Raw genomic sequence first — 72089 nt, forward strand, 5'->3', positions numbered from 1 at the left:
GATTACAATATGTAAAAAAGAGAAATGGAAGATGGATAAATTGATTGCTATGTTTGTTTAGAAAGAGGAATGGCTTAAAAGTGAAATGCTTAAAGGTGCTTACCTCACCACTAGGCCACATGAAAGACACTTCAAAAGGAAAAGTCAAAGGGTAAGGAAAAGGCCATAGTTGTAGAAGATGGGGATCACAAGGCATACTGCTTCTTCTATTAGAAGGACATGTAAAGAAGGAAATGCCCAAATATGAGGTGGTATGGATTGACATGAAATGTAAGGATTTTGCCTTTATGATTTTTGAATCCTATCTAATTAACACACCACTTGATATATGGTGGGTGGATACAAATGCTATAACTCATGTCATAGTTTCTCTATAGGGATTTCTAACAAGTCGACAGCTACATAAGGGAGAATGCACCATAGAAGTTGAGAATAGAATAGAAGTAGATATTGAAATCATAGGGACATTTTGACTCATTTTAGATATTGGTTTTTATAGATCTAGTAAATACTCTCTATGTTATATTCAAAATAAATCCAATTTCAGTTTCCAAACTCGATTCTTTTAGATTTTAATTTAAGTTTAAGAACAAAAAATTCACTCTATTCTATGGTTCTATTAAAGTGAGATGTGATATGTTGTGTAGTAATATTTATAAGATTAATTTGCACCATAATTTTGCATATAGCCTATACAGTATAGATGAAAACTATATGGTTAGAAATAAGAGAAGTTGAGTGAACGGGAACTTATCAATTTTATAGCATAAAAGATTAGGCTACATTTCTACAAAAATAATGGAATGTCTCACAAAAGATGGAGTCATTGGTTCATTGGATTAATCTGACTTTGATATGTATTTGGATTGCATAAAGGGAAAATTTATCAAAACCACTAAAAAATAGAACCACAAGATGTGTAGAATTACTGGAAATGCACACACACACACAGGACATAGATATTCCATTACCTTTATAGACAATTTCTTTGGATACAGCCACGTATATCTAATTCATGAGAAATTAGAGGTACTGGATATATTTAAGATATTTAAGACAAAAGTTAAAATTCAACTCAATAAGAAGATCAAAAGCATACAAAGCCTTAAAATACGGTTGTACACATCCTGAATAGGATCCCTACCAAAATAGTCCCTAATACTCTATATGTATTATGGTTTGATAGGAAACCTAAATTAGGTTATTTGTGTGTCAAGGTTGTCCACCTGAATAAAATTTTATAACCCACAGTCAGGTAGACTGGATCCTAAAATTATTAGTGATTTTTTATGGATTACCCTGAAAGTCTAAATGTTACAAATTCTTTTGTCCACCTTGAGTACTAGAGTTGTGGAATCTAAGCAAAATATATTTCTAAAATTTTAAGATTTCTATTGGGAGCTCTAGACCTAGACAAATCACCTTTCAAGAAAATCTGGTGGTCATTTCTATACTAATCATCTCAGAAAGAGCTATACCAACTGAAACTCTTAAGACTATGATGCAACCCAAGATTACTAGCGCTAGATTTCCCAACACTATAGTACAAAAGATAGTGACACAATTACAACATAGAAGGGGATCCCAACACATGATAGAACTTGCGACATGAAGAAGATCGACGATAGATGCAATTTAAGTGCTAAATAGGAGAACCAAGCTTACCGCATGAAACTCTGACATCACATTAGTAAGTGATGCCATGAGGCCTACCCAGGATGTGAAATGCACAATTCACGCACCATTCAAGAGATTAGTTTACAAGGCACCAAATGCAAACCAATAGAGATTCCTGCTTGAGTTCACATGCCACATATATACCAAATTAATGTTAGCACTTTATAGCCAACTCCTAGTGCATAGTACCCACAAAATTGACCACCCAACAGATATCTCATTAGGTGCCAAAATTGTATTGTTTCCTTTTTTCTCCTAGCATTATATAAGTTCAGTTGAGCTTTGTATTAGACAATTCTTTTGATTAATTTGAAATCAAGTTTTGAGCCCCTAGTTTCAAGGTTGTTTCTTTTTCTTCCTTTTGCTCTAGTTAGATTTGTTTTAAAGCCATTGGGCTAAAACCTTTGATCATCTACTTCAATAGAGGTTGAGGTTGTTGAACCTTGATGGGTTACAAAACAAAAGGTCCAATGTTGTTGCCGCTAGCCATCTTTGCAAGTTTTTCCTCCTTCAGAGAGCATAGGCTCCACCAAACTAGTACATAACCTATCCAAAATAATGAAATTATTGAAAATATAGCGCCAATAGAAGAAATCCCACTAAGAAGATTTAAAAGAATACAAAGGTCGGTAATATCGAATGATTATGATGTTTATTTAAATGAGTGTGAATATGAGTTAAATTTTGAAAATGATCTTATATCATTTGTTGAAGTTATCAACTCTAAGAAATAAAATCATTGGCTAGAATCCATGAAGGATGAATTGTTAAAAATGATGTTTAGGGTATTGTTTTTCTACTTGAAAGAGTTAAGCGAATGGATTGGAAATAAATTTTTAAAACCAAAGTACAAGACTCTAAGAGGAACATTGAGAAATATAAATCCTGATTCATTGCAAAAGGATACATTTAAAAGAAAATAATAGACCATACAAAAATCTTCTCTCCAATCATGGCCATAGTTGATTATTTTAATATGAAATTACATCAAATGGATGTCAAGACAACCTTTCTAAATGGAGACCTACATGAGGAAGTGTACATGCAACAACCAAAAGGTTTTGAAGTAGATTGTAAGAAAAGTTTAGTCTATAAAATGAAGAAATCTATTTACGGCCTGATGTAGGCATTTTGCCACTGGTACCTAAAATTCCATAATATTCTATGTAATTATGGATTTAAGGAAAATATTGTTGACCAGTATATATACCTGATGGCCTGTGGGAGCGGTTACATCATCTTGATCTTATATGTTAATGATATCTTCTTTACTAGAAGCAATCTTGCAATGTTACATGAGACCAAAATGTTCTTATCAAATAATTTTGATATGAAAGATTTTCGTAAAGCCTCTTATGTTTTAAGCATTCGGATTTACTAAGATTGGTCTCATGGTGTTATAGGTTTATTTCAAAAAGCATATGTAGAAAATGTGCTAAAAAGGTTCAACACGCAAAATTGTTCTAGCATTGTTTTCCTTGTGGTAAAAGGAGACAAATTCAATTTACTTCAATGCCCTAAGAACTAGTTAGAATAGGAATAATGTGCAACATCCCCTATGGCATCAGCAATGGGAAGTTTATGTATGTGTGCGAATGTATGAATATTGCCAAATATAATGTGCATTGTTGGTATGCGTGGAATATACCAAAAGAATCCTAGTATGGACAATTGGAAAGTAGCGAAGAAAGTCATGTGCTATTTACAAGGGACTAAGGATTATATTCTCACTGTGCATAGGAGAATTAGAAGTAATAGGGTATATAGATTTTGACATTATTGGATGTCAAGCTACACATGCTTCTACTTCTGCATATATCTTCATATTGGTATGAGGTCCTACTTCGTGGAGAAGTGCAAAGCAAACTGCAAGAATTGCTTCATCTACGATGAAGGCAGAAACCGGTCATACTGGTTTGGTTTCAAAAATAGGCCTACACCCCTACTCAACGGTGGCATGAGATGAATCACTCATGCCTAGTTGATGACTAGAACTTCAATTGGCATATTGGCTAGCAAAAGAGTTCTAGAAACCAACCTAAGACTCTCCTAAGAGAGGGAGTGCATTGAGGTAATTAAAAGTCGTTTATAGTAAACTAGCTCCTAAATTTGGAAAACAAAGGTTGATGGAGCCTTCAATTTCCAAATACTTAACTATGAAGGAAATACCCTCTTGGGCGGTAGCAAAACTCTATAAATAGAGCCACACATACCCATTTCATCCATCAAGAAAAAAAGTAACCAACTCACAAGTGAAATTCCTTTGTTTTACTTTTATACTTTAGCCAAGGTCTCTTCATTTCAATTTTTGTTCTTTTACTCCTTAGAGAAAATGGTACTATTAACCATTTAGGTATATCTTTTCGCACGGACTGTTGACTTTTTAAGAAGCTTAATAAATCTCATTTTTGTCTTTTTCCATTTGATTGAGAAAAGATTTAATCACAAAAAACCACAACCCCAAAAATATCTAATTGTCAAATGGAGCCTTTCACTTTTTTTTTTTCAATTCGTCTTCGCACAAAAAAACATACTAAAAGATGCACGTTAACCAAACTGTCTTCTGCCAAAAAGATCTAAAAATACTTGCCGACCCCTAATCGCTCAAGGTCAATTTATTAATTTCAAATAACGATCCTTAAAATGCTGATAATGTATTTAGAATAGAAATCAACATTAAAGGCTAACGGCGATCATATTCATGGGCCGGACGCCCAGGCCTTTCGGACCTACTCTCTCATGCATTCATGGATCGCGGGCTCACGTGACGTCTATGACTACGAATCTACGATCCGACAAGAAGTTAGCCCTCTCACGTGATATGTGCCTAGACTGTAGTGTCCGATAATCTTAGAAAGGAAAAAATCGAGTTTGCTCGATATCACCGAGTAGATTCTTCTCTAGAATCCAACTCGCAACTCCGAAGACTGCAGAGCTACTGATACGATGCCGACCGGAGGCCACGGCGACCCTCGTGGAAAGAAAAACAGCGACAAAGACAACACCGTCGCGAAGGCTGCTGGATTCGTGGTGTTCTCTGGTATCGCCATTAGTATTCTCAAAACCCTCAACCCTTTCAACAACAACAGCATCAGCAGCAGCTGCGTCAGTAGCAGTAGCAAATCGTGCGAGCCAACTCCGCCATTTCAAGAATCCAAGTGTCCCCCTCCTCCAGAACCCATCAAGGTTGGTAAATTTACAGAAACAGGAGATATAGCTCTATTGCTGTTATTTTGCTCATCTCCTCATTAAAAATGACCTTTATGTGTTTGTTTGTTTGTTTTTTCTTCATTTCTGTTTCCTGGAAGAAGCCGGTGAGATCCCAGGAGCTAGAGTTGCCATGGTCGTCGTGTCAAACCATAGAGATTGCGAGGGGAGATACTCTTTGGGGCCTCTCTCGGAAATATGGGGTACACCCTTTTGTCCAGTCCAGATTTCTTTTATGGCATTTCGTTTTTATTTCGGGATCTAAAACTGTAGTTTTTCTTTTGTTCTTCTGTTGTTAGGTATCGATTGATGCGATCAAGGAAGCTAATGGCTTCACAAGGGACACTATTTATGCTGGGGAGAAGCTCGTTATTCCTGATTCTTGATTTTTTTTTCTCTGCTTCTTGTTTGCGGTTGTTCTTCTCTGTGTTAGATTTCAAGTTTAGGGGTTTCTTTTGACTCTGGATTGGAGCGTAAGAACCGAGAAGATGAACAATGAATGTAACTAAGAGAGGAACATAGAAGAGTAAAGAGATTGTTTTTGGAACCCTAAATGGCTGCCAGGGGCTCTGCAATGTTTCTTTGCTCATTTGCTGTTTCACACCACTAATTGCCTTGTTACTAGTATCTTCCTAATTTTTTCGAGTCAATCTTATTATTCATTGACTGTATTTTACTGTAACGGTTCGGATTTCCGAGTTCGGGATCAAGATCAAGTGTGCGGTTTGAGCCCCATTTCCATGTGGACCTGGGCTAATTCTGGGTCATTTGAACAAAGAAAGCGCCAAAAGCCACTTGTCAGTTGTGGCCTTGAAGCATATGACAGGTGGCAAAATTTGTGGGGCCTAACGCAGTTTACCTGTCATTCGTCTCCAGACCAGAAATTCGATTTCAGCATTAGCCTTTGGAGAAGTGGAGCAATTTGGTGGAGAAACGCTAATAAACCACTGAGTGTGTCTGTTTGCATTGCTCTACAGACATGGTGGAACCGGAACCGGAACCCATGAAAAGACAAAGCAATTGGACCTGTATTTTCATGGTCCCATTTTGTCTTTTCCGCGGAGAGATTATTTTATATTTTTTCTTTTTAAATAATTAATAATTATTTATATTTTATATATTATTTTTAATAATTTTTTATAATATAAAAATAATTTATTTTAGTTAGGTTTTTTCATCAAACTGATAAAATTAATTCATTCGACTCGAGTCGATTGGTTTTCTAATATTTTCAATCAGTTTTGGATTAGTTTTGCTTTGGTCATTTTTGTACACTAACCAAAATCAAATTATTAAATTATAAATAAATATATATATATATATATATATATATATATATATTAAATATATTTTTTAATATGAGAAAGTAAATTCCCATATTTCTTAGCATAAAATATTTTATAACATAAACTTAATTTTAAAATTTATTATTTAATAATGCCATTGTAATTTTTTTAATTTAAATTTGATTTTTTTAAGTTTAAATATTTTGAACCAACCAAACAAACCAAGAACTGATCCAAATTGATACAACCATAGTTGGCCAATTTTCACTAATGGTTAGTCGGTTTCAAGTGACCAACTCTTCGAGTTGACCACGTCGATCTGGTTGGCCAAACAACCTACAACCAAACTAAACCAACATGTTAACACTTCTAATTTCAGCTAAATTAATAGTCTAATCTCTAATAAATAACAATAATTTAATCTCCAATAATTATTGAAAATTTATAGCAAAAACACACAATTATCGGAAATATATTGATAACGAAAATACAATAATAAACTAACAAAAAAACAACAATTACAAAAATACATCTAATACTAAAAATATATTAAATTAGTCAATAAATAGTGTAATATCAAATAATAGTTTAAATGTCTAATAAATATTAATCAATAAATTATAACATAAATACAATAAGCACAATAAATTAAATTTAAAAAGTTAAATAACAATAGTTTAATCTCCAATAATTGTTGAAAATTTTATGTTAAATAACAAAACAAAAATATATTTATGCATAATTATTGAAGATATATTTATCACAAAAAACTATAAATAATTACTAAAACTACAATAGATATGAATTTTAGTATATATAAATATATAATAAATAAAAATTAAGATTTTAAAATTATTCTTAGTAAATATTAATTTTTTGAAAGTTATTTTCTATAATTATTAATTGATATAAGTGAAATTAGTTATTTACAATATTATTTAGTTATTTAAACAATATAATTATTTAAATTTTAAAACATTAATTATTTATAGAAGTTAATAATCCGTGAAACTATAATTTATGCTATTATTACATAATTTCATTATTACTTTTGTAAAATATTAAATTATTATTAATTTGAATATTATGCTATAACTATTTTTCTACTTTTAAGATTTTTTTTAAATTTACTATATAATTTTGGTATTTTACCTATTTAATTAAAACCTAGTTATGTTAAATATTTTGTATTTTAAAACATTTAGTTATTTAAATATTTAGTTAATATATAAAATAATTAATTTTTTATTTGAATTTTATTTATTTTAAAATTATTACATAATATTAAATATTTTGTCATATAATTATTTATCTACTTTTAGTATTTTGTTATTTAAGATATTTAGTTATTGAAATATTTAAATAATACTTTATTTTTTAATGATAAATTTTTATTATTTGAACAATATTTAAAATGAATAATTGGGAAAATCATAATTTATATTTTAGTACATAATTTTGTGATGAATTTTGTAAAAATTTAAAATTATTATTAATATGAATATTATTAAATCTATCATAATTATTTTTTGTTTTTAATAAATATTTTAAATTTATTATATAATTTATTTAGAATATTTAAATAATTCATTAACTTTGTGATTCAAACTTTCTTTAGATAGATATAGATAAAAAGTGAGGGGAGAGGATAAATAGAAATTATAGATAATTTAGGAGAAAATGGGGGTGGTAGTTTAAGAGAAATTTTAGGAGAGGAGATTATTTAGGTTATTTGGAACGTACAAGAGAGAGAGAGAGAGAGAGAGATTTTAGGTAATTTTTTATGAGAAAGGAGAGCATCTCATTGGTTGTTTTAAAATGATATAGAAAAAATAAATAAATATTTCAAAAGAATGAGAAAGTTACTAGACTTCCTTCTTTTAATATATATACTAGCAGGGACCCATGTGATGCATGAGATTTGTTAAGCGAAAGCTAAATAATATAAACACATAAGTGTACACAATTTGTTTTATATTTTTTATTTTTAAATAATTAATAATTATTTATATTTTGAATTCGATAATGATGTAGAAAAGATATGATATCTGAAAATTTTTTGACCAATCAAGTGGTATCATAAACGTGGAAGCCAATAAGTGTTATTTATCAAAAATTCATGGGTGGATTTCCATTGGTCAAAACTCTTTCGATACCATATCTTTCCCACATCATAGATTTTCCCTTATATACTACTATTAATATTTTTTTACAACACAAAAATAACAATAATTAATTTCAGCTAGTAATGTTTATCATATTGATGAAACCAACCAATAGGGTTGTTCATAACAAGACTCAAACCGACCAAACCGACCAACCCGATCCAATCCAACCCGAGTGGGCCGATTTTTCTTCAGCACCGGTCGGTTTCGGGTTACAAAAAAAGCATAGTTCAGTTTGGTTTCGGTTTTCATGTGTGAAAACCAAAACCGAACCGACCCGATCCAACTTAGATATATATTATATATATAATATAATTCAGATATTATATATATATATATTTCAGTTTTAATATATATTTGTGGAAATATATATATATATATATATATATATATATATATATATATATTATACATATTATAATATACATATTATGTATAAAATTTCAGCTTTAATCCATCAAATCATTTTTAATTTCTAGGCACCCAACCTTCGCTTCTTAGACTTGAATCCTTTATCATTCATACCGAGAGAATCATTCACAAAACCAACCTAGACTAACTCAGACCGACCAGGTTGGTTTTACATAGTACATGGTCGGTTTTGGTTTCATTTCTAGGTAAACCGACCAGGTCGGGTCGGTTGAAAAAATGCCAGTAAAGCGACCCAACCCGACCCGTGAAGAGCCCTACCAACCAACTCGACTCGAGTTGGTTCGTTTTCTAGTATTTCTAATTGGCTTTGGTTCAACAAATTCCCAACTTGACCAGGTTAGATAAGTTTTGCTTTGGCCATTTGTAAATTGACCAAAATTGAACGACCTGACCATATATATATAATATTTTTTTTAATACGAGAAAGTGGAAGAATTCCCATATTTTCGAGTCTAAGGTATTTTATATCATGGATTTAATTTTCACTTTTTTAAGTTTAAATCTTTTGAACCGACTAACCAAACCGAAAATCAACTCAAACTGATGCAACCCGAGTTGGGCGGATTTTAGTAATGGTTAGTTGGTTTTGGGTAGGGGTGCAAATGGGTCAAATCATGATCCGATCCAAAGTCTGATCTTATATTTTTGGATTTAGGTAGCCCCATTTCGAATCTTCATATTGGATCAAATAATAGGATCTAATCAGAAATTGAGTCAAATTCATATCACTCGGCCCCTATCTGATTGGATAAGATTCGATCTGATATATATATATTTATAAATTTGTTATATTATTTATTTATTTTTATAAAAACATGTATATATATGATGAAAATAGTTGAAGAGATACATGTAGATTTTGTTTTTCTTTATTTAAATTGTTATATTTTATTTTTCATTTTAATAATTTATTGATTTTTTTTAAATGAAACTAGATTGAATTATATCCAAAAATCCATCTTTCTCATCAGATTCAAATTCAGATCCATGCGTATCATATTCAGGATCTGCAATTACCAGTATTGGATCGAATTTGGATACCTTGATTCGAATATGATCCAATCTATTTGCATCCCTAGTTTCGGGTGATCAACTCCCCAACCTAACAAGGTCGATTTGGTTGGCCAAACAGCCTACAATCGAACCAAACCAACTCGTGAACACTCCTAATTTTAGCTAAATTCATAGTCTAATCTCTAATAAATAAAAATAGTTTAATCTCCAATAATTATTGAAAATTTATAGCAAAAATACACAATTATTGAAAATATATAGGTAATAAAATACAATAAATAACAATAATTACAAAAAATACTAAAAATATATTAAATTAGTCAATAAATATTGTAATCTCAAATAATATTTTAATCTTTAATAAATATTAATCAATAAATTATAAGAAAAATATAGTAAGTACAATAAATTAAACTTAAAAAGTTAAATAACAATAGTTTAATCTCTAATAATTATTGGAAATTTTCTATTAAATAACAAAACAAAAATATATTTATACACAATTATTGAAAATATATTTATCACAAAAAAATAATTACTTGAAATACAACAAGTATTTATTTTAGTATATATAAATATATAATAAGTATAGATTAAGATTTTAAAATTATTAGTAATAAACTTAATTTTTTAAAAGTTATTTTCTAGAATTACTAATTGATATAAGTGAAGTTAGTTATTTGCAACATTATTTAGTTATTTAAATAATATCATTATTTAAATTTTAAAATACTAACTATTTATAATTATTTTTCTAATTTTAAGAAATTTTTTATATTTATTACATAAATTCATTATTTTAACTATTTAATATCTAGTTATGTTAAATATTTCGTTTGTTAAAATATCTACTTATTTAAATAATTAAGTAATATATAAAATATATAAAATTTTCATTATTTTAAAGTTATTACATAATATTAATATTTTGTTATATAATTATTTAGATATTTTTAATATTTTGTTATTTTGATATTTAGTTATTGAAATATTTAAACAATTCTTTATTTTCTTAATGTTAAATAATTATTTATTTGAATAACATTTAAATTGAATAATCTGGAAAACAATAATTTTTTAATTATATAATTTCGTGAGAAAGTGAGGGATAGTGGGGGAGGGAGTTTAGGAGAAGATAATATTTAGGTTATTGGGAACGTGTGGGAGAGAGAGAGAGTATAACTATTTTTTGTGTTTTCAATAAATATTTTAAAGTTATTATATAATTTCATGAGAATGTTAAATAATTTTTAATTTTTTTAATTCCAACTTTTTTTAGAGTTATTTTGAAGGCAAGAATCATATTTCATTCAAACTAAGAAACTTGTGTGAAAGCTAATAACGACTCGCACCAACAGAAGAAACAATTGAGTGCATCTCCAACCATCAAAAGTGAGGGATAAGGACAGTAACAACTGCACCAAGAAATTGGAGCCACCTGAAACTGTAACCGCCGGTGAAATACACTTTGGAAATAGCCACTAACGGTGAAAGCCAAAGAAGCGATGAAGACCATCACCCAACACCAATTTCTTCATGGAAGAGCTAGCCTCTTGTATCAAAATCCCTGCATAAAAGAACAAAAAGAAAAAACAAAAGATAAATGAGAAGAATGGGTGAGAGAAAAGAACGAGAAGTGGAACAAGAAAATCAAGGAGAGAGCAAGGAGTGAAGGAAAGGGAGAAGTGGAGAACGGAGAGGAGAGGAGAGAGGGAGAAGAAAAGAAAGGGGATGGGGGTAACTCCTTGAGGGGAGTCACCCCCAAAACAACTGAAGATAGAAGAAGGACAACAGAGGGTGGACAAAGAGAAGTAACCAAGGAAACCCTGAGACGAAGACTCTCTTAGGTCCAAGAGAGAGGGAAACTCTAGAAACCTAGAGAGAAACTACTGGACTTTTGTTTGTGTGTAGGTGTGGGAGGTTGGAAGTATTGACATTGGCTATCGAACTCCGAGTTTGAGGATAGAATCATAGAAGTTTTAAATCTCTTTACCACTTGCTATTTCTCCTATTTGGTTGATGGGTGCAGGGGTGGTGATATGATAAATCATAATGACCTAATGGGGATTGATCGTCAAACGTTTTTCAGATAGATATAGATAAAAAGTGGGGGAGAGGATAAATACGATTAGAGATCATTTAGGAGAGAATCTCTATTAAATTGAAGATAATTTAGGAGAAAGTGAGGAATAGTGGGGGAGGTAGTTTAGGAGAAATTTTAGGAGATGATATTATTTAGGTTATTGGGAATGAGAGAGAGAGAGAGGGAGAGAGAGAGAGAGAGAATCTAATTGATTGTTTAAAAAATGACATGGAATAAGGAAATAGAAAATTCAAAAAAGAATAAAATTTCTTCACTACTGTGTGAATAGTGCCTAAAGAAAGTCAAAACATGGGCAGTTTTTGTAACCTTACCCCTTGTTGTAACGTTAGCTAATAGAGTTGGACTTTGAAAGTTCAAGCCCTAAGGTGAGAGCTAAGATCTATGCACAACAAAAACTATCTCTGCACATCTCACCATGAGATTGGGGCCCACCATGTCCGCACATCTCACCCCATGACTCTTTCATCCTCTATCTTCTTTTAAATTTTCATAAAGAACCAAAGAAAGACAAATAGAATGTTTCCTTCAAACAAAGAACTCACAAGTAGAGAATGCCAGTTCTGTTATGGTTTGGACAAAGTGTTTTCTTTGTTTTAAAGACAAAACAGCATGGCTGTCTTAGAATGGTGAGTTCTTGTTCAATATACCTTGAGGTTTTAAAATGAACACTGAGATCTTGCTCAAACAAAATGGAATATCCACCCATCCAAGGGCATTTTTTGTTCATAAATTTGGAAAAGACAAACTAACAGAATTTTATCGCTGAGGAAGTAAGTGCTTTATGCCAGCCAATATATCATTCTTTTTCCAATGCATTGGCATAAATACCTTTAAGGCTGCATTTGGTATCCCTTGTTTTAAGGATTTATCTCATTTTTGCACTTACAATGCCCCTATCAGCAATGAATTTTTAACAGCAAAAAGGACATAAATCCTTAAAATAAGGAATGCCAAATGTAGCCTAAATGGAACACAATGACCATTGATGGCTTGAGTTTTGGTTGCAGTTTTGCTTTTTTTTAAAAAAAAAAAGAAATTCCACTTGGGTTTAAAACAAGGGTAAAATACAAAAACCTCCCCTGAGCTTTCTCACAATCATAAAAAACCTTCCTTGTGTCTTCTCACTTTAACAAAAACCTCCCCCGAGCTTTCTCACAATCATAAAAAACCTTCCTTGTGTCTTCTCACTTTAACAAAAACCTCCCCTGTACTTTTTAGAAAACATGCAACTACCTCCCTTTCTTAGTTGAAAAGCCGATTTAATGTGCTTTTTTTAAATGCCTATTTTGCCCTTATACCTAGATGTAGATTTATTAAAATATCATTCAAAACACTTTATTTTTTTCTCCAGAACTCAGGACCAGAGTTGCTAGTCTTCTCTCATGTAAAAGACAAAAATGTCCTTGATTAAATTTTCAAAACATGCCCCCTCCTTTCATTTGCCCTCCATTAGAGATGCTTGCCCCAAAAAGAAAAAGCAAAGTTACGATTTTGTTCGTTTTTAGTATTATTGGATGGATGGTTCAGGGATGTTAGTATAACGGATGCATTATAAATGAAAGGCGTGTGTGGTGGAACCACTCTAGGTTTATTTGATTTTGATATTTGTTTCTCTATCTGAACCAAATATGTACAGAAGAGCTATCATCTCTGATTTCATTGATGTGAAGCATAGTCATAATTTGGCGTTGCAAGACCTCTAATCGGAATTTGACACCATCTCCAATCTCATGGGCTTTGACTTCAGTGGCAAAGATGATTCTTCTTCGACCCATCAACCGAGCAAAGGTGAGAATCATCTTCTAAACAGTTGGACTTTGGTTGGTTTTGAGAGTTTTTGACAGCAAAATGTATTTTCTCTTGGAATGTAGTAACTAGTGATAAGACTACAAAAAGGATCATAGTTGGAGCAGATCAAAGCAAGGGTAAAAATAGCTAGAAAGAATATTTACATGTTGGTCCAGAGCTGTAACAAATACTTATTCTAATGGACGTTGTAATCATTAGAATACGCCATGTATTAGAGAAATGACAAAGCTAGTTTCTCAAGCTTGGTGTCAAGGCTTGTGGTTGTAATGGTTCGTCTTATACTCTCAATTACACGGGTAATTCAAAATTTTTTAATTTCATCTATATGTGTTAATTTGATTATGGTGTTCTAAATTTTGACGAAATATTGATTACAGAGCACTTGATTAAAGAGCACAGGGCGGATTTAGATCTTGCTTGAAAAGTAGAAAAGATGCTCGAAGCACAGAGGGGATTTAGATCTTCATTATTGCTTACTAGAAGCATAGAAGATCCTTGATTACAGAGAACTTGATCTCCAAAAATTATACTCAAATGCTTCCGTTTACTACAATGGTGGGTTCCGTACCGTTGCCAATCCACTAAAACATTTTCAAGACACGCTAAGGAGACTCTAGAATTGATTAAGGCCATGGGTATGCAATGGATATGGCAAACAAAAGACTGAAACAAACTTGAGAGAGAAGACTAGCGGATTTGGTTCTCAGTTCTCAAAGAAAATGAATAGTGTTTTGGAGGGTGTCTTAATAAATTTATATCTAAATAGATAGGCATAAGGGCAAAATAGGCATTTAAAAAAACAGGCACATTAAATTGGCTTTTCAACCGAGGAAGGGAGGTAATTGCATGTTTTCTAAAAAGTACAGGAAGACTTCTATTAAAATGAAAACTCAGGGGAGGTTTTTGTATTTTACCCTTAAAACAAAGAACTCATCGATGAGTTCTTGTTCACCGGCGAATATTATAAAAACCTATCGATGAAGTTAAAAAAAAGAACTCACCAGTAGAGAATCACAACTAGTGGAGAACCAATTAATGAAATTCCAGTTATATTGAACCAATTAATGAAATTCCACAAAAAAAAAAAATCGTAAATCGTAATGAATGGGCCATCGTCCATCAGCCCATCAAGGAAGGAAAGACCGAATGACCGATTGATTGGTTATAAGCTTTTTCCCGGTAGCATAGTCGAATTCGAGAACCCGCGAAGAATAAGGAGTCAAAAAGCTAACGGCAGAAAACCGGTAGAAGGGAATCAGCCATGACCACCGAGCAAACCATGAAGCCCAGACGATTGAGAGGCCACAAGGGAACTGTGACGTGCTGCATCGCCTCCCGTGACAGGCCTGGTGTCGTCGCCACCTCCGGCGAGGTACCATTTTATTTCTCTCTTCCTTCGTTTAATGCATTCACTTATAACTTATATCAAGAAAATGAACTTGCAGATTTCTAGGCTGGGCATGCCCCTCTGTTCTCTAGTCATTTTCCTCGACTACACAACCATTTCTTATGTCTAAAACTTGTTCTATGGGAAAAGAAAACATTTAATGTTATGCTCAAGAATTGCAATAAAGTCCAGATGCCTGTAATTTAATATTATAAATTTTCAATCGAATTAAGCTCGGAAACTATGCATGTGCGACTTTAAGAAATTGCTTGTATCATAGAGTCATGTCCTCATAGGCCATCTTGTTGGATGAATGCGCTTTTTCATGAGACTTGTAGATGAGCCCGTGTTTTGTTTATTGGCTCTATATGAATAACAAGCATGCTGTAGTCGGTTAAGCACGGTGCATCTTCTTATCATGTTCATGACCTTTTCAATTAAAAAACAAAGAAAGATTACTGTAACCTCAATGATTATGTCAAGAGAAAATTTTGTTTCACTTTAATTTAGTTCTATAATCTGATGGAAACAGGATGGTTGCATTTGCTGGTTTGATATGCGTTGCAAAGATGTTTTATTTACCATGGATCTAGGGAAGAAACCTATTTCAGCTATGTGTTTCAAGCCAGGTAAGTGTTTTGTTATATGTAAATTTGTTCCTTCTTTCCAGCAGCCACGCTTAATTAATTTCAAGTATACCTTTTTTATGTGGAATTCAAGATTAGTTTTCGCAAAACTTGTCTATTCTCTCTAAGGGGCCATTACTTGGTTTAATGGTAAAATCTTGGGCTGGGAAGGGTGAGAAGGCAGATTCGAGTCTCAGGGTGGCCACTTTGAGCAATAAAAAAAAAAAAAAATCCAAGGTTAGGACTTTACTCAGTCTACTCCTCCCAAGACCTCAGATGGTTGGGTCTCACATTGGGTAATTACCTTTGTCTGTTCTCTTTAAACTTCACATCTGTGAAATATATATGCTAGTGTCTGTTTCCAAATCTTGGGCGGAGATCATACTGTGAGAACTTGTTCCACATATGCTTTTGGGGATAAATGAAAATTGAAACTTGATACCTTTTCTTATCTTATTCATTGGTTTTGTATGGTTACATGTTTCTGGATCATGAGCTATCAATGACAAATGGTTTAAGCTGCTTGTGTGCTTTCTGCATTAATGCTTATAGGTCAAATATATTTAGGCAACTATAAGGTTTGCATGAAAGAATATGTTCAGAACCCATTAAAATTTAGGAAGTGTTATGGTATTTCCTAACCATTACAGCTATTTAATGGGAAGAAAGATACTTATAAAAAAAAAGGGAAGAAAGACTCAATAAATGCATAGAATTGTGAGAATATAAATGTTATTACCATAATATGCTCCCCCCCTTTCACTTTGAATCATCTACCTCTTTCCCATATTGTAAAGTTAAAAGGTTGAGAAATAGGCTAAGAATGGTTTTCTTTGACTGAGTTGTCATTCCCTGAGGCAGGAAACGAAGATGTTCTCTATGCGTCTTCAGGAGCAGAAGTCATGTGTTTTGATGTGCATTTGGTAATTATACATTCCTTAACATAAAATTTCAGTTTGCTTCTTATGGTCCTTTGATTGTTAATAAAGTGCCTATATGTAATTTTTTTTACCTGTTTAATTGTTGGCCCCTTTACTTTTTTCTGTTGATTAGTTTCCAGATCTTTGGACTGAAGTCTTATCAGTGTTATTTAATGTGAGTTGTCCTTTATACATAAAAACAAGAGAAGATGATAAACTTACATTGATTTTGCAAATGCTCAAAATTCAAACCTTGAAAATCTTTCAAATTGATGTTCAAAAGACAATTTTCCATTAAAAAGGCTCTACTGTATTACAAAAGGGAGTAAGTTCCAGTGTGTCTCCTTTGCTGGAGACCCATTCTTAACAGTAAACATTGAAGTTGATGAATGCATTCTACTCCTTTAAAAGCTTGAAGGCATTATTTATTTGGCTGTATAGAGGTATGAGATTGTTTGGAAGGAAGAGCTCGTAAGCAGCTTTGGTGAGATATTTTTATGTAGCCTTAGCCAGGGGTGGTTGATCATGTTGAGTGGACTGGGATCTGGGGTTTTGTGTTCCTCCTGGTGTGGAGGCTTCTATTGTGGCTTTCCTTTTTCTTTTGATGAATAATTTGAGTTTTATTAAAAGACTTTATGTAAAATCTTTACAATCATCCCTTAGAGAGGCACAAGCTGCTACCTCTCATACAAAAAGAAAACACATTACAATTGTGCCCTGAATAAAATAGACCTGTTCACCCCTTGCTTAGCCAAAGCATCCGCCATCCCATTTGCTGATCTCCTTACCCATTGTATCCTTAAATTCATATTCCTAGTTAGCCATGTAAACTTTTTCACTTCAATCATGTAGCACCGAATTATAGACTCTGGATTTCTCAGCCATTCTACCACCACTTTTGAGTCCCCTTCTATCACCACATTTGTCAAGTTTAGCTCACTAACTATCTGCACCCTTTGAATTGCAGCACACAGTTCAGCTTTGAAATAGGCACCCATACCCACAGGGCCAGAAAAAAGTGCTATAAGTTTACCTACTCCATCACCACCCCTTCAATTCCAGAAGGGCCTGGATTACCCCGGCTACTCCCATCAAATTTCAGTTTAACAAAACCTTCAATTGGTGGTATCCAGACCACCTCCACTCTATCCTTTCTCTTAGAGCTTTTAGCAACTACTTCCCAATTCCTCCAGATATCATCTAAAGAGAACTGGGAGAACAACTCCAAAGTCTTGATCCAGTGGGTCACCCTAACCATTACACAAATCCTATTTCTTCCTTGCTTCTCTCATTCTCTAAGAAGATTCTTGCATTTATCTCTTCCCAAATGGTCCAAATCAAGGCTGCTCCAACACATCTCCACATTATCCTCCTGGTGGAGATTGTAACCTGACTGGTGGAGATTTGTTTCAGTCTTGCTCCTGGTGGAGATTGTAACCCGGGTGTTTTTCAGACTGCCTTCTTGGGTCTGATTTCAGTCTGTAATTGAGTTGTTGTTTTGAATAACGTTACACTACCTTTCAAAAAAAAAAAAAAATCTCCACATTATCCTCCCTCTCTTCTTTGGCCAAGTAAAACAGGAGGGATCAAATGATCTTTCCTTCCGTCACCTAGCTCCCACTAAAAATCTCTCATAATCTTCTCAATTTTCTTGGCTTCTTTTTGGGGGATTCTAAACACTGATAGGAAATAGATTGGAAGGTTAGCAACCATGGATTTGATCAGAGTAATCCTTCCTCCCAAAGATACATAATTCCTCCTCCAAGCTGCCAATTTCTTTGCACATCTCTTCACTATGGGGTTCTAGAATCTGCTTTCCTTGAGGTTTGCACCTAGAGGAAGTCCTAGGTAGGTCAATGGCCAAGTAGCAATAGGACACTCTAAAATATTTGCGGCAAAGTTCAGTTCCTCTTCCTCCAAGTTGATTCCTGCTATGCAACTCTTATCAAGATTGATTTTCAGATTAGAGATAAGCTCAAATTTCTTCACCAACGCCTTTAAATTCCTAAACAAAATTTTCTCTCCACCCTCACAGAAGATGGGGGCATTCCAATTCTTAATGAAGTGTGTCTATGTAAATCATTTTTGAAAGTGAGTTACGTGCCTCTCGGAGTTCCTCCTTTATTTCCTTCGGAAGCTGAAATCATTGTTGTGTTTATTGTTGTTTGGAGAGAAGATTCAAAATACATGAATCTTTCTCTCCCTCTCTTTTATGTGTTTTGTCCTTCTTGCCCTTATTATCTTTTTATCTCTTGTTTGTTTCTTTGTACTTTGATGGTATTTAATATCTTGTCCTTTTGTCTTAACCTCTTATAGTTACATGGGGAGGCTCTCAGTCCCATATTGTTGGGGAAAAGAGGTGAGGTCCTCCTAATTAATTAACTTTCTCTCCTTATGGATAGGGTTCCATCAGAGGATACACTATACATTTTCCTCAAATGTCATGGGTGCTTTTCACGCATGTGAGAACGCACTAAGCCAAGCCATCAATGTCGAAATGGCATTTTCATACATATGTGTGTGCATTGTGCTATGCACGATCTTTTTACTGCTTTACTATTTATTGTTTTAACTTAATTATTTAAGGTAATTTAATTTTAATTCTAGTTGGTTAGTAGGACAATTGGTTTAAATGTCTCTTTGTCTTCTTCCTTGTAACTTGTATCTCTTCGAACATGTGTTTGTGCTTTGACAACCTGTTGTCATACAAAGTATTTACAATTATTCCTATCATTTCACTTTGTTATTTGAGTACTTCAAGTGATTCACGAAGGTTTGGTAAGCAAGTGCATGTCTACCAGAAGCCTGTTGAGTTGTTTCATTTTGGAAATTGATTCACAAAAACCTAGATGGACAATAAGGGCAAATGTAGTTTCAAGAGTGACCAGCAGCATGAATGAAGAGTTCCATTTCCCCCTCTTTTTACTAATTTTCTAATAATAACATTTGTTAAGTGCATTGAAAAAGAGTAGAAGCAATGCTATATTTGACTCTCCTGAAAAAGACAAGGATAAATATAAGCTACAAGGACTAAAAATAAAAATAATTGCAGATGCATAATAAAAATAAAATTTCTCCTGGCAAGGAAGACTCCTAATATAGATCAATGATCAATCCTCTCTACTTCACCTGTGTATATGATCATTTCAATCAGCAAGGCTAAACTCTTCAACTTTATATTTTGTTTAAGGATAGAAAATGTACATGAGAGGGTGTGCACTCTGGTACAAAAAGGACAATGCAACTCCATCCTCAAACAAAATTTAAGAGAAGAGTAGTTGCTACTAGTGTTTTAAAAGGCATTGGAGGCGTATGCTTGGAGGCGCGCCTCCGGGCGAGGCACTCCTAAAACGCCCTGAGGCGTATGCCAGAGGCATTGACACCTTTGAGGCATACACCTCATGCACACCTCATATAAAAAGACTGAAAAAAAAAAAAAAAGGAAAGGAAAGGAAAAGAAAAGAAAGGGAAGGGAAAGAAAAAGAAAGAAAGAAAAGGAAAAAAAAAAGAAGAGAAAAGCAAAGGGAAGGGAAAAAAAGATAAGGGGAAAGAAAGTGGTCTGCCCCTGGCCCCTTCGGCTAGGGAACTTTGCCCCCTACACAAAAATGCCATTCCTACACTCCTAGTTGAACCATCCACCTCAACAAAATTTAAGAGAAGAGTAGTTTTATTTTTTATTTTTTTTTAATTTTGATAAATTTAAGAGAAGAATAGTTGCCATACAAAAATGCCATTCCTACACTCCTAGCTGAACCATCCACCTCAACATTGAGCACTTTATGAATTTGGTGCATAACTGGATTTTGATTAAAGATTTTGAATATTTTGATTTGTCCATTTGATAACCTAGTTAAAAATTACCATAAACTGTTCCATATTGTTAATTTGTGAGTTTTAAATAGACTTCTTAAGTGGTGTTTTGACATGGACCAAAAAAATCAGTGAAGCTACTTTAGAGACTCAAAAATATCTATAGCAATTCTGATAGTAAATTTTGATAGTGTGATTCTTTTGTCTCAACTAGTCCAACCATTCCAAATTCAGGTCAGGCGAGTAGTGTTCCAAACTCCCAATTGCATTTGATAACTAATTATGGTTTCCTGATTAAAGGAGTCACAATGAATTCCTTATCATATGAACTACTTGAGAAATAAAATATCAGTAGGAGGATCATGGGTATTTGCATAGTTCTTCATCTATTCTTGATCTTTATCAATTTCAATTAATGTCTTCTCAATTTATTTGAGTACAGATGAGATTTTAAATTCACCCACTTAAGCATTTTATCTTTCTTTATAAAAGAAAAACATCCAAATACTTAATTCAATTACAAAACTTGACCCCATAAAGGTTAGGATGTTCCCTACTGCCCCAGTCTTTATTTCTTCTACCATACTTAATGATCATAGCTATTTCCATGTCTATTATCTCCTTAACTCATGTACCTTTCAATATCACAACATCCATATCTCTGCTACTTTCTACAAGAACTTATTCACTTCAAATGACCTAATGCTTAACTGTTGTCCTTTGGAGATGTTCTATTTTCCAATTAATCAAATAATTTTCCCTGTTGGCCCTTTTGTATCTGCATTAGAATTAGAGTCTTCCCAAATTCTGGCCACCAAATTGTCATCTTAAGAAAGAGACAAATAATATTCAAGTGTACTTTCCAAAATACTTGATGGGATTCTGTTCTCTATTTTCTACTTATTGACTTTACTCTAGGTGGTTTTGGGAACTGAGCTTCATTCATAAGAATCTTTTCTGGTCCAGTTTCTTGAGCTAGTATGTTGGGTCTTGGAAAATAAAGGGGTTTAAAATAGGTATATAGGCCTAATTAAGGATATGTATGAGGGGGCAACAACTAATGTTAGAACACCAGTGGGAAAGACTTTAGATTTTACAGTTACAATGGGTCTTCACCAAGGTTTAGCACTTAGCCCTTATCTATTTGCACTGATCATAGATGAATTATCTAAATATATTCAGGAGGAAGTTCCATGGTGTATGTTGTTTGCAGGTGACATTGTTTTAATTGATGAAACTAATTAAGGATTAAATGCAAAATTAAGATCATGGACAAATGTCCTAGAAACAAGAAGTTTTAAAATAAGTAGGACCAAAATAGAGTATATGGCATGTAAGTTTAGTAATAATAGAAGTGTAAACAGGATACACTAAGACTAAGGATTGGAGACCAAGAGATAATTCAATGTGACCACGGTACCTTGATTCAATAATTCATAACAAGGGAGAGATTAAAGAGGATGTTACCCAAAGAATTAGAGCAGGTTGGGCAAAACGGAGAGGTGCATTTGGACTTCTGTGTGATAGGAGAATACCATTTAGATTAAAGGGAAAATTCTACAAAACAAATTATAAGGTCAGCTATGTTGTGTGGAGCAGAGTGTTGGGGAGTCAAGAAACATGTTCAGAAAATGAGTGGCAGAAATGTGAATGTTAAGATGGATGAGTGGAAAAACTAGAAAGAATAGGATTAGGAATGAAGCCATCCTTAGAAACCTAGGAGTATCTTCGATAAGTGATAAAATGAGAAAGAGTAGACTAAGATGGTTTTGTTACATGCATAGAAGACCACCAACAGCTCTAGTTAAAAGAAATGATTTGTTACAAGTGGAAGGGGCTAGAAGAACTAGGGGTAGACAAAAAAGGTCACGGGTAGTAGTAAGAAATGATTTAAGTACTAATAATTTAACAGGGGATGTGGCTTTAAATAGAATGGATTGGCGAAACATGATTCATGTAGCCGACCCCATATAGTTGGGATAAGGTATGGATGATGATGATAATTTTAAAATGCTATATAATGCACCTTTTATCTTTGTTCACAATTTAATGGGTTTAATCCTGTTTTTAACCAGAAAAATAGTCTTATTCTGTGGTATTAACTTCCATTTACATTATGCATGCATGATTGCATGTTTAATACCATGTTAGCAGGGATTGATTCAGTAGGCTATGTTAATTTTATTCCTCCAGTTGGTAGTAACTATTGCCCTTATCTAGTTGTTTACTGTTGATTTGGTTTCTGAAGAAGGTAGACAGATTCAATGTCTTTCGACTCCTAAGTTCAGTCATTTAAATGACATACTTATTTCACTTTGCAGGCATCTTCATGGAAGCCTTTGGAAAGTTACAATTATAACAAGGATGAGATAAACCGGGTAATTGTTGTGGATGACAGCTCCTAGAATTTGATCTTTCCTTGTGAACATGTTTTTCTTAGTTTATACTGAATGATATGAATTGCTATTGTATCTTTCTTTCCCTTTCCCATCATTCTGAAAGTGTCCTTTCGAGCTCTTGTTGGCATTTCTGTGTTTGTAAATGTGACCAACATTACCTTTTCTCAAAAAAGAAAAAAAAAAGAGTAGAACTCAGTTAAACATGTCTAGCTGTTTATAAGATGCTCATTGGGCTTATCCAATCTAAATCAGTTAAATGGTGAAACCGTGCGTGATCTACTAATCTCCTGTTATTGTACCTCAAGGGTCTGGGGTCATATTTTTTATGCTTTTTTTTTTTCTTTTGAGAGCAGGATAATTACCACCACAAATGACTTCAGCATGATTTTATTTGTTATGGTTTTGTGATTTTATCCTAGGACTTCTAGGGGCAGGGTTATGTAGAGATGTGGGAGACCAACAGTTCTTTGGTTGGTTTGAGAGGAAATGAATGTGAGAGTTTTTGAGGCACTTGACAATGGACCTGTTCATGGGCTTGGTAGCCCAACAGGCTGGCCTGGCCCGGCTCTTTCTAAGTTGGCCTTGGACATGAATTTAGGCCTGCAGCCTTGGGCTTGGGCCCAAAATACCAGGCCTGACTTCCTTTTCAGGCCGGGCTTGGGATTTCTCAAAAAAGCCGAGCCCGAGCCCGAGCCCGACTTGATAATATGTTATATAATAAAAAAATATATTTTATATAACAAAAATATATAATATGTTCTTTTCTTTGTTTCTCTTCTCTATTTTCAAGCTATAGTTAGATCTTTCATTATTTTTGGGTTTTGAAGTCTTTTAATAAAAAGTAAATCAGGTTTTTATTGAGTAAAAGAAGAAAAAAAAATTTTCCCAATTTTTTTAGCTGGGATTGGGCTTGGGCTTGAATGTGTTCTGTTAATATAGAGACAGATCCTGGCCCAAACCTGGCCCTGCCCGGCTCGTGAACAGGTCTACTTGACAAGAGCCAGAGATTCTCATTGGTCTTATCACTTTCAGGGTAGCTCCTTGGTTGTGCACCAGAGACTAAGAGAGGAGTTTAGGGACTTCAACAATGATGTTATTGTCAGAGGTTCCACTCAGGTTGCAGCATCTACTATGTCCATGGACATGCCAATACAGATTTGTTCTCCCCTGTTCATGGATCCACCAAAATTGATGGGTGCACTTTGGGAAACCTGACATAATCACCATTTCCCACTGGTCCAGAAGAAACATATAGGAGCCATCCCCCATTAACTCTAAATACTCATAGGAACATCTTTTCTTTTTTTTTTTTTTTTCCTAAAGGTCTTTCAACTGGTGTACACTTAGATTTTCCAAAATGGAGGAAGAGGATGACTTTACACAGGTGGTCATTGGCTGGATGAGAGGTAGATGGGAAGGTTAGTCGGTGTTTCATTATTGTACCAGAGGCTAGATAATTGGCAACCCATAGGAACGTCTCATTCAGCTGGATTGGCAGATTGGTAAATGAATTAACTGACTTTTTATCTAGGATTAGGGTTACAAGGAGTGCTTGCACTTGGGTTCCAAAATTGCTGACTAGTTTTTGCTTCCTTGGATACTGGGCATATGATGAAGCTGTTTTGGCGGCCTAAGGTCTTTTTTTTGTTTCTTGTCGATCCTCCTTGATTGTACTTGTTTTATTTACTTCATTTATAAAATGAGACCCCTGTTATTTTGATATACTATTAATTCGATTTACCTTACTTTAATGGGACCCAGATCTTAATGGAGTGTTCTCTGTTAAGTCAATTTATCCAGCCCTTCTAGAAGTCAGGGAGCCTTTCCAATGGAGATGGAGGACATCTTCCTACCAAAATTTGTTTTTAATGTGGGCATCATAATTTAATGAGATACTAATGAACAACCATTCCATATTATCAGGGTGAAGATGTTAGAAATGTCTGTGTTGTGCTTTGTGATGCAGCCCAGAATCCGCCCCCATCTCTTGATGCACTTCAAATTTTCAATACAGATTTGGTATCATGGTTTAAATCTGTTTGTTAGATAATGGGGTATTCCAGGTACTTGGTGGATGCTTGGACAGTCAAGGGTTTAGTAAAAAATGTTAATATCCTTTGGAGTTTACCTTACCTTGCAGTCTGTTAGTGCATATGGAGAGAAAAGAATTCTTAGATATTTTTCTGTAGAATTTCTGATCTTTGATGGGATGCTTTGTAATACTTGACAGGTGATAGGAAAGATAGAGTGCTTAATATTTCATTGGGCATCTTTATAGGCTGAATTTGAAAGATGCGTCCCCAATTTTCTGTTATGATCAGTGTGAAACCTTATTTAGTCCTAGGTTACAGTAGAGAAGAAGGAGAAGAAGAAGAAGAAGAAGAAGAAGAGGAGAAGAAGAAGAAGGGTTTGGCTGGTAGAGGAAAATCAGTCCTCTCCCTAGTCGACCCACTTGTATTTATCTCCAATAACATAGTTACAAGAAAGACCATATTGTCCCTCATAAGTGATGGGACACATAACTTAAACTTAAATAAAACAGACCTTTCACTCTCAAATAGATAAACCCAAATGACCAAAATACCCCTGTTTTGTGTACTCTATCACTCCCCCTCAAGCTGGAGAGTATATGTCATATAGTCCCAATTTGTCACAAATATAATCTACTCTGCCCCAAGACAATCCCTTTGTAAAGAGATCTGCCCACTGATTTACTGAGCTCACATGAGATGTGGTTATCACTCCACTTATCACTTTCTCTCTCACAAAGTGACAATCGACCTCAATATGCTTGGTTCTCTCATGGAAGACTGGGTTGGAAGAGATGTGAACAGCAGCTTGGTTATCACAGTATAGTCTCATGGGTTGGTCAACCGAGAACCCCATCTCTTGTAGCAAGTTCTTCAACCATACTAGTTCACATGTGGTATGAGCCATAGCTCTGTACTCAGCTTCTGCACTACTCTTTGCCACCACTGTTTGTTTCTTGCTCTTCCAAGTTACAAGATTGCCACCAAAGAAGGTACAATACCCTGTAGTTGATCTCCTATCTGATATAGAACCAGCCCAATCAGCATCTGTATTCCCTACTATTTCAAGAATCCCTCCACTTTGGTATAGCAAACCACGACTTGGAGCACCCTTCAGGTACCTAACAATCCTTAGATCTACTTCCCAATGAGGAATCCGAGGATGTTGCATAAACTGACTCACCATACTCACAACAAATGATATATCTAGTCGGGTAATAGTCAGATAATTCAACTTTCCCACCAACCTTCTATATCTTCCAGGATCATCAAACTCTTTACCTGCATCAACACTCAACTTGATATTAAGTTCCATAGGAGTCTCTGCTGGTTTAGCACCTTATAATCCTGTTTCTTCAAGTAATTCAAGAACATATTTTCTTTGACATAAGTTAATTCCATGCCTTGACCTTGCAACTTCTATTCCCAGGAAGTAGCTTACCCAAATCTTTTGTATTGAAGTGGTCCTATAGGAATTTCTTCAACCTGTCAATCTGATTACTATCACTCCCAGTTATGACAATATCATCCACATACACCACTAGCAAGATTTTCCCATCTTTTGGGTCATGGCTGAACACAGAATGGTCTACCTGACACAGTTTCAATCTGATTACTATCACTCCCAGTTATGACAATATCATCCACATACACCACTAGCAAGATTTTCCCATCTTTTGGGTCATGGCTGAACATAGAATGGTCTACCTGACACAGTTTCATCCCAAAGTCTTTTACTACTTCACTGAACCTGCCAAACCATGCACGTGGAGATTGTTTCAATCCATAAATTGCCTTTTTGATTCTACAAACCCTATCATCCTCCCCCTGAGCAACAAACCCTAGTGGTTGCTCCATATACACTTCCTCAAGTTGCACAAGAGGCCAATCATACATAGCAGCTAATGAAATCAACACCCGAACTGAACCAATTTTAGCCACAGGAGAAAATGTCTCCATATAGTCCACACCATATAGCTGAGAATAGCCCTTGGCCACTAACCTGGCCTTCAATCGCTCCATACTGCCATCTGGAAGATACTTCACTGTGTAGATCCACTTACACCCAACAACATGCTTACCAGGAGGAAGAGCAGTGAGTTCCCACGTGTGATTGTGTTGTAGAGCAGAGAGTTCCTCTTCCATGGCTTGTCGCCACCCTGGGGAGGTAAGGGCTTCATGGACAGTCTTGGGAATTGAAACAGATGATAGCAATGATATAAAGTTGCGATGAGAAGCAGAAAGGTGAGCATCTGAAACATAGTGTGAAATAGGATGAGAAGTACAAGTGCATTTACCTTTCCGCAAGGCAATAGGAAGATCAAGGTCCAAGGGAGAAGAAACAATGACAGGATCTGTCGATGAGGGCTGAATTGGAGGAGGGGCTGGTGCTCTTCTGTGAGTATACACTTGTCTGATTGGTGGCCTCTCAATAGTAATTGGCACGGGAGGTGAATCTGCAACTGGAATGGGAACCACGGGAAGGGGATCCGCAACAGGGACGGGAAGAGGAACTACGGGGGAAGGAGAAGAAACTACAGTATCCGAGGAAAAGGAGCCGATTCAAAGAAGGTGACATTGGAGCACACAAATGACTTATGGAAGTTAGGGTTATAGCACTTATACCCTTTCTGAGTCCTCGAGTAGCCAAGGAAGATACATAGTAGCTCGTGCATCTAACTTGTCTAAACCAGGCCCCAAGTTTTGAACAAAACAAACACATCAAAAGACTCTTGGGGTGAGAGGAAACGGAGACAAGGTGGGAAACAACACTGAGAAGGGGGATTGACTTCCAAGGATGGATATGGGCATCCGATTGATGAGAAAACAGGATGTGAGGACAACATCACTCCAAAAATGCTTTGGGACATTCATATTAAGCATCAAAGACCGAGCAGTTTCAAGGAGATGTCATTTTTTCCGTTCAGCTACACTGTTCTGTTGTGGGGTGTAGGCACAAGAAGTTTGATGAATTATCCCATGGTGCTCTAAGTATTGTTGAAATGGTATTGAAGTGTACTCTTTGGCATTATCGGAGTGAAGAATTTTAATATGCACACCAAATTGGGTACGCATTTCAGCATAAAATTTTTGAAAAATAGAGAACAATTCACTGTGATCTTTCATAAGATAAATCCACATCATCCTTGAAAAGTCATCAACAAAAATTACAAAATACTTATAGCCATTGTATGAGATCACTTTGATCGGACCCCATACATCAGAATGAACTAAAGAAAAAGGACTCAAGACACGACCATCAACTCTTGGACTAAAAGAGACTCTATGATGTTTCCCAAGCTGACATGACTCACAATCCAAAGATGAAAGATGACTCAAGGAAGGAAACAACAACTTCAGAGCCTTGAGAGAAGGATGACCAAGTCTGTGGTGCCATTGAAGAGGAGTAAGAGACGACTGAAAAGCTATTGGAGGACCACCACCATCAAGAAGAGGGATAAAAGGTTATGGAACAATTAAGTGACTTAGTTAATCTACCAACAAACATAAGGTTAAAGGGGAACTTGGGGACATACAAAACAGATGATAAAGACAAGGAGGAGAGATCAACATCACCAACACCATAGATGGGAGATGTAGAACCATTAGCAAGAGTAAGTGTTTGAGATGTGGAGGACCGAGAAAGAGAAGAAAATACATTAGGAGTCCCAGACATATTGTCCGAGGCTTCGGAGTCAATGATCCAGTGTGAAGGCTTGGAAGCCAAGCAAGCCATACCTGAATGGGCAAGGGTAGCTGTGTTCTGTTGAGAAGATGTCTGGAGTAACTACTCATATATTGCATGGGGTACACTCACCATCTCCTTCCTAGAAACACCAGTAAATGTGGAGGGGATCGGGTCAGTTTGCTGACTTTCAGTAGCTGTACCACTACCCTTAGTCACAGCATGGTTAGCCCAAGTGTTGGGGTGGACCATGTAAATCATAGCAGAAATTAACCGTGTGCCCCTCTAATCCACAGTATGTACACTTCCTAGGGGCATTACTTCTTCCTTTACCACGACCTCCCTTTGAGTCCCGACCTCCACTCCGGCCACAAGCACAGTTAAACATGGGACCACCATGGTTACCTGGAAGTCCATGACCACCACCACCACCTCTATTTCCACGGCCTCCCCCTCTAATCACCACAAAACCAGATCTGTCTATGAGAGAAGATTGCTCTATAGACTCAATAGATGTCCTCCAAAGACGGGTAAAAACTTCTTCAAGTGAGGGAAGAACAGACCCCCCCAGTATTTGTGCTCGGACAGGCTCATATTCAGCCTTCAAACCCACCAAAAACCTTGTCACGTCAAGTTGCTCACACTGTTGTTGCTGAATTTGAACATCCTGTGTCAGAGGATGATACACATTGAGCTCATTTCGGATATTCCTCAGACTTGCATAGTATTCCTCCAAGCTTTGATTGCCTTGCTTCAGATTAAAGTACTCTTGGTACAACTGATACACCCTAAGTGTATTGTGTTGCCTGGAATACTGTTTCTTAGCATGATCCCAGATTTCTTTAGCTGTATCTAGGAACATAAAGTTCACGCTAACTTTTGGTTCCATGCTATTCCACAACCATGTCATTATTTGTGCATCTTCTTGTTCCTAGTCACTAAACCCTAGAGAATTAGAGGAGGGTTTCTCCTCTCTCACATGTTTTACTTTTTTCTTAGCTTTTAAAAACACCTCCACAGATTTTGCCCACGGCACATAATTCTCACCATTCAACTTAATAGATGTCATTTGAACATTTAGGTAATCTGGAGAAATCATAATGCCTGTTTTATTGTCATTCCCATCTCCAATCGATGCCATCTTAACTAATTCACCTTACCTCACAAAGAAATCACTGCTATATGTAGAGTATTCACCTTCAAATATTAAGCACAACCTCACGCACTTTCACAAAACTTATCTCACTTTCAGCACCACCTTCTTCAAATACAAATTACACATCAAATACAAAAGCTGAAATCACTCAGTCATTAAATCAAACACCTGTATTGCACACTGCAGAACCACTCACACACCAAATACAAGAGCTGAAATCACTCAGTCATAAAATGAAACACCTATACTGCACACTGCAGAACCATTCACACACCAAATACAAGGGCTAAAATCACTCAGTCATTAAACCAAACACTTATACTGCACTCTGCAGAACCAACTTGTACTCAACTGAACACTGTTCGCCCGAACCTGCTATCTTCATACCATCGAATAGAGAGCTTCCTACCAATCACCACAAACATCCACTGCACCACAAACCGGAGGCATGAAGGCCTCCTACAGAGAAAAACGACCACTCCTTTTCAACCTTTCCCTTAATCTCCCAGTGGTTCTTGAGAATCTGCAAAACCCTAGAGAGGAGGGCGATAAAAAAAACTGGGTAAACCAGAATAAAAGAGCAAGACGTGCAGATCTGAACTTGTTACACGCGCTCTGATACCATGTGAAAACCTTATTTAGTCCTAGGTTACAGTAGAGAAGAAGGAGAAGAAGAAGACGAAGAAGAGGAGAAGAAGAAGGGTTCGGCCAATAGAGGAAAATCAGTCCTCTCTCTAGTCGACCCACTTGTATTTATCTTCAATAACATAGTTACAAGAAAGACCATATTGTCCCTCATAAGTGATGGGACACATAACTTAAACTTAAATAAAACAGACCTTTCACTCTCAAATAGATAAACCCAAATGACCAAAATACCCCTGTTTTGTGTAATATAACAATTACGAAAGCATCATTTTGCATATAATGCAATGCAATACATTACACTTGCAATTACAAAAGAGTAATTTAATTCCTTCAATTAGTTACTGATAAAAAAGAAAAGAATTATTTGATATTGCATATATGAAATAATTAATGCATGTTTATCAAAACAAATAAATCTGGAGGTGAATCTTTACACTTTGGTGTATAATAGTTCTTTACATAATTAAATACGCTAAATTGAAGTCCAACATAAGTAGAGCTATAAACCTGCATTGAAAGAGAGGAAAAAAACCTCCTTGAAGGTAAAAGCAGAGGGTTATCTAAACTGGAAGACAAGCTCTTGTCAACAGTCAATATCTGGATTCTTCCTTATAGGACTGAATGATTGATGTAGGTATATGTTTACTGAGGACCTATTTGAGAGGGCTTCAGCTTTGATTGATCTACTTTCACTGAGCCGCTTTGTAGTAGCTACTCAAGCCAGCTTTACAGAAAAGTAAATTTCTTGGCTAAATGAAAGCGTATTTGGGATTTCCGGGTTTTTCACCAAACATAGCGTCTAAGCTTTTTGAGTGGGGCTGGAGGGGTTCTTCTCGAGTTGCTAGAGGCTAGAGCTTGGAGGAGTTTTAATGGTGTGGTTTTGTCAGAAAAAAGGAAGAACACGACAGAATTTGATCTATAGCTAATATAAGGTTTTAACTTTAGAAATTTATTAAAGTGATGCCTCATCTAGGAACACTGAAAATGCATTTTCACCAGGATGATTCCTTGACTACAATGGCATGCCCTGGTAAGCTATTGTGAAAGAAATCTTCTATCATGCAATAGCAAGATAGTTATCCACTAGGTTCTGAAGCTTGTTTTCCATCTTCTCTAGCATGTAAAATAATGACCATATATAGATTCTAGTATACTAATTTCATTTGTGGAATAATATTTTTGCAAGCTAAACCTTTATGAAAATGAAGTTTCCTGTTTCATGTTTGCAGATTGCCTGCAGCTCCAAGGCATCCTTTCTTGCTGCTGCAGATGATTGTGGTGATGTAAAGGTATTGGTTATTTTTCTTCTTCCATTTTTTATGGTTAGCAGGTTTTAATCAATTAATGAGGGAATTTTTTGGTCACTTTAGCTTTTTACCCCATTCTATTTTTGTTTTGTTTTTCCTTCTTGAATTAATAAAGTCAACACCTGATCCAAGTCCTGTCAACACTGGGTGCATTGAAGCTACACCATATCAAATTTATATAAACAAGGCATAAGGGTAGTACGTGAAATGGAGCATTATACAACAAAGGGACTGAGTTTCTTCTAGTAGGAGATTCCATGAATGTGATTGGCTAGGTTAACAAGAAAGGGACTGAGCCTTGGAGGTTGGCTCACTTTTTCCATGAAATCAATTATATTTCAACGCCCTTAAATTGCAGATTTAGATGGATCCCAAGAAAATTAAACGAAGTGTCTGACTCTCTAGCTAAATCAGGATTAGGAAGGGATTTTTTTATATAGTGCAAATATTTTACCTGTTCCATGAGTGGAAGTGATAAATGGGTTTTGGGTAAGCCATGACATTGATGGGTTTTGAGGTTCAGCAATTTAATAATTGAAGGGGATTTGAAGGCTATAATAGGTTGGCTGGCATGAAATGAAGAGGGACCATGGAAACACAGATATGAAACCAGAGAAAAAGAAATTTTAAGGATTTGGGATTAACAATACAGTGGATACCAAGGACTGCAAATGGTCTGGCATGGGTTGGCAAAACAGGGGGTCACAAGGAATTCAATATATTGGGGACTGGGGGAGTTGTACTTAATATTGTTACAATGGATGGGTAATCAAGGATGACCATCCTGCTACTGCTCATGTACTCTTTAATTCCTACCAAGGTTAAAAATATTGATACACCCCAATACAGCAGAAGGGGTGTATTGATACTTTGAACCTTACGTTTTTTACTTTTTAGTTTTTTTTTTTCAAAACTTCAGGGTTAGGCCTATTTTTATGTGTTTTGACCCTTTTCATTTATTCTTTTCCCCCCACTTTGTAATGATTAAGGTTTAAAATGTCAGTGTCAGTGGAAATATCGGTCTTCCAAACATGTTGGAGATGTAAGATGTATATATTATAAACATTATACACATGGTGAAAACATTGTGAGATATATTAAAATATAGAATAATATTTTATAAAATGATAAAATAAGCATAAGTACATCCTTTCAAATTATTATCTTGTTCCAAACCATCAAACAATGCTAGGAAACTAAGGTTATTAGACAAAATAATGTTCTACAAAGTTGTCTTATAAACTTTAAGAGTCAAAACTGCATGATAGAGTGAGCTCAGACAAAATTTGAACTCATAGAAAGTGCAAATGATTCTAATAGATCAACCGAATAATTTATTACAGAAATGAAAACTAAGATTTAATTTAATGTTTGATAAGAATTTTGAGCTGGCTTAAAGTGGTAATCAAGTCCATTAGGTGGGCTATAATACTGCTACTACACATGTTATAATGCTTCTCTTGTACTCCACATAGCACTGATAATTTTCACTAAGGAATATGTCAATTCCAGTCATATTTCGTGTTGGTGTCCATGGAAATGTAAATATGTTGTTGAAATAGTAGGGAATATATGAACATTTTAAACCATGGTAATGACACCTCATTGCCTTTCTAACCGTGATTAGAATATTGGCTGCACTGCTTCATTTTTTAACTTTGCAATTATATCCACACATACTCCCTCCCCTGCATATCTTTATCACATTAGAGGCTTCATCCTTTTGTTTTTTCCTTTTCTTTATTCTGTGATTTATCACAAACAGCTATAGTTCCTTTTTTTTTCTATTTTGTTATTTCTTTTCCTTTTGTTTCTTTCATGTTAGATGATTAGATCATTATCATTGTTAGCTGGTTGCTACTTCACTAAGGAAATAAGCTAGCTCATAAAAAACTGGGGAAATAAATGAAATTAACCATATGTTTATATGTAAATAATCCTTACCAGGCCAGGCCTAGACGGTGAGGCACTCTTTTATCACCTAGTCTCATCTTAGTGCATGAGAACGGTGATAAAATCATATCTTCATTGCTTCATAAATGACATATTGCAATTTTACAATTGCATCTTAGTTTTGTTCATCAATCATCTTGATTTGTTTTGGGCATAATGTGGTATACTGTTCCATCATTTTTTAATAAACCTTTTTGCTATTTTCTTGTGTTTTCTCATATATGGAAATTGATACTAGTAAGGAAGTATTTCCATAAAAAATAGCACTTAAAAACCCCATTTGTTGCTGCAGGACAGAGCCCTAAACTTAATTCATGTTACTAATATTTGAGGAACTAACGCTGAAGATTTTGTGCACAACATTTTCCATGGAGACCAACTAACGATGTTGAAGTTAACCCAGTGATTTCTGTTAGCAGTTGTCCTGTCAATGATCAATGCCAGCTCATTGAAAGGTTTTAATTTATTTTACTGAAAACCTTGATTATTCCCTATTTATAAGCTTTCTAACATTAACTAGTGTGTGATTATTTGTCCTTCTTTGAATGAGAATTTGCATCTTTAGAAAATTCAAGTTCCCAATATTAGAAAAAAAAAACAAATAACTAATTGTGTGTGCAAATGAATAAATCAGACCATATACTTAAAACCATAAGGTTCCTAAGTGTTTATATCAGTTTCTTTCTTATTTGGTGTGGTGTACCTTGTAGGACCAAGAGTTAGTATACTTCCATGCTTCTGTGACTGTCATCTATCATATTGATAGAATTGCTTGAATAGTTTACATAACTGTACACACTCTTATCATTATAGCACTAGTATCTAAGTTTATTTGATCTGTAAAACATCCATTACTAGTATCTAAAGTTTTTTTGGTAAACCTATTATTGTTCTGTTATTGAAATGCTAAACTTTGGTCTCTTTGGCAGATCATTGACATTCGCCAGCAGTGCCTTTATAAGACATTAAGAGCTGCCCACATGAGTGTATCCTTTATCATTATTTTTTCAAGTCTCATATGAACTTCTTTTGGTTCTTGTCATGCACTTTGAGATTATTAGTTAAATGGTTCATGTCTTCTAGACTCCTAGGAGATTTTAAAACTGGGTGAACCTTGTATCCTTAGCACTATTTTCTTATAGATTTGTAGCAGTGTGCAATTTCTTCCATGGAGACCTTGGGAAGGTATATTATTAATATAACTATATTCTTTCACGTTTCTACATTTTCATAGCTAAATTTGCAAATAGACTTGTTCATGGGCCGGGTAGCCCAGGGGGCTTGCCCAGCCCAGCCCGGCCCGGCCCGTTTTGAGGCCCATGGGCTCGGGCTTGAGATGTAAGTATTAGGCCCGATTGTTTTTCAGGTCGGGCTTGGACTTTTTAAATAAGCCCAGCCTGATAATATTATATAATAGGTATTAGGTAATAACTTGTATTATTATGTAGTCTTTTTTATTTTGTGTATTTTTTTTTTATGTTCGAACTTAGGTGTACAATTGTATCTTGGGCCAGGCTTTGGGCTTGGGGCCTGTACAATTTTTGTTAATAAGTGGCAAAGCCTGGCCCATGAATGGGCCTATATGCAAATATGACCTTTTTTTTTTTTGATATCTTGTATGCAAAAGTTTGGTAAGATGCTTTGAAGAATGAAGATCCAAAACTTATAAAAAAAATCCAAAACCCAAGGTTCAAAATTTCGATATGATATGCCCTATATCAGGTGTATGTATCATATTGACAGGCTCCCATACTCTAAAAACAGGGGTTTTGGAGTTTTGACCACTTTTAGGGGGTAGGCACAGGGAGGTGTGACACCAGGTGTTCCACTACCTGGAGGCGTGAGATGTAGTTTAGAATGTAAGAGGTGTAAGCCTCCTGAACACAAGGAAGCATAAGCCTCCTTAAGAGGAGGGGGATGAGGAGGAAGGAGGAGGGGGAGGGGAGGAGGAAGAAGAGGAAGGAGGATCTCATATGTCTATTCCCTAGTTTATGGATATGACCATATTAAATGCTTCTAAGAAGCTTTGTTTTGGAGAGATTTGTATCCTAGTGGAATTCAGTTCATTACCTTGAAGAACCAAGATTATATCTTCAGTAGCTTCATAATACTTAGCAAGTCCACATGGTTGCTATTGTTTCTTTTCTCTTTGAAAATACTGAATGCCAATATGGGGAATAGTGAATCCCTACTCATATCTTTCTTTTGGTGTTGAGATTATGCATTGTGGGTAGGGGTATTTATGTCTTTCACTGTATTTGTATTTGGGCACCCATTCAAGGGCATAAATGTAACTTTTCTCTTGCTAAGTAAAAGGAGTTTTGTTTTGGGTGTGAACAAGAACACACCTTGTTTCTCACAAATCTCTTCTCTTCTCCGTTTTCCTCTTCCTTCTCTCTTCTCTCTTCTTCTTCCTATACTCTCATTCCAACTTGGTATCAGAGCAGGTTGGGATATAAGAAAATCCTTTCTTTGTTGATCTTTGAACCCATGAAGACCTGTTAGTGTCAGACCGCCACTGGATGACATCAGCAATCTGTGCAGGTACTAGCGGCGACCCTTGAAAATTGTAGAAAAATACAGTTTCGATGTTTGGTATTTTTTTTTCTTCCTATTTGGAGTTGTTTCTTGCTTGAGACTTACTACCTCAGGTTGTTTTACCTTTATGGAGATGTGGGAAGTGGTTCCACAATTTTTTGAACCCTAGTTAATTTTTGGGAGATTTTATTCTCCTCCTATATTGCGCTAATTGTTTTTGGCCTCCTCTTGGCTCCAAAACGAGTGTTGATCTATTTTAGTGGGTCTATTGTGTGCTGGTTGATTGTTGGAGTGCAGTAGGGTTGTCAAGTTGCTAGTCCAAAACTGGAATTGCCTAAGGAGGTATAGACTGTTTCCATAATGCTCCCAGGAAATGTCAATGCTTCTAGTGGTATGATAACCACTGTAAAACTTGATGGAATCAACTTCCTAGAGTGGTCTCAATATTGCCAAGCTTACCATTGGAGGACGGGGTAAGCTGGGATTCATTACGGGCAAGGAGGTGAAACTGAAATCTGATGACCCTAAATTTCTCAAGTGGGAATAGAAAAATTCATTGGTTATGTCATGGTTGGTTTATTCAATGCAGCCCCATATTGCTCCCAATTACATGTTTCTCTCTACTGCTAAGGACATTTGGGATCATGTTACTGCCACATACTCCAATGTTAGGAATACAGCCCGAGTTTACCAACTTTGAAGGGAAGCCTGCAATATGCGTTGGGGGAGAGGAGTGTGGCTATGTACTTCTATTCCTTACAATCTCTCTGGGAAGAAATGGACCATCTGGAGGCCTTGGAATGGAAGAATCCTGAGCATGGTGAACAATACCGAAAATATGTTGAGAAGAATGGAGTACTTGATTTATTAGTCAGCTTGAATGCTGAGTATGATTTTATTTGACTACACATTTTGAGTGCAAATATTATTTCCCTTACCACTGCATACTCCTTGGTACAGGAAGAGAGTAGAAGGGTTGCCTTGATGCAAACTTCAATAGTTGATCATCCGGCTTATATGTTCTTCAAACCCAAGCTAAGTGTAAATAGACAGAGTGTTAATAAATATAGCCAAATAAAGGTGACTGTACATGAGAATGAGATTCTGTAGAACTCCACAAATATTCAAGAATCCTCAAAAAATATATAAATTACAGCCAAAAAGAAGATGAAAATTCATTCTCCTTGAAATAATCTGACGCTAACAGCCATTGTCTTAAAGCTTCAACTGTGCCATCCACTCTCTCCACGGGATTGCTCTTCTGCTAAAAAACCCTTGAGTTCCTTTCCAGCCACACCATCCACATGACTGCCAATGGAATTGCAGCCCAAAAATAACTTCCTTTCTTTCCCATTCCAGCAACCTTCCACCCTTGTAACGGAGCCTGGATATCACAAGGCATGCATCCCTGATACAATATAGCCTTATAGAAGTATGCCCATATCTTATAAGTGAAACTACAATGCAGAAAAAAAAATGATTGAAAGACTTCCTCCTCCTCCTCCTCCCCACATAAGGGGCAGAAGGAGTCCAGCAGATTAACCCCTTTTCTTATTAACGTTTGTTTGGTCAGACATTTCTCCCAAGACAACCCAAATAAGAACTTCACCTTTGAGTGGGCAGCAGACCTCCATATGGCTTTACTAGAAACTCAGAGCTAACTGCTGTATCCAGACCATGATAACAAGACGTAACAGAGAACAGACCAGATTTAGACCATTTCCAGCATATGGAATCTTGAGTATGAATATTAACTGAATGAGATTGAAGCAGAACCAATGATTCTGATACCTGGGATAGTTTCCAGTCGTTAAAATTTATCCTGAATTCAGGGCCACAACCAACAGAACCTTCTTCCACCACATACACCAAAACAGTCCTGTTGCCAATTGCAAGCCAACATGTAGAGTTTTGAAAACAACTCACATAGAGGTTTATCTTCACACCAAGGATCCATACAAAGTTTTAGCCTGTCACTAATTCCAAGTTTGTATTCATAAAGCAACGGAAGGCCTTATAAATTCTTCTACATACATCACATCCCTACGGTTGTATGGGGGTGATTGTGTCCCAACCATTTCAGTCAGCACCAAAATTGGTGAGGTGGTGTATGAATACTACAAGAAGCCCAAACACACTAAGGACTGGTGTTGGAAGCTGAATCCACATATGAAGCCTCAGAAGTTTAAGACAACAAAAAAAGGAAATGCACATTTTGCTACTGTGGGAGTTCATTGTCCATCTCCTAGTGTTCAAGCTCCTTTGCATGATTCCTTTGTTGTGATGGAGAAGCTTAGTAGCCTATTGACTCAGCTTGCGAAATTTGGGTCCTTCACCTCAGCTTGTTCTAGTTATCCTTCCAATGCTTTTTCTAAATCAGGTACGACACTTGCTTGTCAATCTTCTTCTCCCAGCTCTTGGATTGTGGACTCTGGAGCTAGTGTTCACATGATTGGTATGCCTTCCCACTTCACCTCTTATAAACTAGCTCCATGGAAAGGTAAGGTCACTGTAATTGATGGATCTCAATCTCCAATCTCAGGTTTGGGTGAAGTAAAGCTCACTCATAATGATTCCCTAAGCTTTGTCCTTCATGTTCCTCAGTTGCACAAAAATCTTTTATTTGTTAGTTCTTTTACCAAATCCCATAATTGTTCAATGACATTTTTCCTTCACATTGTGTTTTTTAAGACCTGAGCACTGGAGGACGATTGAAATTGGACAGGAAGCTGATGGAGTTTACCTTTTTGATCATGCCCTTGAGCAAAGATTACTATGCCAATTTGAATCATGTCAAAGTGAAAATCTAAGTCCTTTGAAGTTGTGGCATTTCCATCTTGGTCATGTGCCTTTTAAATCTATTAAGTTTTTGTTTCCAAACTTATGTCAGTATGTGTCCAACTTGAGTCTGGAATGTGAAGTTTGTCATCTCTTAGAGCAGTGTAGAACTACATATTTTGTGAGTAATAGAAAAAGTGATGTTGCTTTTAATTTGATACATATTGATGTTTGGGGCCCATATTCTATTCCTTGTATGGGTGGCTATAAATACTTTATCCTGTTCATTGCTGATTACTCTTGATACACCTGGCTTTATCTGATGAAGAGTAGGGATGGAGTTTCCTCCATTGTTCATAACTTCTTCAAAATGGTGAAAATTAAATTTGAGAAGAAGATCAAGATAATAAGATTTGATAATGCTAAGGAGTATATTATGATTCGGAGTTTTGTTAGTCTGATAACAGCCAAGAAGAGAGAAGAAGAAAGAAGAAAGAAAGAAGAAAGAAAGAGAGAGAGAAAGGAGGAGAAAAGGAGAGAAGAAAAGTCTGGTTCGAACGAGAAAAAAAATTACCTCTTCCATTTGGCCAGGTATGTTTTATATTACTAACATAATGGAAAAGACACATGTGCCCCTACTTAAGTGAAGGACACTAGTTCTAACGTAATATTACACATCAGCAACCTCAACATAAGTATAAAGACAAAAATACCCCTACATACTCAACACTATCACTCCCCCTCAAACTGGCGAGTATATATCATATAATCCCAGCTTGTTACATATGTAGTCCACTCTTCCCCGACTCAACCCTTTAGTAAATAAGTTTGCCCACTAGTTCCCTGTGTTAACATATGCAGTGTCTATCACTCCACTCAGCACCTTCTTCCTCACAAAGTGACATTCAACCTCTATGTGCTTGGTTATCTCATGAAACACCAGATTAGAAGAAATATGAATTGCAGCCTGATTGTCACAGTAGAGTTTCATTGGAGTGTTAACATTGTATCCTATCTCCTGTAGAAGGTTCCTTAGCCACACTAATTCACAAGTAGTATGTGTCATAGCTCTATATTTTGCCTCTGCACTGCTTCTCGCCACAACTGTCTGCTTCATACTTTTCCATGTCACCAGATTACCCCCAAGAAAAGTGCAATAGCCTGTGGTAGATCTCTCATCAGACATAGAACCGGCCCAATCAGCATCAGTATATCCTTTTATTTCAAGTTTTCCACCACTTTGGTATATCAAACCACGACCAAGAGCTCCTTTTAAATACCTCAATTCTTAGAACCACATCCCAATGAGGAACCAAAGGTTTCTGCATGAATTGACTTACCACACTAACCACAAATGAAATATCTGGCCGAGTAATGGTTAGGTAGTTCAGTTTACCTACAAGTCGCCGGTACCTTCCAGGGTCTTCAAACACTTCACCATATCATTGCTCAGCTTAGTATTTGTTTCCATAGGTGTTTCAGCTAGTTTAGCACCTAACAAACTTGTTTCCTCCAACAAATCAAGCACATATTTCCTCTGACACAAATTAATACCATGCTTAGACCTTGCTACTTTTATCCCCAAGAAATATTTCAATTTACTAAGGTCCTTTGTTTGAAAATGTTCCTACAAAAAAGTCTTCAACCTGTTAATGCCCATTTTATCATTCCCGGTAATAACAATGTCATCTACATACACCACCAATAGGATTTTTCCTGCCTTAGAGTCATGATTGAAGACTGAATGATCAACTTGGCACTGCTTCATACCAAACTTCTTTGCACCTTACTGAACCTACCAAACCATGCTCGAAGAGATTGTTTAAGCCCATAAGTAGCCTTCTTTAGTCTACATACCTTACCATCCTCCCCTTGAGCAACAAACCCCGGTGGTTGCTCCATATAGACCTCCTCGAGCAAATCACCATGCAAGAAAGCATTCTTGATATCAAGCTGATAGAGGGGCCAATCATACATAGCAGCAAGAGAGGTCACAACACGAACCAAACCTATCTTAGCAACTGGGGAGGAGGTCTCTGTGTAGTCAATACCATAGGTTTGGGAGTACCCTTTTGCAACCAATCTAGTTTTCAGTCGCTCCGTACTACCATTAGGTAAATACTTAACAGTATAAACCCACTTACAACCGACGGCCTTCTTCCCATGAGGAAGAGTGGTGAGGTCCCAAGTATGATTATGAGTTAGAGTTGAGAGTTCTTCTTCCATTGCACGACGCCATCCTGGAGAGGCAAGGGCTTCCTGGACATTCTTAGGGACAACAACAAAGGATAACAAAGAGATAAACTGGCGATGGGAAGTGGAAAGGTGAGTGAGTGAAACATAATTAGAAATAGGATGAAGGATACAAGTGCGTTTACCTTTCCGCAAGGCAATGGGAAGATCAAGATCAGATACTAGGTTCGGGGCTGGTGTGGGGACAATTGTCGGATTTGTCGACGTTGATGGAGTTGGAGGAGGAGCAGCCGGTACATGTGGGCGATGTGTATACACTTGACGGATAGGTGGCCGTTCAATAGGTGGTGGCATTGGAGGCAAGGACTTGGTCACAACTGGAACAAGAGGAACAAAATCCACAACTAGAAGAGGAAGAGGACATAACATCAACACACACAAAGGAACGTTGAGAACTAGGATGATAACACTTATACCCTTTCTGGGTCCGTGAAAAGCCAAGGAAGATGCACTTAATGGATCATGCATCTAACTTGTCCTTCTCGGGGCCCAAATTATGGACGAAGCAGATACACCAAAAAACTCGAGGAGAAAGAGGAAACGGAGACAAGGTGGGAAACAGGGTAGTGAATGGGGAATGGCCATCAAGGATAGACGTGGGCATCTGATTAATCAAGAAGCAAGAAGTAAGCACTACATCACTCCAAAAGGGTTTGGGAACATTCATGTGATGCATGAGGGATCGAGCTGTTTCCAAAAGATGACGATTCTTTCTCTTAGCCACCCCATTTTGTTGTGGGGTGTAGGTACATGAGGTCTGATGTATAATGCCATGTTGGTCCAAGCATTCTTGAAATGATGAAGAGAAATATTCACGGTCGTTATCGAAACGAAAAATTTTAATGTGAACACCAAATTGGTTGCGAATCTCAGCATAAAAGTTTTGGAAAATGGTAAACAATTCACTCATTTCTTTCATTAAATAGAGTCACGTCATCCTTGAATAATCATCAACAAAAATGACAAAATATCTATATCCATTGTATGACATCACTTTATAAGGACCCCAAACATTTGAATGAATCAAAGAAAAATGACTCGACACACGGTTATCAACCCCAGGACTAAAGGGAACACGATGATGTTTTCCTAACTGACATGACTCACAATCTAAAACAAAAAGTTGACTCAACAAAGGAACCAAAGACTTAAAAACTTTCAGCGAAGGGTGACCAAATTGATAGTGCCACTGGAGAGGAGAGAGAGATGACTGGAGAGCTATTGATGTTCTTCCACCACCGTCAAGATAATACAATCCACCAGTTTCATGCCCTCCGCCAATCTTCATCCCTGTCTTGAGATCCTGAAAAACACACGAAGAAGGGTAAAAAGTAATAGAGCAATTCATTGACTTGGTCAACTTACTAACAGACATAAGGTTAAACGGAAATTTAGGGACATACAAAATTGTGGATAAAGATAAGGGGGTCATGTTAACATTGCCAACACCACAAATGGAGGATGTGCAACCATTAGCAAGGGTAACAGATTGTGATGTTGAGCAAGGAGAGAGGGAAGAAAACACACATGGAGTTCCAGTCATGTGATCGGAGGTTTCAGAGTCAATAATCCAGGGATTGGGTGTGGATGCCAAACAAGCCATACCTAAGTGTGCAAGAGTAGTCGTGTTCTGCTGAGATGTGGACAGGACAAATCTCTCATACTCATCACGGGGGATATTCATCATCTCCTTCCCGGGAACATCTGTGGATGTAGGAAGCATTTGATCAGTTGAACGACTCTCCTGTCTGAAATTGTTGTCACTAGTCATGGCATGATTGGCCCAAGTTGAGGGTGGACCATTGCAAGTCATAGCAATAATTAATGGTATGTCCATCCATACCACAATGAGTACACCTCCTTGGACCCAAACCACATCCTCTGCCACGGGCTCCCCCTGAATCTCTACCTGCAGTACGACCCCCACCATTGTTATATGTAGGTCCACCACCACCATTCCGGCCATATACCGAACCACTACTACCACTACGGCCAGACTGAGCTCCCCGAGCTCCACCTCTAACACCACGGCCCCTTGATACTGCAAAGGCTGATCTATCGGAAACATTAGAGTTCTCAGTAAATCCAATGGAAATCCTCCAAAGTTGAGCAAACACCTCTTCTAAGGTCCTAGTATCTGAGCCCGCACTGGTTCATACTCAGATTTTAGCCCCACCAAAAAACGAGTCACATCAAGTTCTCTCTGTTGTTGCTAAATTTTGACATCAGAAGTGAGGGGGTGATAAGCATTCAACTCATTACGAATGTTTCTCATACTAGCATAGTACTCCTCAAGACTCTGATTGCCCTGTTGCAGATTAAAGTGTTCCTGATACAGCTGATATACTTTGGTTGTATTGCCTTGACTAGAATACAACTTCTTAGCATGGTCCCACACATCTTTGGCAGTGTCAAGAAACATGAAATTTACACTAATCTTGGGTTCCATACTGTTCCATAACCACATGATAATCTGTGCATCCTCTTGTTCCCAGTCATCATACTCATGAGAATCAGTGGAGGATTTTTCCTCCCTTATGTGTTTCACTTTCTTCTTTAACTTCAGAAAAACTTCTACAGATTTAGCCCAAGGTACATAATTCTCTCCATTCAGTTTAATGGAGGTCATTTGAACATTCAGGTAGTCAGTAGGTATTATCATATTAGGTTTGCTATCACTGCTATCTCCCATTGCTGAATTCTGTTATTGCTGAATTTGGCACACTGCACACTAGACCACATCACACACTGATCAACTGCTTGAAATCTCACCACACTATATGAGGACCACTCTCCCTTCGAATCACGCTGAAAACAGCATAAACCCTAGCACACTATAGTCTGAAATCCCACCATATGATCTGAAACATACTTCTTATTTGATTCATAACAAAAAAAATGCATAGAAATCTCTTACCTCATCACCCGAAAATCAAACCACACAAGACACTCACTGCACCACACAAATCAGCCCTCTTCTCTTCATCGATTAGGGGAGGGCTTCTTAGAAACCACAACAACCGACCACGAACAACACAACTGGAGGCATAGAGACCTCCAAGGGAAGAGGGCGACCACTCCTTTTCAGCCCTTTCTCTTATCTCCAACCGATGGCAAAGAAACCAAGAGAAAACCCTAGACTGGGTGTGTAGAAAACAGAAATCTGGGCAGATCCGAATTGCTTAGTTGTGCTTTGATACCATATTATGATTCGGCCTGCCCTTGGGTTTTGTTAGTCTGGTAACAGCCAAGAAGAGAGAAGAAGAAAGAAGAAAGAAAGAAGAAAGGAAGAGATAGAGAAAGGAGAGAATAAAAGTCTGGTTCGAATGAGAGAAAAAAATTACCTCTCCCATTCGGCCAGATATGTTGTATATTACTAACATAATGGAAAAGACACCTGTGCCCCTACTTAAGTGAGGGACACTAGTTCTAACATAATATTACACATCAGCAACCTCAACATAAGTATAAAGACAGAAATACCCCTACATACTCGACACTAATAGAGTACTTTGAAAAGCATCTACAACTCTTCCTTGAAGGAGCAATTCATCAGAGCACATGTTCCCATACTCCGCAACAGAATGGTGTAGCAGAGAAAAAATAGACATCTAGTTGAAGTTGCTAGAGGGTTACTTTTCTAGATGCATGCACCCACTCGTTTATGGGGAGATGCAGTTGAAACAATAGTGTATCTCATCAATAGCCTTCATGGACTCTTCACCTTTTGTCTGCTCATCAACTTTGTTTCCCTAATGATCCTATTTTTTGTCTTCCTCTTAAGAGTCTTTGGTTGTAGCTGCTTTGTTCATGATTTGAGTCCCTCTTGCCTTAAACTTGATCATAAGTCTATCAAATGTGTTTTTCTAAGTTATTCTTTAGTCCAAAAGGGTACAAGTGCTTTGGTCCTCACTCTAGCTGATGGTATGTGTCTAAGGATGTTACATTTCTCGAGTCTACTCCCTTTTTTTTTTTTCAGTCACCTTGTCCTTCTCTTTAGGGGGAGATTGTCAATGAAGATTGGACTCCATTTTGTCTTCTTGTTCTTGCCTTTGTGGAAATTTCTGGTTCATCTTCTTCTCTTTCCACTTGCAGCGATGGTATTTCTGCTCCTCCTCCTCCTCCCCTTGCTCCTCAACAACAGTCCTCGAAGCAATGGTTCATAAGGCGCAAAAAGAAGGTTACTTGTGAGGCCGATTGTCCACAGCAATCTAATCACCCGACTCCAGGTAATTCTAAAAGCAACCTTGAACCTGAGCTTCCTATTCTCACTTTTATTAAGCCTTACATCTTACAATTTGATCTTGACCTCCTGATTGCAGTTTAAAAAGGAAAAAAGGAAATGTACAGCCTATCCCATCACTAATTATGTTTCTTATGATGGCCTTTCACCTTCCTACTATGCATATGTTTCTGTCATTTCCTTTGTTTTTATTCTTCGTAATGTTACAGATGTAGTGCAGTCCCCTCAGTGGAAGGATGCTATGAACCACGAGATGGAGGACCTCATAAAGAACCAAACCTAGGAGATTGTTCCTCTTCCTAAGGGTAAAGTTCCAGTGGGTTGCAAGTGGGTGTATATAGTTAAAACATTGGGTGGATGGCTCAATTAAAAGATAAAAAGCTAGGTTAGTGGAAAAAGGATACACCCAAACATATGGGATTTGACTATCAGGAGACCTTTGCACTTGTGGCCAAAATGAACTCTATTTAAGTGATTATGTCTCTTGGTGCTCACTATTCATGGCCTCTATACTAGATAGATGTGAAGAATGCCTTCTTCAATGGAGATCTTCAAGAGGAGGTCTACATGGATCTCCCCTCCTCCCCCCCCCCCCCCTAGGAGTAAGCTTCCATGACAGTGAAGGGAAGGTTTGTTGTATGAAGAAACCCCTTTATAGGTTCAAGCAGTCTCATAGAGCTTGGTTTGATAGATTAAGTAAGGTTGTTCTTAAAATTGGGTTCACTTAATCACAAATAGATAATACTCTCTTCATAAGAAGAGTTAATGGCCTAGTGATTTTGATGACAGTATATGTTGATGACATTGTTGTCATTGGAGATGATAACTTTGGAATAGTCCAACTAAAGTCTCTTCTTACTGAATTTGAGATAAAAAATCTTAGGAATCTTAGATACTTTCTTTGAATTGAAGTGGCAAGGTCAAAGGAGGGGATCTTCATTTCGTAGAGAAAGTATGTACTTGACCTCCTTCATGAGGTTGGCAAGTTGGGGTGCAAACCAATTGAAACCCCTATTGACCCCAATCATAAACTAAATGTTGATAATAGAGACATTCTTCTGGACAAGGATGCCTATTAGAGACTTGCTTGTTGGCTTCTCGATTTGTGCTTGACCAAACGTGATATATCCTGTTTTGTGAGTGTGGTGAGTCAGTATATCCATAACCTAGAACTTCACATATAGGGGTGTAAATAGATCGAATTCGAATCGGATCAGGCAACATCCTAATTCGAATCCGACTAGAAAATCTGATATCTGAATTTGATTCGATATCTGACGGATATTGAAAATTAATATCCGAATTCGAATCCGATTAAACATTCGAATATTCGATTCGATTAATTAATTATTTTAGATAATTAATAAATATATTATATATAAGAATTAAATAATCGGTCGAATTCGAATATTTATCGAATTGAGTCAGGTCATATCCGAATTCAAATCCGATTTGATATTCGAATTATCCGTATTTGATTCGATTATGTCGAATATCGAATTCGAAATCGGATTTTCGAATACTGTTGACAATTCACATATGCAGGTGATTAATAGGGTCCTTGCCTACTTAAAAAGGTGCTTGGGCAAAGGATTGTGGTACTCCAACCATGGGTATCTCAAGGTTGAGGCTTATACTGATGCTGATTGGGTAGGTTCTATAGGTAATGTTGTGTCTTTGAGAAGTAAAAAGCAATTAGTTGTAGCTCAATCTAGTGCAAAGCGGAATATGGGGTTATGGCTTATGTTGTGTCAAAATTACTTTGGCTGAAGACCTTGTTATTTGAAATTGGAATCCAAGCTGAAGTTCCAATGAGACTGTATTGTGATAACCATAGTTTTCAAGGAGCCAAGGCAGCCCTAGGCAATAGGGGGAGCGCTTAGTCGCCTACCTAGATGTCACCTAGTGTATCAAATATAACCTCGCTTCTCCTAGTGTTTCAACTTTCAAGGTTTGTATCCTAGTGCTTCAAGGTTTGTTTCTTAGAAATAATCCTTCTCTTCCTAATGCTCCAAGGCTAGTGTCTAAGAAATATCATCGCCTAGGAAAAGAAGGGACTAAACCTTTGTTTTTTTCATAGAAAAAAAAGAAAAAAATCAGAAAAATAAGGAAAAGGAAAGTCGGAGCACCTGTTTTTGTCTTAGAAAAGTGAAAGCAAAAAAAAAAAAAACTCAAAAATGATGAAGGAGAAGAAGGGGCAAAGCCTCTATTCTTGTCTAAAAAAATGTAAGAAAAAACATCGAAAATGATGATGATGATCAAGCAGAGCCCCTATTCTTTTTTCAGGAAAGGATAAGAAAACAAAAGCATCAAATGAAGAAGGAGAATAAGGGGTGTAACCCTTGTTTTTGTTCTAGAAAAGGAAGGAAAAGAATAAAAAAATTTAAGAAGCAGAGTGGGTTATTTCCTATCTCAGAAAAGAAGGTGTTGACAGAGGATAATACCTGCAATGAATTGATGTTTATGAGATGAAGTCATCATCCCATCGATTCTGGTCGCTCTCATTATTCGTCTCTTCAAGTCTTCAAACTGCTTTGTATCATTTGAACCCTTACAGTACAACAATCTAACAAATACACACCAGTTTATGAAGTGAGAAGAAAGAATGTTATGGTGTATTGCCATCTATTTTAATATTATGAGCTCAAAGTATAAAAAATAAAAATATTGTAAAATAATGTAAAGTATAATACAAAGACTGGTTGGAGTTTGGGCAAGGTGAGTGATAAAAAGTGCTTAGTTGCCTAGGCGATGCCTTGGCGCTCGCCTTGACAACTATGGTGATAACCAAGCTGCTATAAACATTGCACATAATCCATGCAACATGATCACACAAAACACATTGAGGTTGACAAACACTTCATTAGAGAAAGGATAGCCAGTGGAGAGATATGTGTGCCTTTTGTTAAGTCAGAAGATCAACTTGCTGATTGTCTTACCAAGGGCCTCAACAAGCCTAAACTTGATAGAAACCTAGGCAAGCTGGGCATGATAGATATCTATGGTCAGCTTTAGGGGGAGTGTTGAGATTATGCATTATGGGAAGGGGTATTTATGTATTTTCACTTTATTTTTATTTGGGTACCCATTCAAGGGCATAATTGTAATTTTCTTTCTCTTGCTAAGTAAAAGGAGTTTTGTTTTGGGTGTGAACAGGAACACACCCTGTTTCTCACAAAATCTCTTCTCTTCTCCTTCCTCTCCTCTCTTCTTTCTTCTTCTTCCTATACTCTCATTCCAACTTTTGGTTCAGTTACTAGCAAATGGCAACATCAGCAGTACAGATAATGATGTCTACGTTGGAACTTGGAAGAAAAACAGCAACTTCTTACTCCCACTATTCATATTTTTATTTGAAATAATTTGATTTTATGGGCATTGAATAAATTTTAGGATTTGTGCTTGGTTTAATTCCATGAATGACAAAAGAAAAGATGATCAAGGGGAAAGGACAATTCGCAAAATCATTAATTTTTTTTAACACTTGTTTACATGAGAAAAAGTGTAAGGAAATAAATTCTGACTAAATAGGGGTCCGTGGAAATTAAAATTCGAACCTCATATTCACTAGGCAAAACCTAAGCCAAATAGGTTGATCACTTGATTGTTATTATGCAGCTTAAGATATCAAATGCCATTTGCCAATGTGGGCAAGGAAAAAGAAAAAAAATGGATTCTTAATATCTTTTGCAAGTGGAAACAATGCTTAATCTTACATGGGCAACAAATGGAAATAGAGGAAGGAAAAGAACAGTAATAACTCTAGTTACTAGAAACTCCTGAATAGGTTGCATTTCCAGTGTAGTAATGAGGTTTCTGCAGTTTAGGTGGACAAACTTTTGCTTTCCCAGAAAATCTGGGAATGCAGTTCCTAGTTTCCAATTCAATGATCCTTCCATAGAGCCTGTACAATCTGCAATGCATTTGCCCTTCCATGCTCTCAGAGTGCAATAGAATCTTATCAATGTCCCTGGTTACTGATAGTACTGGACACAGTCTACTTTAAGCATCTCTATCGATGCTACTACACAATTTCTCTGTCAGACACCAGTGGTGTACACAATTATTTGAAATATTCGATTTTATTGTCCAGACATTTTATCACTCATTTTTTTACTTATTTCCTGATTCATGTGTATGGTATCCTGCATTTTATTCCAAGTATGTTCTCTGTATCATGTATTTTCATAGTCTGCATGTTAGGGGGGAATTCCATATCTTGATGGGTTTGGAGGGTGAAAATTTATTGCTTTATCAATTTCTCTATTTCTTTGTATTATGCAACGCTTGAACTTATTTTCCCATTTGGCAGTGTTAGATGAAAATATCGTACTTAATGCAGTTCTAAATATGGGATTCCCCCCTTAACATGTTATGGTTGGGATGTTTTTGGCAGTCATTACTGGTGGACTTGATGCAAAACTTGTAATGTGGGACTTTTCCAAAGGGCGGCCGCACAAAATCGTGGATTTTGGTATTTTATACCTCAATGCTTATTCTAAACTAGGAAGCATGTTATTTACAATTGTAACATGAACTATCCAAAACTTGTATGCTAATTTTTATTATTCGATCTTGGTAAAGTTCCACTGAGAATTATAGTCTGATGTGATTGCTTGAGATAAGAGAATTTGAAATAATATTTAGGAGCATATTTACTTTAAAAGTTTAGGCTTTTATGTGTTGCACAATGTTATCCAACACAGGCGCTGCATGGGTATACGTTGATATGGATTTTTCACTAAAAGTTCAAGTAACATGCATGCATAACACATCTTGAAGCATAGCTGTCACAATCTTATGATTTATAATAAAGATATCATGATTTTAATCATGAATTCTGAGGGTTCTGATTTGAATCTGTCTGAATAAATTTTACTAAAAGTGCAATAACACTTATGTCTTCTTGAAAACCCATCTAGAAACATTATTGAGTTTATTTTCCATTATATGTAGGTTAAAGTGCCACAAAATGTGGAATAATTGACATTCAAGTTGAACTTTATCATATCATCTTGCTTTTCTATTGTGCAAGTGGTAAAATCAGTTGTATTAAGTATAATGAATATGGATTACAAATGGGGTGAAACCAATTCTGTATATTGTTTTTTAGCATATTTATTTTATTTTTTTGACAAATTTCTAAAAAAAAAAAAGTAGAAAGTCATGATTTACAATACAGTTTGATGCAACCTTCTCTGTGATTTACAATATGATTACAATTTTCAGAACATTGTGTTGAAGGACCTGACTAAATATGATTGTCAAACATAGTCATCAAATTAATTGTGCTGTCAAAATATTGAGAAATGCCTTGGATTAGTGATGCTTAAGCATGGGTAATGGTTGTGTGAGGGTGTTTTCATGGTTTCCCCCTAGGTTAGAATGTGTCTAGGCTAGAATGTTTCCTTGTGTGTGAGAAAAGGGGGGGGGGGGGGTTATAGATTTTTGGAGAGGATTCTAGAAGGGAATGGAGGGCTGAGATAGGGAGAATAGGGAGATAAATGGCTGAGGTTTAAAGGGTTTTTGGAGGGAGATTGATTGAGGGAAGGGGCTGTCAAGACAGCTTTGGAAGAGATCCTCTCAATCAATCAAGACAATAAGTGGAAAATTTCACCAATTTGCCTAAATTGAACATTCCAAGTTTAGGTGATTGGTTTGATTGATTGGAGACTCCTTATCTGGTTAAATTTTAAATTTTAAGATGGCTCTAGAGGCTGGGAGAAAGATCTGGTCGTGAGGGTCCCTAGTTTCGAAGTTATAGTCAAGAAGATTCCAAACGGAGGGGTCCAATTGAGTATAGCATTGGGTTTCAAGATGGAGGGGTTAACGGTGTTGGAATTGGATGATCTTGGCATTGTTGGACTCAGAATTTTGATCTCTATTCATCTACAAGGTTGGATTTTTTATTTCATGTGGCATATGGTTCAGGATAAAAAATGATCCTGATCAGACGGTCGGAATCGGTTCCGGCTTCGGGTCGTGAGATGAAGGGGTAAACAGTGTCGGATTTGGGTGATCTTGGTGTCATCGGATTTGGATTTTTGGTCTTTATGTATTTATGGTTTTGGATTTCTGATTTGACGTGAGATGAGGTTCATGATCAAAATGGTCCCGATCGGATGATCAGTATTGGTTCCAGTTTAGGGTTTCAAGAGGATGAGGTAAACGATGTCGGATTTGGGTGATCTTAGTGTCGTCGGACTTGGATTTTTGGGCTCTACGTACTATGGTGTTGAATTTCTGATGTGACGTGAGATAAGGTTTAAGATCAAAATGATCGACGATCGAGATCGATTCCGGTTTTTGGTCTTAAGATGAAGTGGTAAACGGTACCGGATTTGGGTGATCTTGGTGTTGTCGGATTTGGATTTTTGGCTTTACGCATCTATGGTATTGGGTTTCTTATTTATCGTGAGATAAGTTTTAAGATCAAAATAATCCCGATCGGACAATCGGAATTGGTTCCGGCTTTGGGTCTTAAGATGAAGGGGTAAACAATGTCGGATTTGGGTGATCTTGGTGTCATTGGATTTGGACTTTTGGGCGCTACGTACCTATGGTGTTGTATTTCTGATTTGTTGTGAGATAAGTTTCAAGATCAAAATGATCCCAATTGGACGATCGGAATCAGTTCTAGTTTCGGGTCTTAAGATGAAGCGATAAACAGTGTTGGATTTGGATTTTTGGGCTCTATGTACCTATGGTTTCGGATCCTAGAGGTTCAAGCTTCTATGAAAATCCAAGAATGCCCCCGGGTCGGCTGAGACGTTAGCTGAAGAATGGTTGAAGCTCGAAGTGCTGCAGAAAGACTGAAGGGTGCAAAAATGGGGTGTCTACACTTAGCAAAGCTCTTTTTTATTCAACAGTCGTGCAATAGTGATCATTGAAGATGGCAGGAAACTGTAAGAGTAGCTTACCACTAGTATAAGAGGTGATCTGTTATGAGCAAACATCTGCTGTGGTCGTTGTCACACAAATTCTTGCGACTTTTCAATAAAACAAAGAGAGCATCTCTGTTTGTTTTAAATGGAAAACACTAGGTGATCTCCTTTTTGGTTGGAACACTAGCATGTCCATGTTTTATTAGGTGATCACAAGATTTTGACATTTTTCTGCAACCATTTATGCATATCCTTTTAGGCTCTTAGAGCTCTCAATATTTCCTTTTTGTATGAAGGTTTTTGTTGAGATGGTTAAACATAGCTGTGGCAGTTTGTCAAAGGCTGGCTTGAATTTGGGTGGTCCAGATCAAGTTCTAGCTTCTACTTTTGAACTATCTTTAAGTTGGACTGAAGCAGAAATTTAGCATAAATATTCTGATCAAATCAAAATTCAAAAACAGAATTTTAATCCTTGGCCTCCAGATTGCTAACCTATTATGTAAAAGATTATTTATTTTCTCACCTGGATTGTCAATCAGGAAACCGGGATTTTGATTGCTTACCATGCCTTGTATAATGATGCATCAGTTTCCTGCCATGCTATAGATTATGTTGAATGGACTAATATTCCTTAGATCTTATGATTCTAGGAAATCTAATTAGTCATGAAATTTGAAGTTGCGAAATGCTTGCAATAAGGTCTTTGACAAAAGTCATCCAGTACAACTTCTCTAGTTTGGCATATGTAACTTGTATGTGTTAAGTCTTAAGATCATTTGATTGCATTGCAGGTATGCCTGATGTTGATGTTCATGGTAATGAAAGTCAATGTTTCAACCCCGCTTTTGTTCATGCCATAGCAGTTCCTGAAGTGGATATGTTAGAGAAATCAAGCAAAATTTGTGTGGTGGCTAGGGGTGATGGTGTTGTCGATGTGATAGATATTGAATGTGAACTTGCTGCTGCTGCTAAGTCAAGGAGTTCCTCACAACAGCGAAAAGGATCTCAATCAAGATCTAGAAACAGTGTGCCAACTGAAAATGCTGCAACCAATGATCAAAGCAGAGGAAAAAGATTTCACTTAGACTATGCTTCAGGAGGACATGCTGCTGCCGTATCATGTGTGTAAGTATTTTCATTTCATGAATAACTTTTGAAGAAAATTTAGCTTATTGAGGGTGTTTTCATTCACTCTTCCAAAGATCAAATTTACAGGGCATTCTCATTGTTTGAAGAGAGAGGAAGGTTTATAATTTCAGGTGGAAATGATGCACTTGTAAAGGTTTGGGATTGGTCTAAACATCTTGATGCAGGACAAAGCAGCAACAACAGTGATCTTTTAAAGCTGAACATTAATATAAGCAAAAAGGTGAGATTTTTATTTCTTATTATGTTGAGTCTAGATTGTAATGTTTCTGCTTAAATATTGCTTGACTTGATAAAGGTATGCTGCCATAGCAGATCCTGATCAAGGATTCTTCCTTCTGGCAGGTAAATTGGCTCTGCACCACTCCGACCAATTCAGAAAACCTTGTTGTTTGTGACACATCCAAAGTAGTGAAGGTTTACTCAATTTCATAGATCAAAACTGGCAGGTATAGCCGATTGGCAGCCATCAGAAGCAAGATTTGTAGTGCTTTGGTTTTCCCACTCCCTTGAATCATCATGAATGAATTGGTGCTTGCATTCCTTTATTATTTGCAGCTTTTTCTGTCATAGGTGAAGATGGTCAAAAGTTTTGTACCACACAAGTAACTGAGTTCCTTTTGGGAATTTAAAGGCAGAAGCTGAGTTGTAGCATTGCCAATCCTTTTGTTGTGTTGAATTTAAACAAAATGAACTGGAGAGTATAACATGGCTTGGTACGCAATTTCATCTTTAGAGAATTGAAGCCTTTGAAATGTCAATGTCAAAGTGTGGGATCAATTGTACTTTTGTTGATGTGATATTGAACGATGTTATACGATGTTATTTGGGGGTTTCTGAACACACTCAGCTACATAGATGTTATAGCTGGAGTTGCATATTCTTGAAAGATAGGATTTTGAGTTTCTATATGCTATATAGCTGTTCTTTTTTTATTTTTAATTTTTTCTGGGGAGGGTGACTTCAATTGACATGCTTAACTTACCGACCCATTCCATTGATGCTATTGCTGTATCACTTGCTGGAGAAGAAAATGAAAATTGAGGAGAATGGTGAATTTGGTATGGACTTGGTATTATTATCCCTGAAGTTTAATTCATGACTCTTCTTGCCAAAACAAAAAGGGAAGTTTAACTCATGATCCTTGTATAAGTAGAATGAAGATGTAAAGGTGTAGCTGAAAAATAGTGTGAAAACACCCTTAACGGTGTGAAGTCACCTTGTTACGGGGTCATGTTATATAATGTTATAGACTTTAGGCTTTTGGCCTAATTGGGAAGTTATATCTATCATTTGGGGTTGGATCCGTTTTTTGTGTTAGGTCTTGAGTTCTAGACAGGTGGCAAGTTATGAGGGCACCAGACTTTCGCTAAGGGCCCTGTATGTTATGTCCACACCCCATGCCGTCTAGTATATTACCACACCCCCTGTTTTTACTCTTTTTTTTTTTTGTGGGGGTGGGGTGCTGGCTACAGAACATTCATGAATTAGAAAAGAGATCTGCAGTACATTCACGATTCAGGGTACGTTCGTCCACACTCCACACAGAAGAATTTGTTGAACTTCGATATTAAAAATCTACTAATTATACATATTGTGGTATGTTACACTTACCTTCATGTTGTACTTAGCAATCAATAATGGCTCAGATGGTGGGCCCTTTTAAAATAATGGTCCATGGACCCAATTTGTGGATCTTGCCCACAATGATTATCCAACTTTTTAGATTACGTTCCACGTTGATGGGCGGGTAGGTACCCACACACATGATATGTGTATGGATTGGATATTTGGATCTGGATAGTGCAGTGTAGTATTGAATCGTCTCCCTTTCTGTTTGTGATCAGGGCTTTTTGGTAAATGGCAATTGGGAACTTGGCATGGGACGAAAAGGTTGACCAATCAAAGGCGGATTCCTCGAACGGTCTCCAACGGTCACTTACATACGAACGTACTACGTACATAAAAAAAAAAAGAATCTACAACATGCATCGGGATTGGTTACTCATAAGTTGCACCTACGGCTATGTTGATGCTGTCTTGGATGGGTCAGATGCTAGGGACCATCCCCAGGACCAGGAGCAAATCCGGTTTCCCCCAGGCCCCAGGTTGTGATTATCCATACATCCTATCCTCTAGTACTCACAGACTCACAGTAATTTGTTAAACCCTAAACCTCCAAAGAACTCTCTTTGAGCAGGATAGAAGTTGAAAAATCAGAGGTTCTTACCTTTTGATCTAACGAGTATACTGTAAAATTGATGTGTCCAAATCAAATTCCTAAATAAAGGATATTTTTTCTAGTTTGCTTGGGGGGGGGGGGGGGGGGGGAGAGTAAAGTTTCAACTATCACCATTAATGGCTTTACAAGCTGAATTAGGGCTCCCTCCTCTCCCCCATTCCGATCTGGAGATTAGGAAATAGGAACCTAGCGATTTAGGCTCTTCTGGGGGGCCACGGGACCAATAGTTTTGATCTGGGGTCCGCATCCATTGAATGCTCAGACGTTGAGGACCCAGATACGTATGTGCCAACAATTACTGTGGTCATATGACTTTAACCCAAATGATTTATGCACTATTCCCATAGAGCTTTTACCTTCTAGAAATCCTATTTACCTACCCAGATCCAAAATTTGCCTAATTACTTATCTTAATCCTAAATCCTTTCTTCATATACCAGAAAACCTCTAGACTCTTAGTTATTATAACTCATGATTCATAGCTTTGGGTTACTTTATTTGCATACTTCCAAATTCCAACCGTCTGTCCCTTCTTCAAGCTCGATCTCCCCTTCTTTTTTACTTTTTTACATTCAAATACTCGTATCACAGAATTTATTGCTTTAATGTCACCTCCCTGAACCTGAAATAAAGCAGACAACCCAATCACACCCTCTCTCTCTCTCTGAAATGGAACCCAAATCCCTTTTCCTTCTTATCCTACTCCTACTGCTCTTATCCTCCACCGTCACCATCTCCTCCTCTCTCCCCCGCAACTCAACCTCATCACCACCACCGGAAGCCCCTCCAATCAAACCACCCTCACCTTCAGCTCCGGCAACAAGACCCACAAAACCTTCACCTTTGCCTTCAGCACCAGCCACGACACCTACAAAATCTTCGCCCTCACCTCCAGCTCCAGCTACAAAACCTTCTTCGCCTTCATCTCCAGCTCCAGCTACAAAACCTTCTTCGCCTTCATCTCCAGCTCCAGCTACAACACCTGCAAAACCTTCGCCCTCATCTCCAGCTCCAGCTAAAGCACCCACCAAACCTTCACCCACCTCTCCAGCTCCAGCTGCAACACCTACAGAAGAGCCTTCTCCCTCATCTCCAGCTCCAGCTACAACTCCTACAAAGCCTTCACCCTCATCCTCCTCATCAACCCTTGATCCCAAACAGCTCACTGCCCTCCAATCCCTCAACATCCCCACCGCCAAAGACCCCTGCATTCAACCTTCCCTCCACAATGCTACTGTCTGTGACTCCAGCAGGCCCTTCCGCCACCTCGTCACTCTCCGCCTTGTCAACTGCTCCGACGACGTCGAGATGTCCATCACCGCCTTAAAATCTTTAAGTACATTGCAAGATCTCGAGTTCCTCAACTGCCATATCCCTCCGGTTCACTTCCCCGTCGAGCTCATCGCCAATCTCCGCTCATTCTCCTGCATCAACAGTCTGCATAAATTGTCGGGCGTTTTCCTCGGCCGCTTACAGAACCTCGTGGATCTAACTGTCTCAGACGTGACAATTAGCGCCAGTGGACCGTTGATCATACTCAGGAACTTGAAGAAGCTCAGCTCAGTAACGATTTCAAACACCAATCTTACTGGTTTTCTCCCCAAAAGATGGCATTCGAACTATACCCACATAGATATTTCCGGTAATCGACTCAAAGGGAAGGTGCCCAGTTCGCTGACACTTCTGGCCGACCTTGAGTTCTTGAATCTTTCTTCAAATGCACTTACTGGTGAGCTACCCACTTCGCTGGGAGATCTGATGTCACTCAGAAATGTGTCGTTTGCCTCCAATTCCTTGTCAGGTCCGATACCCGAATCAATGTCGGAGATTCCAGGTTTGGTTCACCTCGATTTGAGCTCGAATCAGTTCAATGGGACCATTCCGAAGTTCCTCTCGGAGATGAAGCATCTGAAGTATCTCAATCTCGAAAACAATAACTTCCGGGGGGTCATGCCCTTCAATGGGTCCTTCATAAAGAGATTGGTCGTGTTCAAAGTAGGTGGAAATAGCAATCTCTGTTACAACCACTCAATTATTTCGTCAAAGCTGAAGCTTGGAATTGCACGCTGCGATAAAGATGGGCTGCCCGTATCTCCCCCGGCTGAGCGGTCATCGAGTTCAGACGATAGCAGCAGTGACAGCGAAGATGATAGTTCAGATAGTAGCGATAAGGGCAAGAATGATCATCACCATGGACCGAGTAAGGTTGTGCTTGGAGTGGCAATTGGGCTTTCATCCATAGTTTTTCTAATTGTTTTCTTGGTCCTCCTCTCAAAAAGGTGTGGGTGAGAGAGAAAGTACAGATTCATGTTGTTTCTTCTTCTTCTTTTCAGAAGGTAGAGATTGATTTAGATCACCAAAGAGAAAATTAGGAATCATGTTCATAAGTTGGTTTAATTTAATTTGGTATAAATTAAAGCATCATAAAGGGTAGATGCAGAGGGAAAAAGGAAAAGGTGAGTAATCATCAAAGGGGTGTTATTCTTATGTATCTTTTTTTTTTCTCTTATTTTTTCATTCTATTACAGCTGGCAAAGAGAGCTCTGGTTTCCCTTTTCTGTGAAGAGAAAAGGACTCAAAGGAGATTGTTTTTGAGCATATTACTGCATTTTAGTTTCTGTGTTATTTTGCTTGTAAGGAGGTGTTTAGAAGAGTGGTTGATGTTTCTTTAGAGGAGCTTTATTGCTGTTTATCCTGACTGAAATGGACATTCTTTTTTATTTTTCTTTTTGTTTTTCACTTTTGGAAGAATTTCTTGTTTCTTTTTCACATTTATCATTAACTCAGGCTGCTTTTTTACGCTTTATGGAAGTAAATGATTTTTTTTCTCTTGAAAGGGTGTTCGGGAATTTGAAGGTATTTTTTGTTTATTTACAACTGTGGGTACGGTTAATCATCTACAGATTTCTTCATTTTCGTTTTATATGCTATTAGCCCAGAATACTTGAATTTCTAAATACTATGTATGCCTCTGGGGTTTATAGAGAGACCGTTATATTTTTTCACTTTAAATGTTTCTTATTTTTGTTATTTGATTGAGTTTTATTTTAAACATTTTATAATCTTCGTCTCAGATTAATACTCAGTTAAAGTGTTACATCAGCTTTTGATTTCAAGAAACGAAATATTTTTTTTAAGAAACGAGATATTAGGAAAACAAGAGTTTAACATTTTTTTAAATGCTCTATACACAAAAATCAAAACGTTTCAATTTGTCCACGGAATCAAAGACAGGTTATATGTCTCTGTTAAGTCCATATCAGTTGATGGGCTCATGGTCCCTACGCAAGTAATAGACTCTAGGCATGCCTGCTGGTGCCAGGTTGTTGAGGAATTGGAAATTAGAGGATAGTCCTTGAGCCTTGAGGGGAGGGGACCCGCATCCCCTGTTACTTGACCTCTGTATTTGGTTGATTGAGACATTGAGTTGAACGTCAAAACTGTCCAAGCCCAAATTTATCCAAATCTGGGGCTCCGTGTTTTCTACCTTTGTTGGGCAGGTGAGAATCTGACCCAAATAACCCAAACCCAAATCATCTCATGACGTATCAAAAGCCCAAAATAGAGGTTTTGGTCCAACCCAGAGTAAACCCTCTTCAAAATTGCTCCACCAAATTGCTATCTCATGACTCATAATCTAGACTCGTATACCTACCGACTCCATAATTAGTCATCATGGTATTATATCAGGGCAGAAAATCAAACAGATTGGACCCGTTTAATAAATTCTTCTTTCCTTACCTATCACAATCACAAAGCTTCCTAGTTCCCCTCAACCCACCCCCACCCCCACCCCCACCCCCCAAAAAAAATATATATATATATATATATATAATAATTAATTAATTAATTAACAAATAGATATAAATATGGGCTTAGCTGACAAAGGTCTCTCTTGTAATGGGTCATAGTCACAGACAAATGTTCTTTTTCGGCCTGAAGCACCCTTTTATCTGTCTTTTTTAGATATTTCATTATTTCATGGGTATATTCATCAAATTAAGGAAACTAAAAGCTCAGTTTGGCAGTGTTTAGATGGGGACGTGCTGGAATAAAACCAGGGTCAACACTCAAAAGCTAGGATTGAACAGGTATATAATAGAGACAGCTGTAATTAAGGGTAAGTTTGGGAAGAGTGCAAATATAAAAAAATGTTTAGTGTTAAACATTGTATACAGTATTTTTTAATCTTCTTTTGTAATATTTTATAAAAAATGTTGTGTTAAACAGTGTTAAACATTATAAAAAAATGTTAGGCAAGTACATATGGTTGTTCATTTTGGAAGAAGTAAGAGTGAAAAACCATATATTTTGTAATATTTTATATGTAGGAAATGGGTTTCTGTAACTCACCTTGGTGAATTAGACCAACTATTGCCCATTGTAGAACACTTCTTAAGCAATCTCTTCTTGCTCAGTTAAATATGTCTCATGTCTATGTAAGTACATGTTCTTTATCACTCCAATTACCGCAAATCTAACATTACGTGGAATTTCCCTGAACTTGCGATGAGCTTAATAACCATTGCATACTTGCGATGAGTTTAAAAGCTACTCGGGATCTGTGATAAACACAGAAGGCCATCCAAGACATGCGATAAGCATAAAACTAAGTTTCAAAGTATCGGAAATGTAAGATGTATCAGAAAGATAATTTTAAGAGACATATCGGGATATGCTTTGAATACGTATGGATATGGACGAAAAATCAAGATACGCATTGATGGAGGGTGATTTGGCCCGACCTCGTAGCACAGGGACACGTGGGTACAACCTGGCATAAGTGACAACTCAGTGGACGTAGCAACTCGCCGAGAAGAAACATCTAGTGTACTTTGAATTCTCTGTAAGGGGGGAGGACTCTCGAGCTCCTCCTAGTGGGCCCCAAACTCTTCCTTCCTGAGAAATGAACACTCAGTTCTACAGGAAGTATCCCGAAGTGGGGACACTTCAGGATAGCCCCATTAACGCTCCTGCCCATACTTGCCTAAGGCTCGCCTCAAGCACTCGCACCTCGGCTACCCCAGCACCTCGGTGTAGGGTAGCTCGGACCAAGGCAGCTCGGTGCAAAGTAGCTCGGCAACCTATAGAAAAGATCTGCCTAACAATAGTACCTACCGAATCTGGAGGTTGCGCCCACGCCTCTTGTCAGGCGGTGTCGTGTCTGCCACTTCTACCAGATGTGGCACGCCTGACAGGTCCATACCCTGCAACGGCTGCCCACATCCGCCACCTCGGCTCTGGCAATAACGATTGTGGCAGAGGCGGTTACGCCTGATTTGAGAGATCTTCAATATAAAAAGACCTCGACCCTCAAAGAGAAGAGGTATTGAATTTGCACCATCTGCACTCTCAGCTCTTTGTTTGTATTCTTCAGTTTTCTCTAAGTTCTAACTTAAGCATCGGAGTGTTCCCACCGGGCGAGCTCCCCGGGAATTCTTCGCCTCAAGTACCGTCCGTCACCAGCTAGGAGCTAGGTTTCTACTAGCTAGGAGTGCCCGGATCGCGCAACACCATTTGGTGCCATCTGTGGGAAATGCTGCAAAAAGATTTCCTCCAACCACTGCAACTCTCAGAACTCAGCATCCATGGCTTCTTCCAGCAATGCTGGATGAGGTGCAAACCGAAACACCTTTGAGGATCAACCCCAGCTTCCCACTGTCTGCATTGGACAGTTCACCGTCCCCCTCCCTGCGGACGGAGCTCCCAGTCTGAATGTGCCTCAGACAATGACACCCATGAATGTTCCACTCCCCTCTATGATCGAAACAAGCTTCGTTGAACCCTCCATCATCCCTCTGGTGGCCAGCCAAAGCCAGCTTGAGGACCTGATGCAATGCATGCGAGCTATGCAAGCTCAAATGCAACAGTTCCAACAGCTTCAACTTTATTAGCAGCAAGTATTGCACCAAGTCTCCTAGTATCAGTATCAATAGCAGTTTCCTCCACTGCCTCAGACTCAGCAGCCACTCCCTCCTCGGCATCCGGCCACTGAGTAGGCCAAGCCCCACCGCCGGAACAAACTTCCTTCTCGCCGGGGAGAGACCTCGGCATCATCTCATGACAGGAAAGAGAGACCAGCTATCCTTGCCTCACAACCTGCAGTCAGGACGGGGGCCTCCCAGCCAGCCAGGACCGTGTCGCCTTAGCATTCGCAGTTTTGGCTCCCACTTGCTGAGAACCAGTTCGAGGTGCTGGCCGCAGACTTGAGGCAAGGCCCCTCAGTTCGCAGCTACCAACAGTAATCCGAGCGCCTCCCTGGGCCCATCGAGCTCGGTCATACTAAAGCCAACAACACCAACACCGAGCCAGCAAGGAAGTAGCAGAGGCACTGCCGAGCTCGTCGAGCTCCCACTCATGATCTGCCCGAGCTCCGGGGTAAGGAAGAGTTAAGCTCAGGTGAAGTAAAAGTTACTCCACTTCTTTCAGTTCCTTCTCCTCTATCACTAGAACTTCTTGCCATTCCTATGCCGGAGGATTTCAAGCTTCCCCCACTGGATAAGTATGACGGATCCTTTGACCCGAACGACCATGTGGATGCCTTCCAGTCCCAAATGCACCTGGCAAGGGCCAGTGAATCCTGTATGTGCGTGGATTTCTCCACCACCTTCAAAGGGGTAGCCCGTACATGGTACCAAAACCTTGCGCCCGTATCGATAAGGAGTTGGGCGCAGTTTGTGCAAGTCTTTGTTTCCCACTTTGTCACCAGCAAGAGATGCCCAAGAACTCAAGAGAGCCTCCTTGGCATAGTCAAGAAGGAAGGGGAGTCCATCCGAAGCTATATCAAACGATTCAACGATGCTTGTTTGCAAATACCCGACCTGGACCCCACAATCTGGCTCACTGCGGCCAAGCGAGGCTTCACCCATAAAGAATTCAAGTGGCATGTGGTTGTTAATCAGCCCGAGACTATGACCGAGTTCCTCAAGCTCACGGATCAGTTTATAGGGACGGAGGAAGAGATCAACCAGAAAGGTGAATAGGCCCTTGAGAAAACAAAAAGGGAGACAAAGCCTCCAACCTAGGGTGATAGTAAGAAGAAGAATGACCAAGCTCGGGGTGCTAGGCCAGGACAGCCTTTCCAAACTCCGACAGTAGAAAGGGCAGACTACACGCCCCTGAACGCGAAGCAGGCCAAGATCCTTATGGCCATCAAGGGCGCCCCGTATGTGAAGTGGTTGCCTTGGTTGAAGGCAAACCCTAATGCAAGGAATAAAAATTTGTATTGTAATTTCCATAAAGACCACAGTCATAGTACCGAAAACTGTAAAAATCTTTGCAACGAGATAGAGGAGCTCATCTGTCATGGATACCTGAGGAATTTTGTATAGAGTAATAATAATAATAAAGCAGGCTGGCAGGGGGAGTAGAGTAGAAACACTCCCAAACCCAGCAAGTAGGAAGAGCAACCGTAGAGGTAGCCCCCAGAAGAGAGACCAGTTCAAGGGACTATCCACATGATCGTTAGAGGTTCAATTGTCGCAGGCTGCACTTTGGCAGCAGCTCAGGCATCACCTCGCGAGGCCGCTAGGGAAGAGCAGAATCCCCCGAAGTGGCCAAAGAAGGCTATGAACATCTTCACAAAGGACGACGCACATGGGGTCCACTACCCCCATGATGACGCACTCGTCATAAAGATAAAGATTAACAACTTTGAAGTCAAATGTGTCCTCGTCGACTCGGGCAACTCGGCGGATATCCTTTTCAAGGCAGCATTCAACCAACTCTAGCTCCAAGAAAGTGACTTAAAGCCCACAAATACTCCCCTGGTAGACTCCAGCGGAGAGGAAGTCAGACCCCTGGGAAGGATTACAGTACCTGTGGAAGTCGGCACTTGGCCTAGCATAGTGAGGCTCAACCACGACTTCTTAGTGGTCGCAACCCCCTCCCCGTACAATGCCATAGTAGGTCAGCTGATCACCCATGCCCTATGTGTTGTGGTCTCCACTTACTATCTAGCAATGAAGTTCCCCATAGACTTCAGAATCGGGATAACACGGGGTGACCAGCTTGAGTCTCGCAAGTGCTACGTCGCCGCCCTCAAAGGGAAAGCTAAGGTGGCCGACGACCTCGAGCTGGAATGACCTACGGAGCAATGCGAGGAATGAGTTGCACCCACAAAAGAGACCGTCTCCATCCCAACATCGACAGAGGACCCAACTCGGACATTTCAGATTGGCGCTTCTATTGAGGAGTCTTTGCGATCCCAATTAGTAAGTTTTTTACTTAAAAATTTAGATGTTTTTGCATGGTCCACAGCAGAGATGCCCAGCATAAACCCTAGCATTATGACTCACAAGCTGAATATTGATCCTATAGTTAGGCCCGTTAGGCAGAAGAAACACAACTTAGCCCCGGAGCGATGGAGGGCAGTCAACGAGGAGGTCGGGAATCTCCTTCCTCGCAGCCAACTTTATCAGGGAAGGCCATTATCCGAGCTGGGTGGCCAACCCCATTCTGGTAAAAAAGGCTAACGATAAATGGTGCATGTACATCGACTACACCGACCTGAATCGAGCTTGCCCAAAGGACTGCTTCCCACTCCCTAGGATCGACCGTTTGGTAGACGCGACCTCAAGGCATGAGTTGCTGAGCTTCTTAGATGCCTATTTGGGCTACAACCAAATCAGGATGGTTCCAGCTGACGAAGAAAAGACTGTCTTCATAACCGAGCTTGGCCTGTACTATTACAAGGTCATGCCCTTTGGGATGAAAAATGCTGGGGCAACCTTTCAGAGACTTGTAAATAAATTATTTGAGCCACTGATTGGCAAGAAAATAAAATGTTATGTAGATGACATGGTCGTCAAAACCCAATTTTCACATGATTTAATACAAGATTTGCATTCGGTTTTTGAAATTATGCGTAAGTTTAACATGAAATTGAACCCGAATAAGTGCATCTTCGGTATCACCTCGGGTAAATTGCTAGGGTACATCGTTAACCAGCGTAGCATTGAGGCTAACCTAGAAAAAATTAAGGCCAACCTAGAAAATGAGACCTCCTCGGAAATTGAAAGAGGTTCAGAAGTTGAACGGCCATTTAGCCGCTCTGAGCCATTTCATGTCCAAGTTGGCAGACCGTTGCCTGCCCTTCTTTAAGGCAATAAAAAGCAAAGGCTTTGAATGGACTGAAGAGTGTCAGCTCGCATTTGACGAGCTCAAAATGTACCTCCCCAGTGTCCCCGTCTTAACCCGACCCGAAGAGGATGATGTTTTAGAGTTGTACCTCTTGTCAAGTGACGAGGTGGTCAGCTCGATACTAATAAGAGAAGTAGATCGGGTCCATTGACCCATCTACTATGTTAGTAAAGTGTTGCAGGGAGCATAGACGAGATACCCAGAGATAGAAAAGCTAGCCTATGTACTAGTCATTGCAGCTCGGAAGCTTCGTTTGTACTTCCAAACTCACACCATCGTCATCCTTACCAACAAACCTCTAAGGCAAGTCCTGCTCAAGCCCGAGGTCTCCGGAAGGTTAACGAAGTGGGCCATCGAGCTCAGCGAGTACGAGCTTCAATACAAGCCGCGAACTACTATCAAGGCCCAAGCCTTGGCAGATTTTGTCGCAAAATGCACATTCAGATCCGAAGTCCTCAGGTTGATCGAATACGAGGCCCCTAGCTCGGGCAAGCCCGAGGTTCCCATGCCGATTGAGCTCGAGCACCATGAAGTAACAACCAGTGTGGCATCTCTCCTAGTCATACCAAGCGCGAACTAGGATGAGGAGCCCTGGATTCTTCACGTAGATGGCTCGTCAAACCAGCAGGGCAGCGGAGCTGGGATTGTTCTGTATGGGCCAAGCGGTGTGAAACTGGAGTATGCAATACGCTTCGAGTTTGCGGCATCCAACAATGAAGCAGAGTACGAGGAATTACTAGCCGGGCTGAATCTAGCGAACGAGGTGAAAGCCAAGCACATTGTCGTCTACAGTGATTCTTAGCTCGTGGTCAACCAGGTTACGGGTGAGTACGAAGCTCGTGAGCCAAACATGATATCTTACTTAGCCAAAGTAAGAGGGGCTCTGCTCAACTTCCAGTCACACTTCATCTAGTGGATCCCGAGATCAAAGAACGCTGAGGCTGATGCCCTATCCTGGTTAGCCAGCACTAGTGATAACACAATGAGAACCATGTATATAGAGAACTTACCTCGGCCTAGCATTCTCGGAGGGGCAGAGGAGGTCGCTCCGTCATTCAAGCAAAGCCGAGCTGGATCGATCCGCTCGTGAGCTTCCTGCTACACGGAACCCTCCCTGTAGATCATAATGCCGCCAGGAGGGTAGAGAGTCAGCAGTCAAATACGTCATGATAGACGAGCGGCCATACCGAACATCCTACACGCTCCCCTATCCGAGCTCGTCCTTCACGATACTCATGAGGGCCTATGCGGCGAACACTTGGGGGCAAGGCCCTCACCCAGAAAGCATTGTGACAGGGGTACTACTAGCCAACGATGAAGGCATACGCAACCGAGCTCGTCAAAAGATGCGATAAGTGTCAAAAGCACGCCAACATCCACCACCAGTCTACTGCCAACCTAAAGTACCTTACTAGCCCATGTCCATTCGCACAGTGGGGGATCGACATACTCGGGCCATTCCCACTGGCAACAAGGCAAAGAAGATTCCTAGTGGTAACAGTCGATTATTTCACCAAGTGGGTTGAGGTTGAACCTCTCACAACAATCACAGTTCAAAATGTGTAGAACTTCTTCTAAAAGAGCATAGTGTGTCGTTTCGGACTACCTCGGGTACCAATCTCTAACAATGGTAAGCAGTTCGGGGACATCAAATTCTAGGACTGGTGTCAAGACATGGGAATTCAACAGAACTTCACCTCGGTGGCACACTCTCAAGCAAACGGTTAAGCAGAAGTCACGAACAGAGCTATCCTCCGCGGGCTAAAGGAACGCCTAGACCGAGATAAAGAACTATGGGCAGACGAGCTGCCCAATGTATTATAAGCTTATCGAACCACAGTAAAGACCGCAACAGGCGAGACTCCCTTCAATCTCACTTACGACACTGAATCAGTCATCCCAGCCGAGATTGAGGTCCCCACGCTACGACTAGAAGTATATAATGACAAGGCAAATGAAGACGAGCTACGTACCAACCTCGACCTACTTGATGAGGTACGGGACCTCGCATATATCAGGATCGCGGCCTACCAACAAAGAGTAGCTCAGTACTATAACGCCAAGGTCAAAAAGCGGAACTTCCGCGTCAGAGACCTAGTTCTTCGTAAAGTTATGGTGCCTGAGCCCGGCGTTGGTAAGCTCAGACCTAATTGGGAAGGATCCTACTGAGTAAAGCGAAAGCTCGGGGAAGGTACATATGAGCTCGAAACCCTAGAAGGGAAACAAGTACCTAGGACATGGAACATTGTCAACTTAAGGCAATATTACCCATGATCGCCGAGCTGAGTAAGCTACAAGTCACTCTCTAAGCTCAAGGGCCAAAATGCCGAGCTAACAATGACCTCGGCACTATAGGACCCAGTCGCCTCTTCGGCATGGGCAAACTCCAGGAGGGGGTGGACCGTAGTCGCTTCCAGAGCCTAAGGGCCAAAATGCCGAGCTAACAATGACCTCGGCACTCTAGGACCCGGTCGCCTCTTCGCCATGGGCAAACTCTAGGAGGGAGTGACTAAAGTCACTTCCCCCAGCCAAAGGGCTAAGACACTGAGCTAACCAAGGGCCTCGACACTACAGTGCATAGTATGCCAAGGACGCAAGCAACTCAGGTATGGACCCTACGGCGCTTAGCCCACCTCAGCATACAACGGGTTGGACCTGCTAGGGACAGCCAGTAAGTCAAGTACTAGAAGACAGTTCGGGCATATGCCTAACTATGTCGCTACTTCGAAAAACCCTACTTCGAACACTTAACAGTTCGGATAAAGCAATCACTCTAGCAAAAGTATAAAGTGCACAGTACTTAGCAAAAAAGCAAATTCATTGACTAAGAGTTCCATACAACAAGTTCGGTAAAAAAAAAAAAGAAAAGAAACTAAAACTGAGCTCACAAGCTCAAGGTACAAGGACTACACAAACTATTTGGGGGACTCATCATCTTTACTTGAGACCTCCTCAGGAGCTTTTGCCAGGCTGGTGGCATCTGCCTCCTCGTCGCCGCTCTCCTCTTCAGAATCCGGGTCCTCTATGGCCTAGTAGGCTATCTTGTCCATGATCTGCGAAGTGGTGATGGCGCTCGTGTCGAGCTCGGGGTATGTGTGCCTTATCAGCCACCTACTAAGCTTGAAGCCCTTACGATAGGCCTCCATCAGCACGGTGTCAAACTTGTCTGATTTGACATAGTCTAGGGTGGCCTTAACCTTGGTCTCCTCTATGGCCTGGTTGAAGATCTCAGTTTTCTCCTCAATATCGGCCTTGAGGAACTCCACCTTGTGCTTTGGGACCCCATTATCCTCCTTAAGGCCTTTCACCTCGAGCTTTAAAGCCCCCTTGCCTTCTTGGAGGGCGCTCACCATGCTCTTCAACTCATCCCTCTTGCGTGCCAGCTCCTCCTTCTCCGCCATCAGCGCCTCGATGACATTTTTCTGAGCTGAAGCATTGCTCTCTTGCCGATAGATTTGATTGCGAGCTACCCTCAGATCAGTGTGGGCTGCGCGAGCCAAGTTCTCGGCAGCTAGACCCCGCTTCAGATACCTCTCAAACTGAAGGGTCAAGGTGTGCACGGCAAAGTTCACCTGACCAGAGAGGATTGGTTAGTGCCGAAGAGATGTACAAATAAAAGGGGGATAAAAGAGGATAAAAGAGGGTCTTTATAACTTACCACCATTGTGTGGGTGGCAGCCCAGGCTCCGAGCTGAGCAGGAGTGAGGTTGGCCCAAAGGGAGACCTCTTCGGTGTAGATAGCCCCCTTGCTCTTTCGAAGGCTGCATTGAGGAATCAGGAAGCTCTGGTCTCTCTCTTGACTCCTCGAGCTTGAAATGGCCGTCTCGGCTGTGCGAATGGGCTTAGTAGAAGCTTCAGCCATTGCATCAGCAGCCTTGGTGGTGACCTCGGGCTCCGCAGCTGCCTGTGGAGTAGGCTCTGTCGATGTCTCGGGCTCCCGAGGTTGTAGGATCTCCTCCAAGTCGATGATTGGAGGTACGTCAGGGAGCTCAGGCTCAGAGGTAGGAGCCTGCGGAAGCTCGGGTTCAGAAGTGGGGCCCTGCGAAGACTCAACGCGAGCTCTCTTGGCAGTTCTTTTCTTCCTCCCTTTCATTTGGCAGAAAAACCTCTCCCCCTTAAGCTTCTCTTCTTCCATGGGCCTTGCAACATAGTTCGGCATTAGTAAACTCGAAAGTACTAACTATTTAAGAAAGGGAGGTGCAAGCCAAGTGACTAAGGTACTAAATAAGACTACCTACCTGAGCTTGCTCTCAGTGATATAATCCTTGTAATTAAACCCAAGCTCAACCCATGATTGGAGCGTCTCCCTTGTCTTCTTGTCCAGGATAATGCCAGGGTCTTGAATAGTCGCCCTCCAATGAGTGGGGAAGGGCCACCCCGCGGTGTTTCGAACTACAAAGTAGTCCTGCTTCCAGGCCGGGACTTTGCTAGGAAGCTTGTGCAGTAACTTAAAACTTGGGCGAGGGGATAGGTAGTAGGCTCGCTTGTGCTCAGGTAGAACGCTTGAAGCTTTCTTCTTTATTGAGAGGATCGAGCAAAACATATCTAAGTTCAAAGGAAGGACATACTCGAAGCAAAGGACCACGTTACAAACGGAGTTCGGGTGAAGTTGGTATATTGTAACGTTGAAGTGGTTCAGGACCTCTACGATAAGAGGGTGGAAAGGAAGATGGAGTCCGGCTATAAGTTGCTCCCGGAAGATCACGATCTCATCAGGACTGTGCTCCCATGGGAAGTTACCCGCAGGAAGACTGTAGGTATACTCCCTAGGTAGATTGTATTGCCGGATGAGGTATCGAAGTCTCTCCAGGGTCATAATGAAGGGATCGAACCTATCCGGCATCCAACCTCGGTGAGAGGTGGATGCCAGATTACCCGAGGCCTCCCGCGCCTCATGAGACTAGACTTCGGTGGGGTCACCCTGAGTTGAGGTAACTACCTCGGGCTCATCCAGTTGGCTATCGAAGCTAGACATAGTGGAGAAAACCAAACGAACTATATGGAAAGGAAACTAAAAGAAAGGCAAGGGGACTCACCAAGGAAAAGCAACCTAATTGGGGAGAATTGACCCGAGCTAGAGACCTTAGACCCGGGCTCAAGACGAGTGTAGAGGACTTATGGCGAGGGAAAATGACCAGGACCTCCACTATTTATAGCCATTGTAGTCGAGCATCAACGATCAAGATCAAGACTATCTGACGACTCTCAAGAAAACCGACTATGTGACCCACGAGGTGAAATCGGTTTAACTCATCTTTTGATGTCCGCGGGGTTAATAGATCGTGTGACATCCGTGTGTAGACTGTACGCGACCCGAGTTTCCCTTGATCGAGTCGAGCAGTGAACTGGTCTGACCAATAAGCCACCTGACTAGGAGGCCAGAGCTCCGAGCCAAATCCACCCGGCACACTGCAGACTCCCCACACTAAGTAAGAACCCCCAGCACGAGGAGTGGGGGCAATTGATGGAGGGTGATTTGGCCCGACCTCGTAGCATGGGGACACGTGGGTAAAACCTAGCATAAGTGACAGCTCAGCGTGGCAGCCTGGCCATAACTCGACGTACTGAACTCGCCGAAGCCCAGCAATGCAACTCGGTGGATGTAGCAGCTCGTCGAGAGAAACATATAGTGTATCCGAATTCTCCCTAAGTGGGGAGGACTCCCGAGACCCGAGCTCCTCCCAGTGGGCCCCAAACTCTTCCTTCCTGAGAAAGGAACACCCCGATCTACGGGAAGTTTCCCAAGGTGTCCTCACTTCGGGATAGCCCCATTAACACTCCTGCCCATACTTGCCTAAGGCTCGCCTTAAGCACTCGCAGCTTGGCTACCCCAGCACCTCGGTGTAGGGTAGCTTGGACCAAGGCAGCTCGATGCAAAGTAACTCGGCAACCTATAGAAAAGATCAACCTGACAATAGTACCTACTGAATCTGGAGGTTGCGCCCACGTCTCTTGTTAGGCGGCGGCGTGCCTACCACTTTTGTCAGATGTGGCACGCCTGATAGGTCCATACCCTACAACGGCTGCCCACATCTGCCACCTCGGCTTTGGCAATAACGGCTGTGGTAGAGGCGGTTATGCCTGATTTGAGAGATCTTCAATATAAAAAGACTCCGACCCTCGAAGAGAAGAGGTATTGAACTTGTGTCATCTGCACTCTCAGCTCTTTGTTTGTATTCTTCGGTTTTCTCAGAGTTCTAACTTAAGCATCGGAGTGTTCTCGCGGGGCGAGCCTCTTCGCCTCAGGTACCGTCCGTCACCAGCTAGGAGCCAGGTTTCCACCAGCTAGGAGTGCTCGGATCGCATAGCATCATGCATAAATATGATAAAAAAACTTAAATAAATCCTAAAAAATATATTAATAACGATAGTCACAAGTCTTAGATGATTGTAAATAAGTTATTTAAAAGTAAAAAACTGTAATTTAATGGTCTATATAAAATTCAAGATATCGAGACACACTTAGTAACTATTGACAAATGATGGAATAACTAAAACGTGAAAAAACAAAAAAAAAAAAACTAAAATGTATATTGATATACATTAGTTTTAAAATAATCAATATAATTTATCTTAATATTTATTAATACATAAATTTTAATAATTAATTATAACATTTATTGATAAGCATATATACTAAGAAAAAGAGAATAATTACTTAAAAATAAAAATGCATAGCGAAACAATAAGTAAATGGGAATGGTTTAGTGGTGAACCTCTAATTTTTAAAGTTTAATGTTTAGGGTTCAAATCTTGCTATTAGTATTTTGTAGTTTTATAACAAAATTAATTTAATGAGAAAGAGGGTTATTAATTAACCAAATTAATGAAAAGAGAATTCCAATTAAACGCTAAAACTGAGGGGTAATTCATTTAAATATAGGACTAAATATTGTGCATTTGAGAGAGAAATTCATTTAAATATAGGACTAAATATATAATCAATGAGAGGTAATTCGGACCTATTGTGCATTTGCGATGATGAATCCCTCACATTTGTTTTCCTCTATTTTTCGGTTAGTTCGCTTAGTCACGGGGATACCAATTGATATATCGATCCTTCCCCAGTTACCGACAAAAGCAGTGGCGATTTCTTAGCATCTGCGATGTGCAAATAGGAGCCGCCGATAAAAAGAAAAAAAAAAAATTAGAAGACTGAATTATTGATCCTGACTCTGACAAAAAATGGATTGCCGATCTCTCATTGAGATGAAAATCGGGATTCACTAATTTGGAAGCAGCAAGGTAC

The 72089-nt window shown here is 38.8% G+C and overlaps 2 protein-coding genes and 1 pseudogene across 6 annotated transcripts; all 3 read left to right on the top strand.

The window, feature by feature from the left end:
• The first annotated feature begins 4402 nt into the window (after positions 1 to 4402).
• On the top strand, positions 4403 to 5438 carry LOC148867205 (uncharacterized). Of its 2 annotated transcripts, none has more exons than XM_088976044.1 (3): positions 4403 to 4863; positions 4989 to 5087; positions 5184 to 5438. In XM_088976044.1, the coding sequence occupies exons 1-3, from the start codon at positions 4624 to 4626 to the stop codon at positions 5268 to 5270; spliced, it is 426 nt and encodes a 141-aa protein (XP_088832170.1). In that variant the 5' UTR covers positions 4403 to 4623; the 3' UTR covers positions 5271 to 5438. The 2 variants fall into 2 exon arrangements, with proteins under 2 accessions (XP_088832170.1, XP_088832169.1); XM_088976043.1 differs by having other exon boundaries at positions 4487 to 4863; positions 4986 to 5087.
• A 9218-nt stretch (positions 5439 to 14656) lies between these two features.
• Positions 14657 to 54373, top strand: LOC148867206 (Transducin/WD40 repeat-like superfamily protein). Of its 3 annotated transcripts, none has more exons than XM_088974859.1 (12): positions 14688 to 15066; positions 15614 to 15710; positions 16569 to 16630; positions 22759 to 22815; positions 31585 to 31644; positions 34545 to 34601; positions 34758 to 34800; positions 49824 to 49901; positions 53103 to 53436; positions 53527 to 53680; positions 53803 to 53906; positions 54016 to 54373. In XM_088974859.1, exons 1-11 carry the CDS (start codon positions 14956 to 14958, stop codon positions 53890 to 53892), a joined length of 1143 nt encoding a protein of 380 aa, XP_088830985.1. In that variant the 5' UTR covers positions 14688 to 14955; the 3' UTR covers positions 53893 to 53906; positions 54016 to 54373. The 3 variants fall into 3 exon arrangements, with proteins under 3 accessions (XP_088830984.1, XP_088830985.1, XP_088830986.1); XM_088974860.1 differs by having other exon boundaries at positions 54031 to 54373; XM_088974858.1 differs by having other exon boundaries at positions 14657 to 15066; positions 53803 to 54373.
• Positions 54374 to 56107: 1734 nt separating this feature from the next.
• On the top strand, positions 56108 to 58438 carry LOC148867207 (receptor-like protein 51 pseudogene; annotated as a pseudogene). Its single transcript, XR_016109500.1, has one exon. The product of XR_016109500.1 is annotated as a receptor-like protein 51 pseudogene (transcript).
• The last annotated feature ends 13651 nt before the right edge of the window (positions 58439 to 72089 follow it).

This window comes from Nelumbo lutea, chromosome 3, assembly GCF_056320005.1.
Source record: "Nelumbo lutea isolate HS-2025 chromosome 3, American lotus-T2T, whole genome shotgun sequence".
Taxonomy (NCBI): domain Eukaryota; kingdom Viridiplantae; phylum Streptophyta; class Magnoliopsida; order Proteales; family Nelumbonaceae; genus Nelumbo; species Nelumbo lutea.

Bases quoted from the DNA above. Each gene is read 5' to 3' on its own strand.
- LOC148867206 (XM_088974858.1), top strand. From the start codon at position 14,956: ATGACCACCGAGCAAACCATGAAGCCCAGACGATTGAGAGGCCACAAG. The intron at 53,437-53,526 runs GTAAGTATTTTC...TCAAATTTACAG, and splicing joins GCTGCTGCCGTATCATGTGT to GGCATTCTCATTGTTTGAAG. The intron at 53,681-53,802 runs GTGAGATTTTTA...TCCTTCTGGCAG, and splicing joins ACATTAATATAAGCAAAAAG to GTAAATTGGCTCTGCACCAC.
- LOC148867205 (XM_088976043.1), top strand. From the start codon at position 4,624: ATGCCGACCGGAGGCCACGGCGACCCTCGTGGAAAGAAAAACAGCGAC. The intron at 4,864-4,985 runs GTTGGTAAATTT...GTTTCCTGGAAG, and splicing joins CTCCTCCAGAACCCATCAAG to AAGCCGGTGAGATCCCAGGA. The intron at 5,088-5,183 runs GTACACCCTTTT...TTCTGTTGTTAG, and splicing joins GCCTCTCTCGGAAATATGGG to GTATCGATTGATGCGATCAA.